Source organism: Sesamum indicum, linkage group LG3 (assembly GCF_026168435.1).
Source record: "Sesamum indicum cultivar Baizhima isolate 11 linkage group LG3, ASM2616843v1, whole genome shotgun sequence".
NCBI classification, from domain to species: domain Eukaryota; kingdom Viridiplantae; phylum Streptophyta; class Magnoliopsida; order Lamiales; family Pedaliaceae; genus Sesamum; species Sesamum indicum.
In genome coordinates this window covers 23,711,092-23,783,180 of record NC_142659.1, presented here as the reverse complement: position 1 = coordinate 23,783,180, position 72,089 = coordinate 23,711,092, and the positions used below count along the sequence as shown (strand labels likewise).

The window sequence follows — 72,089 nt, the reverse complement described above, 5'->3', positions numbered from 1 at the left end:
CCCTATTGGCATTTCCCATTACATTTTTTATAGAAGGAGCACGCGCATGATCCATTAAAAAGCACGTGCTCCTTCTATCAAGAATTGTATGAAAAATATCAATGGGATGTAAACTGTAAGTTTTTTGAGATTGAGACTAAATATGCTAAATTGTAAAATAATGAGGACCAAAATCACAAACGATGTAAGATGTGAGATATACAGTGCAATTCACCCGCTCTGCCGATTATGTTCCCCTATTTTTGTTTTTTTTTCATTACGAGCAAAATTATGGATGTAAAATTGACGTTTTCGTGAATTAGTTTTTCCGATCGATCCCTTGATGTTAGATTTTGAATTTTATAATATTTAATTATGGGTTTAAATAGAAATAACTATGCGTTTATATGCATATTCATTTCAGGGTCAATATTTCTAATAGGGAAATTTGATTTTTCACCAAAATCGTTGTCTAGAATGTCCTCTTATTTCATTTCAAAGAAAAAAAATATATATCAATTCGAAATTAACTTTTTCACTGATTATTATACTTACTTGACAGAGTCAATGAATAATAACAGGCCCATGGTCTAGGTTGGCGATTTCTATTACTTTCGAAGGGCGCCCACCTAAGGACGGCCCAAGTGGTCGAGCTTACGTCATAATTGGTGATAGTGGAGCCTGAGTTCGAGCGGCCCTTTTGAAAAAAAAAACTTCTTCCCGAATTATTATTTATATATGTTAATTATTAAATTCAAAATATTTAATTATGTCCTTAAAATATATAAAAAAAAATTATATGCATATTCAGCTCATGATCAATATTTGTAACCGCTACAAGAAAATAGGATATTACTACCTAAAATATTAAGTGATAATTTCATAGTTATCACTAAAAAATATATATTAAGTGACAAAAATTGTGTATAAAGTTGTCACTAAATACAATTAGTGTCACATCTATTGTGACAACTCAGTGACAACACAATATAATTAATGACAACTTTTATTTGTAGTTCCTATGTCGTCACTATAAGTCACTAATTGTATTCATTGATAATTTTGTGCATGTTGGTTTGTCACTAATTCATACTAATAACAATTTTTAAAAAATAATAGTAATTATTCAAATCATGAAATTTATTATTGTAACAAAATAAATATTCTTATCATTAAATATATATAATTAATAATAATATTAAAATTGTTACTTATTTTTTTTTGTCATTAATTTTTTTATTTTTTTTTGCAGTGGGAGCGGGGGCTTTTTTTGGTTCATATTCGAGAAGGATCACATCGTTGGTTGTGCTTCTCCTTAATTTTTTAGTCAAGAAAAAAAAATTACGGATGTAAATTTGACTTTTCGATCGGTCCCCTAATAATTATTTTTTGAAATATAGGGTTTCTAGTTATTTTTTTATTATTATTTGAAGCGATGAACTATTATTAATTCAAATAACTTAATTATAATCATTTCTGTCAAATATCAATGCCTAACAAATATAATTACAACAATCGTCCTGATCAACAATATCAAATAAATAAAATCTCGATAACACCTACTATTATAGTAGACAACATCTCACACATGTAGTGAGATTCAAACTCATAACCTCCAAAGTAATGGAGCCTCAACTTCACTAATTGAATCAGACGTCGCTGTCGAAATTTAGGGTTTCTAGATATGGCTTCAAAATATAATTACATGTTTTTATGCATATTCAGAGATCAGGGTCAAAATTTTTAAAACTGAATCAGTCAATGGAGAAGAAATGAAATGACTTTAGCTGTTTTCTAATCTATGCCATAAAGATTAATTAAAGAAGAGTTGGATAACTATATATAGTCTGAAATAATTCAATAAGAATTAGGCAAGACCTTTGAACTAGACATATTAGGCCTCATCAGCTCCAATTAATTGAAAATAATACATCAGATTTATCTTTTAGGCAATTGATATTTACATGGTATAATAACAATTTTTTTTTTATAATTTACATTTAGCAAAGAATTTATTGAAAAAAATATTTATTTGGTCTGTAATTTTAGCATTGAATTTTCGTTGTTGTTGTTTTTATTAGAGATTTTAGTAAAAAAAAATTATTATAAGTAAAATCTTGGAGAGGACATTTTTTAATTTTTTGTCAAAGCTAGTTACGGAGTTTTGCAACATTAAAAATTATAGCAAGGAAAAAGCTATTTTTTTAATATTAATTTTGAAATCGCAAAAATTTAAAATTCTTATCACGACTAAATTCATTGCTAATTATCGACAAATTTATAATATTTTTGGCTATTGACATAATTTCTTGTTTGGAAAATTTCATCTAAATCAAAATCAAAGTATCCCATAAAATTTCATTTGAATCAAACCAAAAATAATGTTTTTCCCTAATTTATGTGTGGAAATTAAATGATCAAATACATTACATCACAATGTATCGACATATAATCATTAATAAATAATTTATTATTACAAATTATTATCAATATTAATTATTATAAATAGTAGCATTGGTAGAACTCGACTTCACAATTTCGAATCTTAAGGGGTCAACCCTCTTGATCGAAACAGAAGTCATGATTGGCTTAATTATTAAGATTAAGATCTAATATTAAACAAAGACTACTTAGTTTATATTAAATTTATTGACCTGATTCGAGTTAAATTAGGGTTTTATCCTTGTTAATCATCAAGAAAAAAAAATAATAAAGCAGATTTATTCTTGCCTGATTATTGTAGTTAAAAATGAAAAAATGTGGAAAATCTTAATTACAGTTTTTGATTTTTATTTTTGCAAACAAGGCTGAAACATGAATCATAGCTGAAATTATAATAAATGTTTTGGGGGTGAATAATAATTTACCCCATTGTGATATTGAAAATGAGCATATTACCCCCCTATGAAAAAAATATAGCAATTTACTCCACTGTATTTTTTAAAATGAAGCAATTTATCTCCTTATACAGAGAGGTAAATTTTGAAAAACATAGGGAGGTAAATTGTTGTATTTTAAAAAATATAGGGAGGTAAATCGCTTTTTATTTTTTCATAAGGGGGTAATTTGCCCATTTGTGATATCACAAGGGGGTTGCTTGCATTTTTCCCAATGTTTTGACTATAGTTAACACCGTGGTAAATATTAATTAATCTTGGTCAAAACTTGTCTTTTTGTAAGGTGTGAGTCCAGTTTGATGTTAGATTCAAATTCACAAACACCTCGTGTCCTTTGCAAAACTACAAATACGTATGCCCTTTGAGGAGGTGTTAGTGTAATGTGCCTCGAGAGTGTTTGTGTAAACTTTGCCACTGAGTAGGGGGTGTATTTATAGCTACAACTAACCTCAATTGATATACTTATAATTTTTGCAAAAGATAAGGGGCGTTTATATATTTGGACCTAACTTCCGGGATTGTTAATGTGATTTAGAGTGTGTTTGCAAAAATTTATGTTTTAGAGAAATGACTTTTGCAGAATCAGAATTTGATAGTATTTGGGGGGAAAAAAAGTGAAAAGCAGGTAAAAATTAAATTGGATAGTGTTTAATTGTCCTCGTATATTGAAAAGGATATTATATTTGCTTAATATTTTCACTTATCTTTCGTCAATAATAATTATTTTTTTCAAAAAATCGTAAATTTTATTTCAATTAGTATATACCATATTTAATTGTTTATTCCGAAAACAAGCTTAATGATTCAGTTTATTTAATTGTTTATTTCAATTAGTTTATTTTATATTTCTAATAAAAGAACTGAATGTTTGATTCAATAATACTTCCATTGAGTGATATAATTATTCATTCATATACTGGATGATTGCCAAAAAAAATTATTAATTAATCATAATAATTTAATTTATATTTTTCTACGATACAGGAATAATATAAAATAATATCTAAATTAATTTCATATGAAAATTCTAAAATATTAAATATGTGAAAGTGTAAATTTTATTTTTGTCAAATTATTCATAAATTATTTGAGAATTCTTTATATCAACTTTAGACGTGCAATTCTGAAAATAAGTTAAAAGGGATAAATTTGAATTAAGATAAGTGTTTTTCTTAGCAGTTCTAAAAGCAAAAATTGACTTCCGAAAAACCTTAAAAATATTATTTTTAGATAAAAAAATCAACAAATATCCATACATATATTTATGCATACATACATAAGTATTTTTGTTCTCTGTACTTTTATAATATATTCTTTTAATCATTAGAGCCACTCATGATCTTGAGGGGATATGGAAGCATAAAACAATGTCTTTCTCCTCACGTCTCAATAAATTAGCCAGTTGTCGTATCACGTTATTTTTGTGTGTATATAATAAATAATTATTTATAATTTTTAATATATTATAAATAAAACATACGTAAATCAATATATTACATTAAAAAAAGAGAAATAAAAGAAACTTATTTTATCAATTAACATAAAAATTGAAAAGTTGATTAAATTCATTATCTTATCAGTTGAAAGACAATTTTTACTTCACAAAAAAATTGATACAACAATATCATTAACAGTTATTTATAAATGTAGAGAATCTTTATTTTTTATATTAATATAAATCACGATTGGTTCTCGAATTTATCCCACCAAAAACAAAAAAAAAAATAAAATTAATAACAATGATTAATTAATTAATTAAAATTGACTAATTAATGCACTAATCCGTGGGTTGACAGTGTGGTCAACCTTTCCGGCACCCCAACTCAAATGCTTAATTAAATAATAACTATAGTTGGCTCTTCTAATAACTTGTTTATTCCCACCTACCATGTGAATTTAATTTAATTTATTCCAAATATTTAATTGATTCAATGTTTAAATTATCCCTATGAATATTAAATAAAGATATATAAATAATTTTTTATCGGGTAGTGTTACATTTACGCGGTGAAAGCGACTATAGTCATAGCTGAACGAGGAATTCTGAATTTTTTTTTTTATATATTGGATTTAAAATTATATATTTAACTTGATTTTGTGGTTGAATTGAATCTGATGTGATTTAAATTTAAAAATACCACGAATTAAATGAGTTCAAATAAATCGTGGCTAAAAATTACGGCGAATATTGCTTTTCGTGGTAACATTTTAAATTTTTGCTTTGATTTTGTTTAACTGTGGTTAATAGTATTGATTTACTACGATTTTTAAGTTGTGATAATTTATAATGTAACTAAAATTCAAATTTGTTGATATTAACAAAAAAGACCAGATAAAAATTCATATTGATTTCCAATTGACTTTTTATTGATTTATTATAGCTCAAATACTTTTCCCACAATTTTATTGTGATTACAAAGTAGAAGTTATTACAACCATACCTCTAATGACCAAGTCTTAATATGTTATTACTCCCCTATCGCTATTCTTCATTGCACTTTAGTCCCTCATCTTTTAATGTCCCGTAATACGACCCCATCAATCAAATACATCACATTGAAGTCCCTAATGATTAAATCAGAATTGATTGACCAATCTCATAACAAGTGGTAGAATCAGAAAAAAAAAAAAAAAAAAAAGGCCAGATTCCTTCACCAGTATTTCACAAAACGTCATTATATCATTGTTACGCCCCAAAGAATATAATATATAATTATGGGAGAATTAAATTATGGTTGAAATATGAATATATTAAAAGTGTAAGGGACTGAATTGAAATTTTATAGAGTATTTGGGATTAAATTATATATAATTTTAGAACATTAGGGGAATAGATTGGATTCTTATAAAGTTTTAGTGTTGACTTATAAAAATTTAGAAGTTTGAGGACCAAATTGTAAATTCTTATGGGTTAATCATAAACTATATATATATTTAAAAGTTCAGATTGTCTAGTTATTTAGAAGATACGTATTTCGATAGAAATGAAATATTAAGAGGTTGGTAGAAAATGTACAAATACTATTCCATATCGTATTTAGAAATTACAACATTCTTGATATATTGATTATATGCATTTAACTCATTATAGGACACAGAGATTAAAAAGAGGGCTGAACAATTTTTTATCTATTAATTAAATCATGGTAAGATTGATGTAAGTAAATAATTAGCGAAATTTATATATATATTTATATTCTTTCCATTTGATAGGGTTAATTATATTTTACCAACCAAACTATGACCGGTTTTACACTTTGACATCTAAACTTTATTTTGTGTCAACTTACTTTATAATTTTGCACTTTGCCATTTATAACTGTTTTTCAGTCAAGTTTTTTGTCAAAAAAATCATATGTAATACACATGTGATATTTAGGCGTTACGTAATGTGGTATTTTTCACATATGCACAATATGAGATGTTTTTTTTGTAGCAAAATCAACAAAAAAAAAAAAAGATCATATATTGCAAATTAAGTGCAAATTTCACAAAGTGGAGATGATGAGTTAACAAAAAAAAAATATTTTGATGGCAAAGTGTAAAAACGGGCATAATTTAGATGTCAGAATATAATTTACTCCTTTTGATATTACCTTTATGCGAGTCTATGATTTGTGCTAGAATTGATCTATTTGAATCATATCAGTGATTGATAATTTGATTTGATTGGTTATATTGTGAAGTGAAATAAGAAATGCACTAATATTCCATTTGTTGAACGATGTGTTGAGTGCTTGCAAATAAATATGTGTTGATATGTGGTTTTATGTGGTTAGTTGCTTACAAGAACGATGACATATGTAAATGATGGAGTGATAACAACTGAATATAATTATTATGTGATTACCAAAGATGATCTTGAATAGCCTGTGCCACAAAATAAGATGAAAAGAGCTACGACACAGATAAAAAGAGTTGCGATGCGAAATAAAGAGCTTTGATGCTAAACGAAAAGAGCTATGATGCAAAATGAGGTTGATGAGTCTGTATGACATGTCAAGAGAATTTACTTAAACATTAAGTGATGAATAGCGATGTTGAGTTGATGGAGAAAATACTATATCACCTTTTTGGTAAGCAGACTGGAAAAAGAGAGTTTGATTGATTGTCGTGTTATGAGATGATTACGTTATAAGCAAAGTTATTTGTGTTGGAATCAAATTGATTTTATATTATTTATATATTGCTAGGTTTTCCTGGTCTGAAACTATATTTGATGTACATATATAGGTGGTGTCAGTTGTTTACCTATTGAGTTGCAGGATCATTCCTCTATTTATATTTTCAGGAGTTGATCTTGCATACCTACTGAGGGCTAGGTCCAACTTATGTATTTCAGTCAAATCGGGCCAACATGCAGTTTTCTCCTCATCTGTGAGTAAAAATAGAAATCACATCTTAGAAATGTATAAATACGAATTTAAAATGTGGTTGGCTTGTGAATTAATTATAATAGTTTTATTTTGTGGTATTTGATATGTGTTTATACATATATAATCTTATGGACGAAAAGTTAATTGTGTTTGTTGTGATGAGAGATTACGTATATATATTACATAGGGACTGGATTATGTGTGTGTGTGTATAAACATAACTCATATTAAGTGTAATATTTAATTAAGATACAGTTGTAGTAACGTTAGAGGGTGCTACAATCATACACTATAATCTTTTTTACACATATACAAACAAAACATCCACATAAAATTTCAAAAAACTGAAAGACCATATATAAAGTAATCATAATCCTCCATTAAAATAAAACATAAAACTATTTTTAAAGAAAAAAATCACGAGATAGGATTTTAATGACATTATATCGTCTACTACAACAATAATTATGGTTAATAATATTGATTTTTCGAGAAAAACAGAAAAAAGGTTTATATGAATCAAAAGGGTCAAACAACCATAAAAAATATGTGAACTAAACAAAAATCCAAAAAGCGTAGCCGCGTGATCAACCTGGATTGAAACCAAGTTGAAGTTATCACTTGACCTAGTTGAGAAGAACTAGAGCGTTGCCCGTGCCGCCTTCGAATGTCCACCTACTCCTGTTAACCCAGACTGTCCAACAATCATGAGGAAAGTCGTAAACTCCTCCATATGCAGCCGATCATGCGCTCGCCGCATCCATGTCTCAACATTGAGATGCTGCCGAGCAACCCACCTCCGTGGAACATGTGACAGCGCCCACACCAGCTTGGCAAAGGAGTAATCACCCGACACATGCTCAATAACATCCTTGCTGTTGCAGCCCAGCACACTTAAACTATCCACCTAGACCCCCTCCGGGGAAATTTGGCTGAGTTAGGAGAGCTAGAAGCCAGCATTTCCATGCAAATTGCCTTCACTCTCCATATGAAGTCCCAGTGTCGGTGCGACGCTTCTCGCTTTCCTCTGCGGGGTCCAACTATTGAATAACCAATCGGTATGCGCTCTTGACCGCACAATAACCGTTCTCATCATAATGCCAGTAGAGTTGATCCTCAGAATTGTCCCACAACTTGGTGAACAGGATCACACTCCCCGTTGACAGCCTCGAACTCGACCCTTTCTTGTTCTTCGTCCCACAAGCTTTTTGAGGTGAGCAACGCATCCACTATGGTGAGGTGGCAGGTAACGAGGTGGAAATACCATCCTCGATACGGACAGTTTGGGGATCCTAGTCAATTGATAAAAGAATTGCATGATTTCAGTTAGAGCCGTCTAATAATGAGATACTTAAATATTTTTACTTAGAAGTGGTTAAAAATTTAATTAAATTTTAGAGTAGTGTTTAGGGGGTGATGAGTGGTGAGTTATTTATTAAAATATTGTAAAGAAAAAAGAAAAAATTGCGACAGAGTTGTAAATTTTTTTTTCCTAGAATATTTTAATAAATAACTCCATGAGTGGTGGTGAGCCAAACCCTACGAGGAATCATCATTGGGAAAAGCAGCCACTAATGGTGGTGGGTCGACGTCTATTCACCAACACAAATATGTATGAAAGCTGTGGTCATGACGCGACAGTTCACATGAATGGCCCTCCTACCCAAAACAATTTTCTTTATTGTTTTTCTATAATTAATTTCCTTTTCTTGAAATTTTTTTATAAAAAATAGTTATATTGAACAAGCATTATGCTCTAACTTTTGTTTTTAATATTAGTTAGTATCGCGTGCCAAAATATAATATTTTGAGAATTATGTTTTTATAAAAGTTAATAAGTAAGGAATTATAAATAATTTAAGAGTTATATATGATATAAAAATGAGTAATTTGATAAATAATTTTAAATTTAGTATTATGATATTCGATACTGAAAGAGCAGTATTAGATATAAACATAAATTCGAATTATTTACTAACTAGTTTATTTCAAACAATATATCTGTAAATATTTTGGATGAAGGTGGACAAATATCATACATTTATGTCAAATTAAATAAAAATAAAAAATAGTTTATCAAAAAAACTTTGATGAATTTTTTGAATAAAGATAAACTTTCATATAGTTATCCAAACTTATACTAAAACTATATATATAATTTTTCATGTGACACAGTAGAATATTGCAAAGAGAACATACAGATATGCGCATATACCACATTTAATTGGATGGTTTCAATGTTTTTATTTTACTAGGTATAATTTAATTTATAGAGGATTTGGAGTAAGTTATGAGAAGTAAAAGACTTAAATTCAGAATGTTTCGCAAGAAAGTAGGAAAAATTGGAGATTTTTAGTTTTGTTTTGAGGAGTTTTGAAAATAGAGAGAGAAAAATAAAGATAAATAAGTATGTGTTGAAGATAAAGAATATGTTCGGATTTGTTTTTAGAGGTAATTTAAAATATTTTAAAATAAGTGGTGTGGTTTGATGTTGGAATTTGTGAGATAAAAATTATTATTTATTGTCCAATCATATCTCTTTTATATATAAATATGTATATATAAAAGTTGTATGTTTAATATTGTATTTTAAAGGATAAAAACCACTGTTCATTATTATATCATGTCTTTTTTGTATTATATTTATAAGTATAAGTGGGTGTATATATATATATATATTATACATAGAAAGTTTAAAAATAAAACAACACACAAATGAAATATAAGAAAAAGTAGGCAAACATTGAATATGTTTTGTCTCGTTTTGAGAATTACCCAAAAATAAAACCAAACATTCTTGCGATTTTGACTAGAAAAAACTTTGTTAAAGTTTCATTTTTAACCCTTTTGTCCTGAAGAATTTAAAAAAATATATTTTTGAATAAAGAAGGCAAACGCTCCTTAACGTTCATTATTTTATTTTATTTTATCTAATTTGACATGAAATTTCGTATGAACATTATTCTAAATATTCCTTTTATTTATTTTATATTTTCATGCTTTTAGCTAATGTGGTTGTGATTCAAGGGTTAATGATTATTTTTCAATGACATAATGCAAGTAAAAGAAAATTTATTCTATACAAGACATCTTACAAAACCAAAAAGAAAATTATTAACCAATTGATAACATTTGTCGAGCGTACGAGTTTGTTGACACAGTATCAATACTTTTCAGAATTACAAGGGATAAACTTTAGATATAATATATTAGCCTAATTCTGATGCTCTGATATACTCTATAATTTATTGATACCATATTGAACCTTCTTTGTGGGATCTCCACTTAGAAAGTTGAGTTGCTTTTGTAAATACATCTGATAGTTGTTCAGTCCCATCCCCAATCTGAATTTATGTACTTGTGACAGATATAATCCTTTCATCAAAGGATCAACCACATTGTCCTTTGTTTCCACAAAGTCAATGTCGATTACTTTGTCTGATACTAATGCCCTTATAGACTTCATTCTAACTTGGATGTGTCATTTAGTCTTTTAATTGTATTTACGACTCCGAACATTTGCAATTGTGGTTTAACTATCACAATGTACAGAAATGAGTGGAAAAAGCTAGCTTACAATGGGAAGTTGTGACAACAACCCATATAATCATTTTGCCTCAATACTAGTCATATCCAACGCACATAACTCGAATTCAAAAGTAGATCGAGTTATCACAGTCTGTTTAGTAGAGTTCTAGGAGACTGCGTCCCCACCTGAGGTAAAAATATTTTCTAAACACCCATTACTACTGGAGTTTTTGGCTATTTAGCTAGCATCACTGTATCCTTTAAGAACAGCAGGGAATCTGCCATAATGTATGACCAATGACACCGTGCCCTTTAGGTACCTTAGTACCCTATCCAAAGCTCCCCAATGAGTTCTGTCCGGGCAACTAGTGTATTTAGCCAGCTTTGAGATAGAAAAAGATATATTTGGACTCGTGCCATTTGCCAGATACTGCAAATTCTCAATGATTTAGGAATATTTAAATTGTGCCATCGAGCTTGATACCAAGAATTACATCAGCCTCACCCATATCCTTTATTTCAAACTTATTGTTAAAATATGACTTGGTTTTGGTTTATATCCAAGCATGGTCCGAAGAACAAAATGTCATCTACATACAAACATAAAATAATTATTTTATCTCTTTTAACTTTACAATAATACATTTATCATTTTCATTAACAGTGAAGTTAAACGTAAGAACAATTTTTATCAAACTTTCAATGCCACTGTTTGGGTGCTTGTTTAAGCCCATAGACAGACTTAACTAGTTTACAAACTTTGCACTCATTACCACGAGCTACAAACCCCTCAAGCTGATCTATGTATATTTCTTCTTTGAGGTCACCATACAAAAAGGCTGTTTTTGCATCCATCTGGTAAATTGAGATACTATACACCAAAAAGCAAGTGCTATGAGCATCTAAATTGTAGTCAACCGAGCTACTGAAGAATAGGTATCGAAATGGTCTATTCACTCCTTTTATTTAAAACCCTTAGCCATCAATTGAGCCTTAAACTTATCGATGATTCCATCAAGTTTCAGTTTGTTCTTAAAGATCCACTTACACCCAATCATGATACACCCTGGAGGGAGATTGACTAGCACCCATGTCCCATAGAAACTATGGAGTCTATCTCACTTTTGACAGCTCTTTCCATTGCTTAGCTTCTAAAGAAGCCATAGCATCTTCGAAAGTTACCAGATCATCCTTGGTGTTGTAAGTGACAAAGTCACTTCCCAAATCCTTGATAGCCTTAGCTCTCTCTTACTTCGTCTACGTTTGTCTAACTACTCATGAGTCGGACTAGTACTGCTAGAATTAACCCACAAATTTGTCATTTTCTCCATATGTTCAGGAATAGACGTGGAGGCAAGTGAACCATCAAGTGAAACACTTTAAGGTATTCCTATTTTCATAGGAAATATATCTAAAAAATAGTATCATGAAATTCAACTATTATGTTGACCTCAATGGCTGAAATTTCTGATTTAATAACTAGAAGTCTCTAAGCATAACTTGTCTCCACATAGCTTAAGAATACAACACCAACAGTCTAGGACCCAATTCATTCTTTTGTGCTCTGGGACCAACACTTTTGTTAAGCACCCCCACTCTAAATACTATTTGAGGCTTCGTTTCCTACCTTTCCATAATTCGAAATGAGAACTAGTATTGTGTTTTAGATGAACTCTGTTCAGAATATGGCAAGCCGTATTCAAAGTCTCTCCCCACAAAAACTTTGATAACCCAGAGGTTAATAAAAGACTGTTAATCATATCTTTAAAGATTCTATTCTTTCGTTTAGCTACTCTATTAGACGAAGGGAATATGAAGAAGTCTCTTCATGAATAATGCCAAAATTTTGGCAATATTCATTGAACTTACTCGACTCATATTCTTTTCATCTATCAGATCTCAATTATTTAAGTTTTTTACCAGTTTGGGTTTCTACTTCATTTTTAACCAAAATAAACTTATCTAAGGCTTCATCTTTATTTCTAAGGAGGAAGACAAAATAGTATCTACTACAATCATCTATAAAGGTGATAAAGTAACGTTTATGGTCCCTATCAAAACTTCATTGAACTCACAAATATCTGTGTGAATTAAATCAAGTATTTTGGAATCCCTTTCAACTGATTGATAAGGTCGGGAGCTCTTAGAGTCCTAGGAGAAACTTATAACTCTTTAATTCTCTATAAAGTAACCGAAAGGACTATTATAGAAAGAAAAAGACTCTTTTTCCTAACTTGTTTAGCTTCTATACAAATTTGGCATTTGTGGCTTCGTTCAATATCATGACTAGGAATTAAAAGAAGATTCATGATTCGTTTGATTGAACCCAAATTTAAATGACCTAATCTACTATGCCACAAAGTAGAAGATTCAACATTAAAAAATAACAGGATCCAAAATTTCAATTTTATTATTTTCAACTCAAACTTTAAATAAACCATCAGACAAATAACCTTCGCCAACAAAAACACCAAATTTTTGAATTACAACTTTATTGAATTTAAAGAATAATTCATATCTTTGCTAACTATTACAGAACTACTTAATATGTTTTCCTTAACAGTAGGTACCTAATGAACTCTTTTCCAAGACAGAATGCGCCCTGGTGGAAGTTTTAAGTCCATGCTTCCTTTCCAAAGTACTTTAGTTGTACTGGAGTTTCTCATGCTTATTGTCCTTCCATTGATGGCCTAATAAGACACAAATAAAGATTTATAAGCACAAATATTCACATTCGCTCCAGTGTCTATCAACTAATCAAAAGTTCATAAATAGTCAAGAGTTGGTTGTACGGAAACATACTCTTCAGTTGCTCCTGAGGTGTTAACATCGCTAGATCCTCCCAAAACCATATTGACAGTTGTCTGCCTAATCTTGGCCTTTTTAGTAGGACAATCCTTGGCCTAGTGCCCATCCTGCCCACAATTCCAACAGGGCTTGTTTGCCTTTGGTTTCTTATTTTTGACGGCCTTGCCTTTATTGATGGTTTTCGAGTTGGGGTTTATTTTATTCACATTCTTATTCCGCATTATTAAATTCGCCCATGGTTGATGCTCAACAGCCATATTATGGGTCTGATTTCTTTGGCAAGGAATTGATGGTCGAGGTTACTCTAAAGTTGCTTGGGGACAAATGTGCCTGCGTATTAATGAGGGAGGATTGGGAATTGCAGCATTCAAATCATGAATCAAGCACTGATGATCAATCTTGGGGAGATTATTCAGCATAATATAGGGTCATTATGGGATGCTAGGATGACGAGATATAGATTGAAAGATCAAACTATATAGACCACTTCTAGGTCAACAAGATCTTGGTGTTGGAAAGCTGATTAAACACGTAACTCAGCTCCTAGTAGGGGTGGAATATGAGGGTGGATCTGGCCATAAGTTCAAACTGTGGATGGATCCTTTACATGCCAATAGACCTCTTATTCACATATATCATCGAGGTCCTGCTTTAATTGGTCTGCTTAGGGGGTGAGAACAGGGGGAGTTGGTAGTGGCAGCAGTAAGGGAAATGGGAGGTGAAGCTGACAAGGGTGGGGCAATGGGAATGGGGGAAGGCGACAAAGGCTAGGGAATGGAGAGGAGGGAGCAATGAAAGCTGGGGGGGGGGGGGGCGCCGATAGGGATATGGGGAAGGGGTGCGGCTATAGGACCCTAGAGAGGGTCGACAAGGGGGGAAGGGGAATTGGGTGAAGCAACAGTGGAAATGAGAGAGGGCGACAGTGGCGGTGGGGTCGTCGGTGGCCGGGGGTTGGTTTGAATATTTTTTTTATTTTTTTATATATATGAAGTAATATTTTTAATTAAAAAGATATGTGTTCTTAATAATACATAAATTTATATATAAAATTATATTTAATTTTGAAAAATCATAAAAAGTCATAAGGCTGGCGCGTGATTACGTCATCCCTTGTAAGGGGATATTTTACTTCATTTTGAAAATGATAGGGCAGTATGCTTTTCTTTTCTTCACAATTGGGTATTGTGTACATACCCCATAGCACAAGAGGGTATCTTGTATTTTTTCATAATAATAACAAAATTTCTAGCCCAATACTATAGAGGGTGTTTGTAATAAGTTCTACTTTTGTTATGGGAATAAATTGTACAAAAACTTATACGGAATCAAACAATAATAAAAGTTGGCAGTGTTCGAAAAGGAAAGTGTAAAGTGGACGAAAATTAAAGTTGGATGGTTCGTAAAAACATCTTAATAGTTACCATCTATTAATAAATTACAAAAATTGGTCGAAATTGTAACTTTTTACTTGAATGAATTTAAATTTAAACGCTTCAAGAATAGAAGTTTCAAATAAAAAATACTTTCTTCACATTATTTTAGACGGGTACAAACACTCTTTCAATCAATCATTAAACATATCAATTATATTATAATGACATAAAATAATTGAAATTTGATTTTACCAACTACCATATATATATATGTTGTCAAAAATTAAAAAAAAATAGTAATAATAGTTTTGGGTGGAAGGGAATATTATTGATTGGATTGGGTAATGCATTTTCCAAGAGCCAATAATTAGTGCGCAGACTATCCATTCGACACATACTCAGCAGAATCATCATTGATTTCGACATAAAGACCAAGTGCTTGGGGTGTAGGAAAGCCGAATCATCTCCAATTTCAGGGTCCATTGCACCTCCTTTTTGGTTGGTGGCCCCCACCTGTTTAGCCTATTGGTGGGCTCTACCTCTCTACGCCCTATCACGTTCCACACGATCTAATCACTCCAATTAATACTAATATGTGACACTATTAATTATATGAATAATACTTTGACGTTAATTTTTTTATTTATTTAATTTTTTATAAGATATAATGTGTTGATTTATATATTTATTTTTAATTATAATATATTTTAAATTTTTTAATATTACTTATTATATGTACGCAGAACGATATGATAAAACGCTAGTATAGAAAGTATCACTTCTTACTCATAATTGGCAATTTGTGATACTGCAACTTCAAAAATTTAAAATATCAGTTATACTCTTAAATATATGTACCAATATAATTATTTGTTTATTTTCCATGTTAGTTTTTTTTTAGAGGTAAGAGTAATGAACTTTTTATTAATTGAAATAAATCGAGTATAAGTACAATCATTCTTGTCGACGTCAATATTTAATAAAAACTATTACAATAATCATATTCTTTTTTTTTGAGGTAAGAGCGATGAATGTTCTATTAATTGAAATAAATCGATTACAAGTACAATCATCCCCGTCGATATCAATATCTAACAAATACTATTACAACAATTATATCATGCACTTCTAAGATCATGAGGCCCCAACTTCACCAACAAAACTAGTCCTCATTGGCCACCCACTTCAGTTTTTAACTGTCAATATACTATCATATTTATCCTCTACTTTCACTCGTGTTAATTACTTGATCTACTATTGATTGAATAATTATACATTGATTTTTATCTATTAAATTTATATTGTATCTATCTGATTATATGTGCACAAATATTACATGTCATGGTGGCTAGTATTAAAAAGAATAAAAAAAAATTTAAGGGCTTTGTTATTTTTATTTTTTTTAGTTTTATGCATACACAATAATCAACTGAGCTTAATTTTAAGATTAATTATTTTATCAAATATAAAATTTGTGAGGAATATAAATTAATTACGAATACACCAATGGCTATTCATCGTAGTTACTTTTTAAATATATATGTGCATCTAATCATTTATATTAGTATTACATGTTAGTAGAGTCGCATCCATCATTAAAAATATCATTTATATATATGAATTAATGCTATATATTTTTGTTGGGGTTTAATGTAATTTATCCCTGTAATATTATAAACGAACAAATTACCCCTATAAAAAAATAATAGTAATTTAACTCCCTATATTTTTTAAAATGAAACAATTTATCCCCCTGTCTATGAAGGTAAATTGCTTAATTTTAAAAAATACATTGGTGTAAATTTTTATTTTTTTTATAAAAGGATAATTTGCACATTTACAATATTACAGGGGCGGGCTAAATTACATTTTCCCCTATTATTATTCATCACCCTATTTCTAGAAAATCTTAATATGTCCATACATCATATAAGACGCTTATGAAACTTATAAGATATTAAATTTTATTTTAAAATAATTTATTAAAGTATTTTTATAAAATAAAATAATAAAATTTTGAAACATTAGTAATGCTAAATTGCTACTAATTTAAATGAATTTGAACCGACCTCTAAAAATAATAAATATCTTATTTCTAGATCTTATAAACTCATTCCTCTCAGACGTTTTCAAATATTTCTAAAAAATTGCAAATTTATCTAAATACCCTTTAAATATTAATCATTTCATTGGGAGTAGCAAACTCAATTTTCAGTTACTGTTTAGATTTTTAATGATATTGTTCTCATGTTTAACACTCCCAAAATTCTAGGAACATTATGATGTGTCTTGAGGACTTTTAAGTTGTGTCCAATAGTATGTGTGTAGGTGAGCCAACAAATCTATAGTACTACCTTTACACACACATATCTAAATATAATTAATCTCCTGTAATATTATAAAAATGAGCAAATTAATCCCTATGATAGAATTATTTTTTTATATTTTTTAAAATAACGTAATTTACCTCCTTATTTGAGGAAATATATTACTTCATTTTAAAAAAGACAAGGAGATAAATTGCTGTATTTTTTTTTCCATAAGGGAGTAATTTATTTATTTATAATATTATAGGGGAATTATTTATATTTTTCATATATATATATATATACTGTTTTGAATGAATGCACTCATATTGCATTAGAATCTTAGGCAATGAATTCTATTGGAATTTTTTTTTTAATGATTTGTATGTATATGAACACTCCCTTGCTGCAATACAAAATAAACATTTTGATTAAACTTTGGTTATATTAATTTTAAGATTTTAAATATAAAAATTGTGGATGATAAACGCTGCTGATGCATGTATATAAGGATGATAATGGAGCACGTAGAGTGGGTTCAATCTTAAACCTATTTCAAGAGTAGGATGATCTTAGGTCTTGTTTAAAACTTGACGTAGAGCCACTTGAAATAATATTTATAAAATATATTTTAATTTATTTAAAATTAATTTAATATACTTTTAACATAATAATAGCTTATTAGGTACTTACAAGTAATACTTTAATTCTTCAAAAAAAATATATATATATAATTATTTAAAAAAATAAAAAATTTAAATCTTACAGTATTAGACTAAACGGGTTTGGAATCGAGTAAGGGTCTGGGGCAGGTTTGAAAACAGGTTGAAACTTGTCATTCCTACTTATATAATACCATTTTGATATATTTAATTCAATTAATAAAAAATAAATTCTCTAATTAGATGAAATAATCAAAATGATTCAATTAGGAAATAAAGGGATTTTTTTTTTTTTTTTTTTCATTTCAATCTAAATGTGGCATTACATCATGGTTGAGGTCATGAATAGCATGTGACACAATTGGAGGTTGAGAAAAAAGAGGGATGGGTTGTCAAAGCAGATAAGTCAGAAAAAGAAAATATTTTATCATCTTGTTATTTAATTTATTTAATAAGATAATATATAATAAAAAACTCAAGAAAATAAATAAAAGATAAAATGGGTTCTTTTTATATAAGAAAAATCAACTAAATTTGTTAAAAAACATTATTAAAAAAGGAAAAAATTATTTATTTTCCTCCAAATTTTTACTAGTATTTTATATGGAAATATATATGTATATATATCATCAAGTAAATAAAACAAATAAAATCAATATACGTATAAATATTTTTATAAATTCATATTTTACTTAAAAATTCAAGAATTAATGTATAAATTTCAACTAACAAAATCAGAAAAAAATAGGAAAAAGATACTAATGAAGGGACTTTCTTTTTTTTTTTTTTTCATCTGTTCAAATCCTAAAATTTCGGAAGTCTAAATAGATTCTTAAGAATATATATATATATATATATGGGGAAAAAAGGGAAAATAGAGAATGTTATTTTAGACTACTTAGTCAAGAAATTGAAGGAGAAAACGACATCGTTGCATGCATCACTTCTGACTTCACTCTCCTTTACTGGTGTATGAATATAAATCTCATCTCACCAGCTTACCTACCAATGCCTGTCCCCATCCAGAAAATGCCCACAAAAATTTCTTGAAAATGGGAAAAAAAAAATAATATATATTGAGATAAAATATTTATGGTGTACTTTTTTTTTTCTTTTTCCAGTTTCCTTCTTGCTTAAAAAGTTCACCTTTCCCCAAGCACTTAAAAAAAGATCCCACTTTTTGTAGAGAGAGAGAGAGAGAGGGGAAAGAGAGAGTGGAAAAGGAGCAAAGAGTTTGAGATAGAGTGGAAAAGGAAAATCTTGATGATAGAGAGAAGACAGGCCAAAACAAAATCTTGTACAACACACATACATATATATACAGCCCAGAAACAGCAAGAAACAAAGAGAAAGATACATGTATTTAGATACAAACTATATAGAGAGCGAGAGAAGAGAGTAGGAGAGGAGAGAGAGAGAGGGAGGGAAGATTGTGAAAGCATGCTTTGTCGGCCATTAGAGCTTCAATGAAGGGACTGGCAAATGTATCTTCCATCCAACAAGAAGATTTTTCAGTTTCGTTTTTCCATTTGAAGAAGGCCCTTTTGCTCTAATAACGAAAAAGTCCAAGACCTTGGGCTGTTTGGTGCTCTTCTTTTACTTCCGACGCAACACAACTTCCCATCAATTTAATACAAAAGAAAGCAATTTGATTAATTGCATTTGGATTCCGGGAACTTCTTTGACTTTTCTACCTTGAAAATTGGTTTTTTCTCTCTGTCTTCTCAAATCTTGCATGTGAATTTGAATTGCCCACCATTCTTGGAGAAGGGATTGAAGCTTCGGGGAGTTCAGATTTTTATCATGTTTCTGTGATAGCTTTATTTATGAATTCCATGATTTTTTCTATATGTTCTTCCCAAGGCATCACTTGAGTACGCGGAGAATCATCTGTTTGAAGTCTGTTCTTAATTTGGTGTTGGTCTCATGGAGCTAAAGGTATGCAAAGTCTTGGTCTTTTCTTAACCTCTTTTTATGGTGCTTGATTACTTGTTGTTTCTTATGTTGTCTATTCTTGAACATATGTAGCAATGACCATTTGGTGGAATGGATTTTCTGAATTGTTGGCTGCTGTCAAATAATCAATTCATTATCGCTTTGGGCCCTTGTCAAGGTTTATGAAAGATGCCTTTTCTCCGAGTTTCTATCAGAACTTGGAGTTTGGACAGTTCCTGATTATGATTGACACCATTTAGGTGTTTCTTTTGTGTCGAAACATTTTAGCAGAAGCAAGGAATAAACTTATCTTTCTGGTGTGTTTGGTAATTTGACCAAACTTAAAAGGTTGGTACAAAAATGTCTTGGGCGTTTGAGTTGAAGAAAGGTCTTCTTTGGGGATGCCTAGGAATATTGTCGGTCTCACTGATGCTGATTTGCCCGTCAGAGGCTCTGAGTGAAGATGGAATTTACCTCCTGCAGGTCAAGAAAAGCATTGTTGATCCCTTTAATTTTCTTTGGAATTGGAATCCAAATGATCAGACACCCTGCAATTGGATAGGTGTGAATTGCACTTCGGATTATAATCCAGTGGTATGGTCCCTAGATTTGAGCTTTCGGAATCTTTCAGGAACTCTGAGCTCCTGGATTGGTAATTTGGTCTATCTAACTTATCTTGATCTGTCAAACAATGGGTTCACAGGGAGTATTCCTAAGGAGATTGCAAATTGTTCAAAGTTAGAAACTCTTAACTTGAATGATAATCAGCTTGATGGGGAAATGCCAGTTGAATTGGGTAATCTTTCTCGCCTGATAAGTCTGAATTTGTGCAACAATCAGATTTCTGGTCCAATTCCTGAGGAGTTTGGTAAATTAACTTCTCTTGTTCAGTTTGTGGCATACACCAATAACCTCACTGGTTCGGTGCCTCGGTCTTTTGGTAACTTGAGAAGCTTGAGAATTTTCCGTGCAGGGCAGAATGCAATTTCTGGAAGTTTACCAGCTGAGATAGGCCATTGTGAAAGCCTGGAAATTCTTGGTCTTGCACAAAATCAAATAGGAGGCAACTTACCTAGAGAGCTTGGCATGCTCAAGAGATTAACTGATCTCATTCTTTGGGACAATCAGTTCTCTGGGACCATACCGAAGGAGCTTGAGAATTGTACAAGTCTTCAGACTCTTGCTTTATACCAGAACAATCTAGTTGGGGAAATTCCTGCTGAACTTGGGAACATTAGGTTTCTGAGGAGGTTATACCTGTACAGAAATGGATTGAATGGTACTATACCAAGGGAGATTGGAAACCTCAGTTATGGATTAGAAATTGATTTCTCAGAGAATTATTTGTCTGGAGAAATTCCAACAGAACTGACTCAAATAAAGGATCTATATTTATTGTACTTGTTCCAGAATGAGCTTACTGGTGTTATCCCAACTGAGCTCAGTAATTTGAGGAACCTGACGAAGCTAGACTTGTCAATTAACTACCTAACTGGTCCTATCCCATTTGGCTTTCAATATCTTCCTCGAATGAGTCAGTTACAGCTTTTTGATAATTTTTTAAGTGGTGCCATACCCCAACGTCTCGGGCTATACAGTCGACTATGGGTAGTTGATTTTTCTGACAATCACCTCACAGGTAGAATTCCTCCTCATATTTGTTGGCATTCGAACTTGATATTGCTTAATCTCGGGTCCAATCAGTTGTATGGGAACATTCCGCCTGGTGTCATCAATTGTAGTTCTTTGGTACAGTTGCGTCTCAGTGGTAACAGGCTCACCGGGAGCTTTCCTTCTGATGTGTGCAAACTGAAAAACCTCTCTGCTCTAGAATTGGGTCAGAATAAGTTTAGTGGACCAATACCTCAAGAGGTGGGAAACTGCCGAAAGTTGCAGCGGCTTGATGTCTCTGGGAATTATTTTACATCTGAGTTGCCTACGGAGATAGGCAATCTGTTACAGCTTGTGGCTTTCAATGTTTCTTCGAATTTCTTCACTGGACAGATACCGCTAGAAATTCTCAAGTGCAAGGCTCTGCAAAGGCTTGATCTTAGCCGGAATAGGTTTATAGATACGATACCCAATGAGTTAGGTACTCTTTCTCTGCTTGAACGTCTTATTATATCGGAGAATATGTTTTCTGGAAATATACCAGCAGAATTAGGCAACCTCTCTCATTTGACTGAACTGCAGATGGGTGGAAATTTATTATCTGGCGAGATACCAAAGGAGATAGGTAATCTTGCCAGCCTGCAGATTGCAATGAATCTCAGTTATAATAATTTGTCTGGGTCTATACCCCCTCAGCTTGGAAATCTTATCCTGTTAGAATACCTTTTCCTCAACAACAATCATTTGAGTGGTGAGATTCCAAGCACATTTGCAAATTTATCGAGCCTTCTTGGTTGCAACTTCTCGTACAATGACTTAACAGGGCCGCTGCCTTCTGTGCAATTGTTCCAGAACATGAGTGTCAGTAGCTTCATGGGTAACAAAGGTCTTTGTGGTGGGCCTCTTGGTAATTGTACTGGATCTACACCGTTTGACACATTTCCTTCTCCAGTTGGGAGTATGGATGCCCCTCGAGGAAAGATCATCACTATAGTAGCTGCTGTGATAGGTGGAGTCTCTCTTGTTTTAATTGCAGTTATTTTATATGTGATGAAGTGTCATCCAGTTGATATGGTTGCATCTTCGCCAGATAAGGACATATCATCCCTCGATTCTGATATCTATTTTCCTCCAAAAGAAGGTTTCACTTTCCAAGACCTGGTTGAGGCTACAAACAATTTTCACGACACTTTTGTTATCGGAAGGGGGGCAGTTGGGACAGTATACAAAGCAGTACTGCAATCCACTCAAACAATTGCGGTAAAGAAGCTAGCTTCCAATAGAGAGGGTAATAACATCGAGAACAGCTTTCGAGCTGAGATTTTAACTTTGGGAAAGATTAGGCATCGTAATATTGTGAAGCTATATGGCTTTTGCTATCACCAAGGTTCCAATCTTCTTCTCTATGAGTACATGGCAAGAGGTAGCTTGGGCGAACTGCTTCATGGGGCATCTTGCAACCTAGACTGGCCGACGAGGTTTACAATTGCTCTTGGAGCCGCCGAAGGCCTTGCTTATCTACACCATGACTGCAGACCTAGGATCGTCCACCGTGATATAAAGTCAAATAATATACTTCTTGACGAGAAGTTTGAAGCCCATGTTGGCGATTTTGGCTTGGCAAAAGTGATAGACATGCCCCAATCCAAGTCGATGTCCGCTGTTGCTGGATCATATGGTTACATAGCTCCCGGTAAGCACCCTTTGCCTTCTGCATGTCAAGACTCAAATTTTGCAATCATTTTAAGCACACCAGTCTACTGGTTATTAAGTCAACACTGTCCATATAATATATAGGTTCATGCTCTTGAAGTTGTATGACCACTCATAAACCATTTATACTAGGGCACCTGGAAAGCATTGTGCCAAAATCCACAATGCGTAGGCTTTAGATGTAAAGATAGGTCTGATTCCACACCCCAACAAGGAGAGCCAGTTCTATACTGAACATTTATATTTGTCTACTATGAATTCTACTGATTTATATTCAAATGAGTTCTTGGTCAACTGACCTCAACTGGATGGACTGTAGAATACCAAATACACCGTACAGTTTTCTATTTAGTGTCCAAGAACTGCTTTTGGCATTAGATCTTCATGTTAGAAATAAGCATCATATGGTCAACTTTGTAGATAAGGGAACCTTCAAAATAGCATGTTGCATATATATTCACACCATTTATATTTTGATGAAGAAACCTTCGAAATTATGTCTCGTTTCTCCAAGCTAATTCTTTCCTTGTGTCCCAAATTCAACTCTCTTTTTCGATTCTTTAGTTTATAAATACAACTACAGTTCATTCCTTTAAGTTATGAGTTATTGATTTCTTTTCCTCTCTGTGCAGAGTATGCCTACACAATGAAGGTTACAGAAAAATGTGATATTTACAGCTATGGCGTGGTCCTGTTGGAGTTGCTGACGGGAAAAACTCCTGTTCAGCCCCTAGAACAAGGAGGTGATCTTGTGACATGGGTGCGGAATTACATTCGAGCCCGTTCATTGTCGTCGGAGATACTAGATAGTCGTTTGGATCTTAAAGATGAAATCACTGTTCATCACATGATTACTGTACTAAAAATTGCTCTTTTGTGCACAAGCATGTCCCCATTTGATCGACCAACAATGCGGGAAGTTGTGCTAATGCTAATGGAATCCAACGAGCGAGAAGGGTACGCCGTTTCACCTCCAGATTATGATCTTTCTTTGAAAGACGATGCCTTATGAGTGTACGTATGACTTCTATTTTGCTCTAAATCTATTCAGCTTTTTACGGCAGAGTCTTTCTTAGATTATATTATTCTCCACTCCAAATCATAGAAATTTATGTAAATTTCCTTCGAAGAGATTAATTGTGCTCATACCCCTTTCATGCACCCCATTGCTGCAGAATAGTTGTACATTCAGATATGTCTGCTTATTTGATTGCGAGCAAGATTAGTTGTTCTTTTTCGATATTGTCGCTCATTAGTTCGGAGGCATTTCTGTTCAAAAGTTGTTTGAACAATCCGTTCAGAATCATTATTTAGTCTTCTCTACTTGATTCATCTATTCCTCAACATCGACGACCATAGCCTTCGTCCTCATATCGCTCGTGACATTCCAAGGTTTGCATTGTCTTCAATGCGATGAGGAAAAATGGCATAATCGACTGAAATGTCGATTTCTTAAACTGAATATATTGTCCAAAGTAGGATCTTGCATCTAACAAATAAGCAGCGAAGACAGCGAACTGCAGCTTTTGGGACTTTACAAATGTCTATGTTGATGCATTTCTCAGAGCTCTTTCACACCAAAATCTCAGCAAGAGATTTAGGTAAACATTCTGCTTATAATTTTGTGGAAAATTTACTCAAAATACTTAACAAGATATAAATTGTAATAAATTCTGCTGCTATTTCCACTTTCGCATCTGTTTTAGTTTCCCTACAAACAACATAATACTTTTATCGGATTAAATGCAATTTATCTCTGTGATATGTGAAATGAGCAAATATGCTCTGTGAAGAAAACAAGAATAGCAAATTACCCCCTGTGTTTCAAAAATTGAAGCAAACTAGACCTTGTCAATGATTTAGATAAGGGGATAATTTACTTTATTTTCTAAAATATAAGGGATAATATACTATTTTATTTTTACTAATTTCTCATATTACATGGGGTAAATTACATTTTTCCGTACTTTTATATATAGTGCAATGCGCTTAACTTCAGATATAAAGCGGCCAATAAGTAATGAGACTAATGATAGCGCAACTGCAGAATTGAGGTGCTGCAGCAGTTTGCACCAATCTCTCTCTCATGCACACACACGCATGCATGCTTGTTGGAGGAGGTTGTAACTGGTTTTATTTTTTACAACATTTTTAAGTGTAATTCATTAAGTTGAGAAAACTGTGATATCATGAGTTAAATTCTGTGTGTTTTACTCTCCCTTCGGTTTTTTTTTTAAAGAATTTCGGTTCGGTTCAGTTTTATTACAAAAAACAATTCAGTTTTTTTGGTTGGTTTTTTCCTCCCGTTCGGTGACCGGACCGAGTCAAACTGAAAGACGGATTTTTTTATATATTTTTATTTTATTAATTATTAATTATATTAAAATATATTATTATATAATATATTATATATTTTACTTTTAACGTTACTCTTTCTCCTCTTTCTCTTCTTCTGACTAGTCCTCAATCTTCAATTCTTCATTCTTTAAATATTTAAAATATAGTATTTTTGTTTATATTATCTATTATCAAGCTTAATTAATAATTTAGTATATTTTGATAATTTTTTCGCAAATAAATATTTAATATAATGCATATGAATTTTATCATTACAATTTCAGTCCATTACGATAAAATGTATTTATTTACTATATATTAGAGTTATTAGTCAATATCTCATATTTTAGTTTTAGATGATATTAAAATATGGTATTTTAATTTATATTATCTAAAAATATGCTTAATCAATATTTTCATATTTTTCTGTAAATAAATATTTAATATAATGCATATGAATTTTAGTTATCTCTATATTTATTAATTAAATGAATATTCATAACTAATATATTTATTTAATGTATACAATATAAATAAATATATTAGTTTTCTATGTATTTATTAAATAAATCAATCAATCAAGTAATTTACTAAATTAAACTTAGAAATAGAAAAGAAAACATGTAATGTAAGAATTGAGTCAAATGTCAATTGAAAGAACACGTTGATGTTATTCGCTATATGTATTATTTAAATATTGAATATTGTACTATTATATCTAAATTTTTATTTTGATTTTGGATTAAATGAATGGATTGTTATTGTATTCTTATGAATTTTGATTTGAAATTTTGAATTGCATTCGCAAATATTTATTCATTGTACATTTTATTTTTTAGATTTTGATATTTTTGTACAGGTATCTTTGGACAAATTTGAAGAAACACTAAAATCATTTATATATATATATATTTAAAAAAAATCAAAATTTTCAGTTTTCTGAACCAAAAAAACCGAATTAAATTCGATTTTAACCTAACCGAACCAAGACTTTGGGTTCGTTTTGATTTCGATATTCGGCGAACTGAACTGAAGAAGGCCTAGGTGAGTGCGTGAGAGAGAGTGTAAGTGTATGAGTGGAGATGCTTTTGTTTTATGACATTAATTTTATAAGATCTTTATAAAAAAGTTAGGAAAGTTTTAACCTATTAAAAGGAGTTTATAAAATCGAAAACATCTTATTTTGAAATTTTATAAACTCTTCAAAACATCTTATTTTGAGATCTTATGAGCTTATTTTGGATAGGCAAATGACTTTTTGTGACATGTATGGGTAAGCCTCTAAGAGAATAAAGTTCACATTCCTTGGGGGTTGTTAGGTTGTGAGGGAGGCCCAATCCAGCCTACGAGCTTTGTCACCTCTTACGTGGCAGTCTCCTTTTTTGGGTAGGCGGATGACCTTCTGCGACATGTATAGGTTGCCACATTGCTTGGCTGGCCAGGATGAGAAGGGTCTTCTTTGTAGACCGGGGCCCTTGTCTGCAGCTTACCTCTTCTTGAAGCAAGCAATAAATGTTAGGTCCTAGGGCCTTGCTCTTTTCGACCTCGTGCCTTGGTGTCAAGGGCCGCCGCATACTCGGCACTCTTGACGCACATTCGGCCACTCAACCGCTCTACTTGGCTGACCAACAACCTTCGCCGAAAGACGCTGGATTTCCGCAATTTTAGAGTTTTAGGCGTTGGTCTTTTGTCTTGTACTTGGTGTACTCTTGTAAATACTTTGTTTGCTCAGGGGGACGTTAGGCCTCCTTAGGTGCGTTGTTAAGCCTTTCTAGTGTCTACTGCTGTAAATAGGAAAAACTTTTTTAAGCCTATTATGGGGGAAATGGGTTCTCGAAGCTTGGTATAGTGTGCGCACTAGTATCCCCCTCAAGGCGATCCCCTTGCGCTAGCATCGTTGTACAATGTATATGCAATCTTCAATGCAGTGAAATCCACTTTCTGAATCACATGCTCAATTTACTGCTTTCGTACTTCACCTTGCTTACTGTTGTTGTTGCTGTTGCTATTCGTGTTGCTATTCCTGTCGGTGTGCTGTGCTAGTGCCCCTCAGGTGTTCGGTTGTGTGTTGCTATTGGCGGAAGTAGTCTGCGGATTGCTAGTCACACGGTGCCCCTTTCCCCACATTGCGGAAGGCGCCTCGTGAGACTTGAGGAGGTCTTCCCTGGGCTTTTCATCAGTTGGGCCTACTCTTGAGTTTAGCATATTTTTGGGCATCATTCAATCCCCTCACTCTGAGGACGAAGGCCATCTTACTCCTCAGAGTAGTAGTCTTCCTCATCGGGACTTTTAGCCAAGGAGTACCCTTCCTTTTTAGAGGACACCTTCCTAGGGTAGTCCTCCTCCAGAGAAAGGGTGAGACAACCTCATGATCATAATTTGAAAGCTAGCCCTTAGCCCACCTTGATATCCAAGCATGTAGGTGCAGGCTTTTAATGCTGGCATGCGATTAAAGGATAATTGGTTGGTGAGAGTTACTAAGTAATCGCTCTAATAAGAAGCAGTTCGTTGGCAAGGACGTGGGTGACTCTCAGCATTAACCCCCTTCGTTCCTACTGCATTCTTCATTCTTTGTTTCTCCCCCACGATCTTGAAGTGAAATATTGAATATTTTGAATCTTCCGTTTCTCCTATTTTATCCCCATAAAATTTTATGCTTCTCTTGGTGTGATGTAACTTCTTCTTGTCTTATTCTTCGAGTTTTTTGCTTTAATTTCACGTCTTCCATATTCTATTTGACTTTTTTGTTGGCGTCCTCAGATGAGTCAGTAAAGTTCGTCGATAAACATCTAGCAGGCGATGACCTTTCAACGGCCACCTTCAAAGGGACGAGTTGCAACTCTCGTCTTCTCTTGGAAGGGCTTGAAGATGGAGCCTAAGGTATGCAACCACAGTGTAACCCCATTTGGTTGATGAATCTTCCGTCATGGAAGGGGATGCCACCAGTGCAAATAAAGAGGGCACTTCTCTGGGGTAAGAGGAGAGAGATGAGCTTTTGGCCGTAGGCGAAAAAGAGAAGAAGGCGACAAGCCGTATCTTATTAGATAAGGCACCCTCCTCCTTCATGGATGTTGCCGCTTGCCGCCTGAGAGAGGAATACGATATTCCTGAGAGTTATTTGTCCTTCTTCCTTCCCTTGACAGTCAACCCGATGTTCCACCTCGAAACTGCTAAGGTTTGTTTGCTGCCCAGTTTAAGGCAGGTCTCAGTTTTCTAATTCCTTGTTTCTATGAGGATGTTGCCTAAATTTTTCAAGTTCCCCTGAATCAGTTAGCGCCTAACTCTTTTGTGTTTGGCCGGATTTGCCATGGTCTTTTGTTTTAATGGTGTCCCTCATTTTGGAAGAAGTTTTCTTGCGTGTATCCAATTAAAGAACTCTGAGCCCATATCTTCCTCTTTTTTCTTCGCCGAGGGTTTTAGTTTCTCCTTGCCCCCAACGTTCCCAAGAATTGGAAGGGCATTTTCTTCTATGTTCTTCCCACCCACCCACTGGGCATTTCTCCACATGTGGACTTATGATCTGCATCCCATCACCTCTTTCTCTATAAGAGAGAGCACTGAAAGACATTCTTTCCTCCTAGAGAACTTGAACGTTGACCATCGGGGGTTGGTGGATGAGAAACTCCTCTCTCACTTTTGTCTGAACCCTAAGGAGATCCTTTTGGAGGAGCCCAAAGGTATCATTTTCAATATTTTTCTTACATGTTTTTGGCTTTTGGTTTATTATTTGGCATTCTTATTTTTTTGTTTTTAGAGTGAATCATGTTCAGCAAGCTACTATGACAGAGCCACTAGGGCAACCCTGGTGGGCGTTCACGGTAGCTCCTTCACCACGAGCAGTTGGAGGGACCCCTACCTCCAGCCACTCTCGAGGGAAATGCCCAACCTCCACCCTCTACCCTCCAAAGGTCCTCTAAGAGGGCGAGAGGAAGTTCTTCCCAGCCATGCCTTATCCATAGCCATGCCTCCCCCTCCTTACCTCCTTCTCCTCGGGTTGCAGGTGGTTCCTACCCAAATGCCAACATTTCTCCCCTGACTAGAGTCTTATACTGACCTATCCCTTGTGCAAGAGTGAGAGGGTGCTTGCTTTGGGGAATAAACGTACCTTGCCTTCTGACCCAGGGAGGATTTGACTAGTATACTATCTTACATGTCACTAAGATATTTCATGCTTTTCTTCCAATCTTTGGTTGAGTTATTAACTTTGCATATTAAATCACTTTGTCTTACTTTTTTGCGTGTCCCTTAGGCAATTGTGGTGTTGGGGGAGATGTTATCCAGCCTTCAGGTTACGTCTCCTTCTCTCCAATGGATGGGTAGAGAAAGAGATTGGAGGACCGGTGGAGTGCCTGTTGTTGGAGATGGCAATACTAAAGAAGGCTAAAAAAGAGATTTTAGGGAAGTGCTGACTTGATGAAAAGGAGGATGGATTGGATGCAATAGCAGCTCTTGGACATGACCAAGAGTCATTTTGAGGCTCTGATGAGGGCTGCTGAAAAGGCTTGCCTGGATTCCCCAATTCTGACAAGGGTCAACAGTTTCTAGAGTCCTACTAGTGAAGCCACATGTGGGAGTATAAAAAATTGGAGGATTTTCAAATGGAAGTAGCCAGAATAGCTTTGCGCTTCCTTAGGTAAGGCTTTGAGGCTTATCGAGGGTAATTTGTTGCATGGGGTTATCTTTCCCATAGGTAGAACCAACATTATAGGATTTTGAGGTAGACTTGGATGGTGCCCCAGATCCTTTCTTAGTCCCCCTTCCACCCACTGTTAAGTCGTCTCCTCTAGTAGATTCAGGTAACAAGGCTGCCTGACTCATACTCCTCCTTACTGAGATTTTCCAATTGTCAAGTGACATAGCTGGAAAGTTCTTTTCAGATGAAGATCTGGACCATCTCCTGGCGACCATTATGGAAGAGGTGCAAGTTTTTTCCTATTAGTGCACCAACAATTATGGAAGTGGATGCTCAGAACAACTCTTAAAGCCTTCCTCTGAATGAGCTGCACTCATAGCCCTCTCGAAAGAGCCAGCCATAGAACAAATTGCCCTCCGCTCAGAGCAAAAGCGTGAGATGGAGGAAGACAAATCCCCGCCTATGTGGTAGGAAGAATGACATGTACTTCCCCCTTTTAAAAATGATCATTGTGGTGCCCCTTATTTATTGAATTTTTTTTATTTTCTTATTTTTTCTGGATAGTTTTTCCCCGTCCAATCAGTTAGATTGGTTCGAGTTTATATGTATATACATATATATTTTCTTTTCTTCATAATCTCTGTTTGGAGGCTTGCTGCCTATGTTTGTTGGTCGGAACTATGCTTGGGGGCATGCCACCCTTATACTGTTTTTTGAGAAATATCTTTTGCAGGATAAATAAGCTAGAATTAAACATTAGATAAATTTATAAGAAGACGTACCTGATTATTTGAATTCCCTTTTCTCTTTTGGTCTCATTTCTCTTTGGCTTTTGTTGGGTACCTGTGGCAGAGATGAAGGTATTAAGGAAGGAGAGTGCCTACTGAGCACATGGATTTCGTTAGTAATAATGCCTGTTTATGAGCATGGTTTTTTTTAAGTGCAATGCGCCTGATGGGAGTGAGAATTTGTCTTTTGAGATTGTGCAAACTTATTAATAGGGCTTATTTACTTGCAAACATGTATTTGAGCTATAGTACAGAATGGCTATACTTGTAGGTAATAAATGCCATTGGGGTAGGAGGACTTATTTTGAGAAGGCACCTACCTAGGAACAAGGCTTGTAGGGACAAAGAGCCCACCTAGTGGTTAGGTCTTATTCTATGAAGGCAGTTGCTTGGGGGCATGACTTATTATGTGAATGCACATGCCCCAATATTTTTTAGAAGATTTTATGAAAGCACCTGCCTAGTTGCGGATTTTATTTTTGAGAAGGTGTTTGCCTGAGGGCATGACTTATTTTATGAAGGCACCTACCTAGGGCTAGGTTTTATTTTTGAGAAGGTGTCTGCTTTGGGGCAGGACTTATTCTATTAATATACCTACTAGGGATATGTCTTACTTTTTGGAAGATGTCTCCTTTTTAAGCATAGAATCACATAAGATTATGTATGTTCCATGGTCGGAACAAAAGTTGTCCTTCTCTATCTTCTAATTCATAAGCTCTGTGTCCCAATATTTTGTGACTTCATAAGGTCCTTCCCGATTAGGGTCTAATTTCCCTAGTGGCTTTAACGTACCAACCCTTTTGGAGCACTAAGTCTCCTAGCTACTTGGAAATTTCATGGTTTTACTCCCCTGTTATTAATGTTGATCATTATGTGTTTGTATTGCTGCATTCGAAGGAAAACCTTCTTCCAAGTTCCTTGACAAAGTCCAAATTTTCCCTGTGGAGGTTGGTGTTACTCTTCTCTAAGTAATACATCACCCGATGAAAGGGCATTCCCATGTCCACGGGGAAGAGGACTTCTGCTCCGTAGCCTAATGTAAAGATACTTTCGCTTGTAGTGTTCTTAGGTGGCTTAGTAGGATTAGAGGACACTAGTTAGTTATTATGCCCAGTTCTCCCCCCAGCCTGTTTTAGTCTTCTCTTGATTCTCTATACTAATATGAGATTGGTGATTTCTACTCTTCCATTAGCTTGTGTGTGAGCCACAGAGGTGAATCTTTACTTGATGTGTAAATTTTTGCATCATTCTTGTATTTTATAACCCTAAAATTGTCGATCATTATCTAAAATAATTTCCCAAGGGAGACCAAAACAACATATGATATTATTCCATATGGATTTCATGATTTTTCTCTTGGTGATTCCGGCATGGGGTTCTACGTCCACCGATTTTGTAAAGTAATTAATCCCACCAGCAAAAATCTTTTTTGGTTGGGGGCCCAAGAAAAATGGTCATATTATTTCCATCTCCTACTAAGGGAAAGGACAAAGGGAAGTAAGGTAGTAAGTGGTTCTGTTAGCTGGTGAATGAGGGTGAAATGTTTCTGGCATTGCCTGTATGGCCTTGTTGGCAAAGACTAAAATTCCCACATGGGTCCTGCATGAATTTCCTTTATGACAATAATCATTCTTCTTGAGACATGCATCCTAAAAGAGGATGTGTGAAGGAATCCTTATAGAGTGTATCCCCGTGAGTAGGAAATGGGTAGCTCGAGTCTTAAGTCTGGCGGCCTCCCAACGACCTGTCGGGATGAGTCCTTCTTTTAACCAGGATAGGATGGATAATCTCCAGCCTTCCCTAGGGAGGACAATTGAACTTCTATGGGACACCTAGCATGGGGAGGTGTTTTATGGTGATTTGTCTGGTTTTGCAATCTTCAATAGCACTAGCCAGCTTAGATAAGTAGTCGGCTGTAGTGTTTCTTTTTCGGGAATTTGTATGAGTGAAACTTTTGAATCTCGCTTTTAATTCTTTAATTTATTATAGGTATTACACCATGCTATCTTCTTTGACTTCATATATTTCTTCTATTTGTTTGACTATAACTTGGGAATCAGAATAAGCTATAAGATGCCTTGTCCCAACTTCCCATGCCAATGAACAAAGGCTTCACAATTTTTTTTTTTAAAAAAAATAAATCATTTACCGCACAAAGTTCGGGTAGCTAAAAACTAGTTACTTGAAAGTTTGGGTACCTAACCCAACTACCAGAATCCCGCATTACTCGATCCAATCCCACCCCAATTCTCTTCGATAAACGTAAACATCAATATAGCATACACATCCTCTAAAGTAATTTTAGTCATAAACTGAGTCAGTTACGTTTGACTGCCACGTATATTCTCTTTTCAGATCTCCAGTAATGGCCCTGTTAGGGCTAAAATAAAAGCCATCCGCCTTTACCACCCAACTGCATACATTCGCAAAGCCAGTTTCACAACGTTCAGCCCAACCAGCATAAAACACATCGAAATCTTGTTGTTTTCCTTCCCACCAGAAGTGACAATAGAAACGAGTCGTACCAAAAATATTTGTGTAAAAGCTCCATCGCTGGTATTGATTTAAATAAAGTGTGTGCTTCCCAAAATCATCGTCTTTTGATTGACAGTGAGTTATCAACTCCGAAGAGCCCTGCGTAAGAACATTGTAGACATTAACCTCGTATCGTTTTGTTAAATGATCAGCATAAATCATTTGCGCAAGATTAATTGACAGGGCAAACAAGATAACAAGGGTTTTTTTGATAATGAAATGAGACATCTTGACAAGGAGTGCAGGTAATAATTTGATACTTTGTTGAATTCAAGTACCCAATATATAGATTTCGCATTTTTAGTATGATTATGGATTACATATATATATATAGATTTATAAACATTTATTTTGACTACATCAAGATTTTGTGTCTGAAATTTGAGAATTTCTTTTGTTGTTTTTGTGTTCTTATAATATTTTTTTCAAGAATGTTTTTTGCTAGGCAATCATGAATTCAATTACACAAATATGAAAACTAGTCTCTTGAAATTTGCCTTTTTTTTTTTTTTTCACTATATCTTTTAGTCAACTTACTTTTTCTTCAAAAAGTTATGTTGATACCAATATCTAATTCAAATATTCGGATAAAATATATAAAATCCTCTTATATTTTAAAAATTTTGCAAAAAAAATCTTCCTGTTATGTGAACAGGTTAAAAGCCCCCCTGTATTTTGTAAAACTTAGCACAATTGCCCCTCTCCGTTAATCCAACTAATGGGTTAATTTTTAGAAAAATGACCGTTATACCCTTACTTAATATATATTATTTCTTATTTTAATGACCGTTGATTTTTTTTGCTCAAATAATGATCGTTAGATCTAATCAATTAATCTCAGCCGTTAGATTTTAAAAAATAAAAGGTTTAGATTCAACAAATTATTTAACTTATATTATATATACAGTAAAACCTCTATAAATTAATAATCTTGGGACCATAAAATTTTATTAATTTAGAGAAATATTAATTTATCGATAAATTAATATTTTATTAATTAAAAGAGAGATTTTTTAAATTCAGCAAATTTAGTACATATGTATTAAAAATAAATGAATTCATATATGTTTCATTGATTATATTCATGCATCAATTAATTTTTTATAACTAATTAAATATATTGATGTATAATATTAATTCATTATTTATAATTAACTATTATATTCATAGACACATGTATCAATTCATTGGAATAACTTAAATATACACGTTTACATTAATTCGTTGCACTTAAATAACTATTATACCCAATTAAATATATTCATGCATGATGAATGAAACATATATTACATAAATCTCAATATGATAATAAAATAAATTATAACACCCAACCATGTCTTCTCATTTAAAAGACATCGCAAAATCATCCATGAATGATCAAATGCGTAAAGCATTACAGACTTCACATTTTAGTAAATTACCATAATATTTATAATTGTAATATTTATGAATTATTAATTTAGAGTTTTAATAGGACCTAATATTTATAAAGAAATTTTCTAAAAATTATTATTTTATTATCTTATCGAATTTGATGATTTTTTACAAAGGCCCAAGTCGGGACCGGAAGATTTTATTATTTTGGAGAGGTTATTAATTTATAGAGTATTAATTTATAGAGGTTTTACTGTAAATGATTTAAATTTTAAAAAAGTATATTATTATTATATATTTAAAAAAAAAAAGCTAACTACCCCATGCCATGCCCTTTACCCCGCTTCCCCCCCACCCCCACCTTACCCCTCGCTGCCCCCCACCCCACCACCATCATCGCACGACGGTGTAGTTTTTTAAAATCTTTCTATCTCCGTAAATTTTTTACAAAATTGAGTGAGGCCGGTTTCGTTAGAATCTTCTTGAAGAGGCGAATCTGATGGTGGTTGTCTGAGACCAAAATTTGATCGGACAGCGACGAATCGACAGCAAGGCGGTTGTGGCTTGAGCCCAATCTCTACGATTAACGAAAACTTAACTTGAAGGTATGGAAACATTGATTTTGAAGTGAGGATTCGAATGGTACCATTGATCGTCGAAAAATCGTCCTAACGGCGCCATAAACTTAGAAACAAGTTTCCGGCCAAAAAAGGGGCGAAAATTGTTCGGTTTTTCTTTTTTTTTTTTTTAATTTTTTAATTATATAATTAAAATATTTTTATTTAATTAAGAATATTTTAAATAATTATAAGAATAAATATTTTAGCTAATTAAGAATAATTATAATAATAATTATTATAATTAAATATATATTTTAATTAATTAAAAACAAAATTTAGACTCAACAATTAATAATTATAAAATTATTTGGATTAAATATAATATAATTTAATATTTAATATTAAATAAATTAAATATATTTAATATTTTAATTTAAATTATAAAAAAATACAAAAACAAAACAAAAATAAGAAAAGGCATTTTAGTAAAAAACACCTAAAAAAAAGGTAAAAAACAATTAAAGAATACCCCCACATGCACAAAAAGCTCGTGTAATGCACTTTCCATTAATTACTGAAGAAAGGGGTGTTTGTTGCTGAGTTTTACAAAACATAAGGGGGTTTTAGCCTGTTCTTATAACATGAGGGTTTTTTTTTTTTTTTTGCAGACTTTTTAAAATACAGAGCGGTTTTATGCATTTTGTTTCAAATATTCATTGAATTTATTAATATTAATAAAAAATAAATAAAAATTCATATTTACCTTAATTGGCTTATTACTTATTGTAGGTTAAACAAATCTTTATGACTAAACCATCCAACCTTATAAGGGTAAAGGTATACCTCTCACATGCATGCATTAACATGTGGGGATGTATAAGGATTTGATTGGAAAAATATTTGTTTGACCTGCAGTAAGTCAATAATATGTTTATCAGCAGCACATATATATGATTTTCATTCAATTTTTTTTTCTAGTATCAACAAATTCAATGAATTATGACTAACAGATGGATCTCTTTATTAGATAAAAAGAAACGTCAAGAGTACTAAATGTAAATTCCACTACAAGAAAATAGTTTGATAGCAACAAAAAATAGTTAGTATTGAGATAATTAGCAAGCAAAATTCTTGTTGTTAAATCATATTATTTAATACAAGGATTTACTTGCAAACTTTTAGCAACGAAAATTTACTTGCTAACAAATTAGCAACAAATTATTTACAATATATATTAAATAGTGTACATTAGCAATGAAAATTTTATTTGCTAATTCAATCGACGCTAACTTTAGCATCAAAGTTTTTCGTAACTATATATCGAGCTAGCTATTTTCTTGTAGTGTTTCCAAACCACTGGGGGTCCACATGTAATTACATCAAATTTTAGGGAAAGGCGGTGTAAATATCTCTATATATGAAGTCAGAGGAAATAATTATAATAAAAATTATTCCCAAATTAAACTTGTAGCATAAAACTATTCAGTATTTTTCATTTAAATTCTAATAAAAAGTAGTCAATTATAAATAAAGAATTTTCAAAAGCAGTGTAAGTATAATTTTAAAATTAATTTTGAGGGAAAGTATATTAGTACATTTGTAGAGGGGGTTCAAACATAATTACCCTTTCCCGTTGTACATCAACATTTATATTTTTGGACTTAATAATGTTTCATCTTAACATTCTTGCTGATTTCATTTCAGATTTCAAATCAAACTTTGAATTATGTCAGGGAAACATGACATTGAACTTCTATTAAAGATATTAAAATTTTTATTAACATTGTGTTTGGATTAATGGTATAAAAGTAGGAATATTAGATCCCAAACACTTTGTTTGGATTGTTGGTTATAGGCTCTAATTATCATTGCAGACCAATGGGTATTGAACCCTTAAATTACAGAATAATACAAAATTATAAAGCAAAAATTACAGCAAATATAAAGCAGTAAAGAATGTCGAACATTTAAGGCTCAGAGAACCAGATCTGTATCTTAGGCTTTCCCCACAGTCATATAGACCAGTAGCCTTAAGAACCCACGGTTTTGGCATAAAGCCCTTTGGCACAAAGGCTATAAAATCACACAGATCCTTACTTTTTGGTTCACAAAGAACCTATATTTTGTTCGGACAGAAGGAGGAAGAAGGAGAAGAGTATTAAGCACTTTTTTCAGTTATCCACAACTAAGAACCGACCATCATTTATAAGGCGGTCCTCAGATGCATAATGGAGGAAGGAGGCAGAGGCTAAGTCCCAAGACTGGGAACCGTAGCAATTAAGGAGAAGGGGGGAAGAAGAGGAGACAGAGAGAGATAACAGTTGGCGCATAAAAGAAAGAGAGAGGGGAAATGAGAGAATGAGAGATTAGGGTTAGGTTAGATAATAAGTAGTGATCAAACCGGGTATGGACGGGTCGGGTCTTGGATTGTGGGTAGGTGGGTCGTGGGCTTGGGCCAGAAACCATGAGCCATCCAGGTGAGTTAAAATGGGCCTCTCTTAATTTGGTCATGGGCCATATATAATTTTCCAATATGGATAGTTTCATATTATAAAGTAGGGCAGATAGTGTCGTTGGTCTAAAAATTTTAAATTTAGAGTTATTTTAATTCCACAAGTTCATTTCTTAATTTTAATATTTTTATATCTTAGTTTTTATTTCTATTTAGTCCTTTTGACTACTTTTTAACAAAAATGTGATCGTAAAATGGTCATGAACCGACATAAGGCTTAGTTTGTAAGAGCAATAATTTTTTGAAAAAATAAAACACCATTTGTATTTTGAACACGGGCCTATATTTCACACAAACATTCAACATCCAAACAGAATTGCATCGATTCTTCAAACTAGAACTTCAACGTTCCTGTTAAGAAAGAAGAGGGCCGAGGCCATGTCCACCTCTAAGAGTATGCATTGCTCCTGAAGCCCTGTTTTTACTAAAATTCTTCTCCAATTATTATTTTACACACTTTTCAAGTTGAGGAAAAGAATGTTTTAACTAAAACAAGTTCATTTCATAACTTCACATATATCATTTGCTACAATAATTAGTTAAACAATTAGTACAACATTTTTTTATTTTCAACCCTATTACATTTCCCACTCTACAAATTCAAATACACAAGCTAGTATTTGTCCTTCTAAAAGAATAAATAATTTTATAATTTACAAATTAAAGAGACTAAAGTGACAGGAAAATTTAGATTGATCATTTAACCTTTCAAAAATCAAAACTCGCCTATATGTTTTGTCCAAATAATCAGATAATCAGATGGACCAATATCAGATCAAAATTAAAATTTGAAAATATGCTGACGTCAAGAAATCAACTCGAGATAATAAAATAATTTTAAATACAAACTTAAGAAACCAACTAGAATATTTTCGATACAAAAGTGTTTCAAACCTTAAAAATCCCGTTTCTTTCCTGCTTGCTTATGGCATGCCCTTACTGAAGGTGGTATCTGTGCAAGAGGGCTTCTTCTTCTTACGCCGCTTTGTGCTATGGGGAGTCCCGGAACTGTATTTTGTACAATTATGATGAATTTCAAAATCTTACAACATAAAACTATGGGGTTGATGAATTTCAATTTGAAGGGCAAATTTTTCATAGAAAAACGATTTGAAACGGTTTCATATCAAAAGAATTTAAAAATCTGCCTACTTACACACTAAAATATATTTCAAATTTAAAGTTAACAAATTTCAACTTTTTAAAATTTATAATTATGAATTCCAAATCCATCATTCAAATATAACTTTGTGAATTAATGAATTATGAACTATGAATGTCAAATCTCCAACAAATCCACTCAAATCATGTGAATAAATGTAACTAAAAATATTTCAAATCTTTCAACTATAATATTAAATTATATCTTGTTAAAAATAAATTTACTTAAAAGTTTTCTAATACAAAGCCATTTAAAATCAATTTTCAAGTTCTTATTTCATGCATCAATCCAAATATAAATTATTTGGAGTCTTTTCTTTAACTCCCCCTTCAAATCTAGATTACTCCAGCCACATATATAACTTAAATTCAAACCAGATTTCCCCAACCCAAGGCTTTGAAAATCTTCTGCAACGAATCACAACCCCTGGCTCTCTTAAAATGAAGACCAGGTCTGACTGGCCTGCGACGTGCACAAACTAGAGGCAGCCAACTGTCCACAATCTGACAGATGTCCCGTCTAAATCAGCAAAGTGATGGTAAAGGCCACTTGTCCAATTTTGAGCACAGATCCTCAATGTTTCTTTTTTTTTTTCTTTTTCAAATCCATTCGACTGTTCCAGCGTGGGTTAAATATCCCGAAATCCAACATTCCTGTCCAGAAATAGCAAGATTTCTTAAAATAGATGATGCCTGGGGCACAATTTGAAACAAACACAAGAAATGAAAGAAAACCCATTACAGAAATCTGTTCATCTCCAACCCACGACTCTCAGAACCTCTGAAATACACGCACTGAAGCGTAAAAACGCACACAGTAGTGTGTAGTTACAACAGCATATCGTGATATCATCAGAAAACAGGAAAAAAAGGGCCGGTGCCATCTTCCTTATCAGCGTCAGGGACGCTTGTGTAGCAGTAGAGATGGTTGGAGAGCTCCCAGCCCCAATCTTGTTTTCTGTGCACAGAAAGTTTAGGCCACCTGTTTATTCTCATGTAATGTTCCCTTATCTTGCCGTCGGCCAGCAAGCCGGTGACCACGGTGTAGCAAGACTCGTGGCCGCCCCACACCCTGTCATTGTCGTCTGCGGTTATGGTCCCGTCTGGCTGGAAGTATCGGCGCATAGGCGGTCCTGTCCCGTTCCAGTAGGGGTCGAGATTTCTCCAGTATCCAGGAGCAGCCTGCCAAGAGAAGATAAGCAATCAGGACTTGTCTGATAATTGACCTGTCAGGGAATCAGCTCACGACTATGTAAGTTGCACAACCGTTTGGGGTGGTCGTTTATTGCATTGTAAGTTGCTCAACTAGTTATGTATTATTGACGGGTGGCCGTTTATTGCATTGTATCATTAATCAACTTGAGCAACTGTGCTATGAGTAGAATATCTGCGGACCACATACAAATTTTTGTGTTCTCAGTTCTTGATCTTCTCTCTTGTTTTTGCATACTTTACTTGTTCATTGGTAAGTTGATAGGAAGGTATGATCTTTATCTGATTAACGATCACCAGTATCAGGATGGATTATATACCTGGTGGAAAACATCGATTGTAAGAAAGTTAAAAACTTTGTGATTAGTTCTTAGTTTGAAGGATGAATGGGGGAAGAGCGGCTCTGTGCTAGAGGCCCCCTTACCGGTCTCTATCATGAGTTCCTAGTTGGAAGCACGAATGGGGGAAGCGTTGTGCTACAGGACTCCATCCAAATTTGCAGACCATATACAAATTTGTGTAAACTCTCTCTTCTTGATTATCTCTCGTGTTTCTGCATATGTTACTTGTTCATTTCTCGGGTAGGTTGACAGGAAGGTATGATCTTCATCTGATTAATGGCCATGAGTATCTGGAAAGACTATATACCTGGTGTGAAAACATTGGTGATACCATTTAAGAAAGTCACAAGCTTTGTTATGAGTTCCTAGTTTGAAGGCACGAACGGGGGAAGCACTGTGCTGGATGACCCATTACCAGTGTCTATGATGAGTTCCGAGTTGGAAGCACAAATGGGGGAAGCATTCTGCTACAGAACACATACCAATTTGCAGACCACATGCAAATTTTGTGTGTTCTCACTTCTTGGTTTTCTCTGTGGTTTTTGCAAATTCTACTTGTTCATTTTACTGGTAGGTTGAGAGGGATGTATGATATTTATTTGATTATTGGCCACAGAGTACCTGGTGGGAAAACATTTGTGGAACACTATTTAGGGAAGTTAAGAGTTATGTGATGAAGGCATGAATGAAGGAAGCGCTGTGCTAGAGGACCCCTTACCAGTCTCTCTATGATGAGTTCCTAGTTGGAAGGCATGAAACAGGAAGCATTGTGCTACAGGACCCCTAGTTGGAGTTCTGGAACAATAAAATGCAGCGCTATGGTACCGCCCCAACCCAGCCACAACGCGACCAAAAGAAAAAGAGCAGGAATCCTGATGATCATAGGTTAAACTGATCACTACAGAGCTGTTAGTTTAATGATTTTATTCATTAAGCTGGTTATACAATACAGTTCCTTTCTTTTCTTCTGTAGATGGCATATTGCATCCATATCATGTGGTTCCAACAGGTGATGATCATTGGCTACTCTAATGGAATACTGGTTTAATTATCAGAAGCAAGCAAAAGAATGATGCATATGGTGGACGCAAGGTGCCTCATCAACAGTAAAATTGAGCACAGTCCAAGAACTAACAGACAAGGCAAAGACCTGCAGCCTCCTTACTAGGAGCTTTAGCTACAAAGTGCCAAAAGATAGATGGATGAAACACGACTATATGTAAGTGTTTTCTAACTTTTAGATGTTTCCATACTTCCGAAACCAGTATTTCACTGTGTTGCTTAAGAAGACACTCCAGCATTCAGGGACTAGGGACTCGGAGGAGGAATGGTACACTTAATTTTTCTTTTTCCCCCGTTCACAGGCGGAATGTTTTGTCTCATGAATCCGCTGCAAGGGGGTTTCTCCTACATGTGCATGACTTATCTACATAAGTGTGTGTGCTTTACAGATTTATATTTTCAGTATTCCTTGGGGCAATAAGAGGGTACAGTAATACGTTAAAAGAAGAAATATAAACAAAAAACTGGCCCTTTCTCTTAAAGAATATATGCGTGCAAAGATTCTTCTCATACATTGCTGTAATCAATCAAGACATAGCATAACAAACATCCAGCTCCTTGAAAATGCATAGAGGGACTTAAAAAACAGAAGATACGTTGCAATAAGGAATTCACGAAAACCTAGCAAGAAAAGGCAAATGGGAAAATGATGGGATTATTTACGTACAGATAGCTAAGGCTCCTTGTTAGTTAAAGAAAATGAACCAGAGCAAGCTAACTTGGGAAACTGAGTCTAGCACAGAAACTGAACAGAATGCACATTGTGCTCTGACCCTGTTTTCCATTAAAATAGGGAAGAGGGATGCAGTAAGATTTCGAAAAGGACATTTTTTTATTTTAACCTGTCAGATTCTTTCTAGTCCACAGATTGTTTCCCAGATCATACGTCACAAGAACATATCAAATATCATGAAAGTCAACAACCACCATGGGCTCTACACATACTTTGATGAGAAGTAGAGACAATTTATTTAGGCTACCCACTAGACTATAAAGTTTCAGCTGCATTGCAGCACTGCCCATGTAAAAACATGACTTCACAGGAGAATATAGCAGTTGTTACTATTCCCAACATCTAGGATCTTAACTCCATCTAAGGCTTATAGCGAGTGTCTAACGATTGTTGAATCTAATTATAACACATGAAATGGTATAATCCTAACCAACAATGTGATTTTAGTCGATTAATATAAGTTTTTTTTTATCTCGTCTTCTGTGCATTTTAGACATTTTATTCATTTTGCCAACATTGCAAAAGAAATTTCCTCTACATTGACATAACTATAATTATCTTGATACTGGAATATTATCCTTTTATTTGTGTGTGGTTGCATTTATTTCATACAATCTTGGTATTGAATTTATGAAGAAATAGAAACAAATAAATTTAAGTTATAATGAACTTGTGTGTCAACACTAAATTTTGACACTAATAGGGTCTACATAATTTTGAATATACATAATTCATTTGGTAGTTTATTTGAACTTATGAGGTGCTTTTCAAATTAAGAAAAGATAATTATTCAAAAATTATCCTTGAAAGTACATATAAGTTGGGAGTTGCAGAAGAAAAAATTATTAAATGTTTAAAGAAGAAATATTTTCAAACTTCTGAATCCTGATATTTATTGTATTTTAAGGTGTATTTGTATCTTTAAAAATTCATTTTTAACAATGATCTTTTCCACTTTCGATCTATGATGCATTCCTCATATTATTGTTGTTCTTTTATTGTGCTAAATAGAATCTTCTATCCTTGCACTATTATTTATGTTTTAATTTACCAATTTGCCTCCATGATATTTCGCTCCAACTTATAATTTTGATTACCCATTATCTCAAAATCAATTGTCTAATTCAACCCACTTTATAAATTTAGATAAGAGTTGAAACATCGCAAAAATTTGTATTTTATATAACGACCTGAAAAGTAACATACAAGTATCTATGATGTCGCCTTGTTTCATAAACTCAAAACAATTGTTTTGTCAAACAAAAGTTCATTTATGAAAAATAAGTACATCCGAACAAAGTAACAAGAAATATAACTCTAAGACACAAGGAAATTATTTTTCAATTCAACATTATATCTCATCTTTGAAATTGAAACTTGCATTCTTATCTTTTATTTCTCATACCTTTTTGCCTCCAAATTTCCTATCTTACCTCTATAATGTTTGTCATTAAAGTAAACTTTAACTCAGAATTTTTTTCAGTTAGTTTTCCCAGAGCTTTAGCTTTTGCTTGTAGCACAACCATATTTTCACCTATTATCTAAATCCATTTCAACATTTTGAGCATATTAGTTATTGTATATTTATTATGCACCACATCTTAAAAATCACCCCCACAACTTATTGACTAGACTAAATCGAAGTTTTGGTTTATTTTCACCTATCCGCTGTAGTTAGTTTAAAGTGGTTCCATTATATACACCCATTGCAAGGTACTACAAAGGTTGTGGTTGGGCTGAAGTATCTGGAGCCAAGTATTTAATGAATAATAGAAATCCATTCAGTCTCTTTAGATGACAACTCGTGACATAACAAGAGAATTGGATTGAATTAACACAATTCTTCAGATATTTTGATATAGTTAGGACAAAATATTCTAGTCGCATTTTCTAGCCAGCAGGAAATCATTCTAAGCTATATTAGGACAACTGTTTAACTCCAAGGAGGTTAAAATGTCTATTTCTTCAAGAAAACAAAAACAAGAAGAGCCTTATAAAATTTTACCAAAGATACAAAATAAAACAGATACAGCATATACACCAATCTAAAGACCAATGCAGTAGTCTTTTGCTTTCACATGACTACTAACTCAAAGGATCATTCTCGTTGAAGCTAAAGAAACATTATACCATGTTGAAGCACACATAGCAAAAGGCCAAAGTTATTATAAATAGGACTGATGATGTAGTAAACATACCTCAGTAAAGTGAAATTCCCATATATGATCACACAGATCCTGTCGAGTTATTCTGGTCTGCCATCACAACTTTTGATTAGACGATGGAATAACTAGAGTTCATATGCTTCTATAGTTTATGATTGATTTTGAAGAAAATCAGCGTGGTATCCAACTCCACATGTATTAGGCCAGAGTGGCTTGAAGAGGAGAGCGATCCTTACCCTTTTACCATCCTTCACAGATAACGAGTAAGCAGCCAACTTAGTAAGTCCTGGAAATTTTGATATTCGAGGTATGTGTGCTTTCCCTTGCCATAACTCCTCACACTGAAAATAGGTAATAATTTTTTATGTCATATAACTTGATAAATCCGAGCACAACAAAAGAAATTATTTGATTGATAAATCACTTTTTAGCAAAAGCATTAAAAATTCACAAATCATAACTCGATACATGCAAACCATAGTGAAACTATATATATGAAGAACACTTCATGACAAAAGAATTTAATGGAATGATGTTGTAGATAAGTCACAAAGAATTGCTCATGACGAAAGCTTCCAATGAAATAACATTATAGATCAATAAGCAACATTCCGGGGCGACAAATATAACGAGAATAAAAATTTAAGAAGGCAACAAAAAGAGTAGTTCTGAAGTAGGAGTCGGAGATCTTATGGTAAGAAACAAAGATAGAATCAGAAGTAATTTTTGACATCATTCATTTTCTTAATTTACCTAAGGTTAATAGACTTTGCCCCCTAAACCATTCTTGACGTAACATTTACCTTTCTAAATTAAGAAATGTTACACTTACCCCCTACAACTAGACATTTGCATAATTTTGCCCTTATATATATTATATATATATATATATTTGGTTCAAAGGATTTCTTTTTCTTAACTATTTTGCACTTTAAATTTAAATAACATTTTCAGAATTGAAAAAGTATCTTTTAACTATAATAAAGTAACATATAATTAGTAAGTTAAACAGTTCAAATTTGTTTTATTTTACAAATTCAAAGTTAAGTAATGAATAGATACAATACATACCCAAAAAACTTTTTGTATAGATTTTTTAATTTGGTAGTAAAATTAAGTTATTAACTATTTATTTTGTTTGTGAATATGTTTTGTTAAAAAATATGATAAAATATATTTATTCATCTTTTTTCCTAAAAATGTTTAAGCATATATATTAGTAATTTCTTTTCAAAAGATATACGAGTCTTTGGTTATATTATATATATAGTGTACCTATTAAATGTCTAGATATATATTAACTTATTACTCTACTTTTAATTTAAATTCTTCACTTATTAATATTTTTTAATTAGAAAATAATTTGGTGATTATTTAATGTGCAAAAACTAAATATATTGAGAATCATATAATATTCAGGGCATGAAAGTCATTTTTTTGTCCTACCAATGACGTAAGTGGTACGTTTGTTAGTTTAAAGTGGTAAATATTACATAAAAAATAATTCAGTAGGGCAAAGTACTTACCTATTTTTGTTTTTTAATTGTTTAGGGGAAACTAACTTTGAAGTTTAGTTACCCAATACACATGTAAAATTTTAAAATAACTAAATAGGAAGTTGATGCGGCACTCTAGAAATTGTGAAAAATACCCATGAAAGTGTCTATTATGCTGAATGGATGCATCTTCTTTATAGATTTTTGGAATCACATACCTTACAAGAAAACATTAGCTTATTATCAATATTAAACATAAAAGAGGTCATGGTCACTCGATGTCTTGATACGCTTAGTTAAGTATTACCTACACCCTTGGGTTTTCAGAGTAGCATATATCGCTCGTGTTTTCAGGAGAAGGGCCCAACTTGACTATCTCTTATTGACTTATAGATGACCAACTTATTCTATTATTAGTAGAACGTATGCTTGATTTGTTTTTCCTATCTTTGGTTTTTCATATATGGCCATGTTATTAAGTATAGCATACATGTAATATAAAGTTAACATGTTATTACTATTTTTTTTTTTAAATAATTTGAATAATTATATAATAATATAAATTTGTATATTCTATGGTCTCATCCCATCTGATATCACTTGAAAAATATTAAGAAAAATATAAAGATTTATCTACTAAACAAAAGTTTTTTAACAACAATATGTAAATTTATTATTTTTTTTTGAAGAATAAAGCATAAAAGTAAGGAATATTTATATTGCTTTATATATTCTGAATCAAAGTCCATGCTATTAGTAGTATACTAGCATAAGCATATTTATCATGTATTCAAATAATACAAACAATGAAAGGTATGGAATAAAAGATTTATGAACATAGGTAGTTAGGAAAGATTGTCATTCTCAACTTAATAAATGATAAAATTTGAGTTATATGTTCCTTATACAAGGGTAAATGGCATTTATCCTATAAATCCGAAGAAAACACCAACCTATGAGAGATTAGGACCGAGAGCTCTATTAGGTATTTGTGTAGAGAAGTTTACCTCAACCACATAAAAGTACTTATCTGTAATTACTTAAAATACATAAGAGAAAATCCATGCAAAAGTCCTAGCACCACATCCTAATGATATATCTTAATCCCTCCACACAGTAGAACTAGGATATATCTCAATATTAGGCCAACTAAAAGGTTAAAAAATATTCACACTTGATCTCCAACTTAAATTGAACTAATACTAGGCCAGCTTTACCTTTCAATTTTGGATAATATGAAATTGTGTTTTTATGAATTTCCATATTTCACCATGCCTACCTCCAAAAGACATCTTCATATCATACCATTGTCATCAAAGTTCATACAGGATCTTGTACAAAAGTCCCCTTTATTTTATTTAATTTGTACATTGGGGAAGTAAAAAAGCTTTTAAAACTTTAGTGTCAGCCTATTATCCACTCGAACTGAGACTACTGTGCACCATGCTAAACTTGAATTAAATTTTGGGTACGATACATTTTGAAGGACTCATGCTACACAACGCCAATGTCAAAAAAAATTAAAATGCTTATTGGAACCTCAACCACGATTTTGCTACATTACATCATAACTACTTAGCACTTTGCTCATATTTCAAGTGTCTACCCGTTCCACTCATCTCGGCTTTGTGATGAACACCAATGAAGCCTAATGAGAATATGCCTCAGACCAAATGCTAAGAAACTAACAGCAAGTTGCTCTTTCGTAAGATGTCATTACCGTAAGTGTTATACTACTTATCCATGGTTTTAAAATGCGCAACTTAATTTGTATAAGAAAGAATATAAACATTAAATTTATGTCTAATAATCACTTTAATGTTACTTAGCAGCATATGCTTCCATTGTTAACCTCAGATAAACGACAATAACAATTGTAATACCAACAATAAAAGAATTTTCTTTCAACTTCCCCCGATGGATCCTTCAAATAAGCCAAAACCCTTACTTTAAAATTCGAGGATAGTGAAGGTCACTCTATCTTGTATATTTTAATGTTTATTAATTGGTAAGTCAGAAAAGAAATGCCACATGAAAGTGCTCTTCATGCTCATTTTTTTTTCCTTTTTCAATATGTAAAGATCCCTTCAAAATCACTTGTTTTTTTTACGATATATCTCTTTTGATAATAATCAATTACATGACAACCCAATGTTGTAGGAGAATATTTCAACAAATTCTTATTCTAAAGGTCTTATTTGTAACATAATCTTCAATTCTTTTAAATGTTGGTATAAAACCAATAACAATAAACATTATATCTATAGTCTACTAACAAAGCATTTACTTCTAGAAGTAGTAACTAGGATGAGTTTATTTGAAAGCTACATGTTACTTTCCTCACTTCCAGCATCAAGTTAGGTTGTATCCCCACAAGATTTGGTGCGTCACAAAATTTACGTAATATATTATAAATAGTAAAGGACAATGTCTGATTTCCATATAGTGGTAAAGGATAACATTTACTTAGAATGAAGAAACGTGGAAACATCAATATGGAGAATGTATTTTAGGGGAAACAATGTTATCTATTTCATTTCAACAAATTCTTATAAATAAAAGTCTTATTCATTAGCTACAAGTTCTATTTGTTGAAATGTTGGTAAAAAAACCAATAACAGTAAATATTGTATCTATAATCCATTAACAAGGCACTTACTTCTAGAAGTAATAACTAGGATGAGTTTTACATTTGAAAGCTACATGTTATTTTCTCTCACTTCTAGCATCAAGTTAAGTTGTTGCATCCCCACAAGATTTGGTATGCAAGTTTATGTACCATATTGTAAATAGTAAGGGCAGTGCTTCATTTCAATATAGTGGTACAAGCCGATATTTATTTAGAAACGAGGAAAGATTTGATTGTATTTTCTAAATTGTTTTCATTAACCAAAGATGAAAAATCTGTTACTAATTTCCCCTAAAACACGAATGTTACTTCTCCCAAAACAAAATATTAGCACTATGTTTGGTTTCATTTTTAACTTGTTTTGGTGTGTTCTGTGGAGATAGAGAGAGAAAAACAAATATAAATAAGTACGTGTTAGAGATTGTGTTTATGTTTGGATTTATTTTTGGAGATAATATAAAATAAGCATGGTATGTTTGATGTTGTGTAGTGGGAGAAAAAAACTACTGTTCATTGTTAATCATATTTTTTTTATATATATTTATATATATGTATGAATATGTATATAATTTTTTTAATTGTAGGACCTATAATTAGTGTAAACTTATTCTGACCAAAAATAAATGAGGCACTGTTTCAAAATATCTCAAAGCACCACAAAAACTTCTAAAACAAATCAAGACAAACATTGTCCATGTTTTGGCCCATCTCCAAACACAACGTAGGATTTTCAGTTTACCCAAAACTTATCTTTCATCTTTATGTATCTTTCTATTATAGGTAAATAATATATATCTAAATTAAATCAACTATCATTATTAACGTGAATATTATACCATGTTAATATAATAACAAGTAATAAAAAACTAGTGACACCATTATTAATACAAAACCGACACCTGAAGTAGACTATTGGTCTAAAAATTGGTCACCCAAATGCATCTGTCCCATAATATATCACATCAACCATTTCCTAGCCACCATCCAAACACATTTCATTAATCTTGGGTTCGGTAGTACAATATCCTAAAAATGCATTACTTCAAAATATCATTCTTGTAACACCAAAGTGATTCCAAGTAGCGCGCTAAAGCTCTCTCACAAATACTAAAAAAGGGCTAACTCTTAGTGCTATGTGGAAAGTCATCGTGCATGTATGGTTGCTATATTAAAAGAAATGCCCAATCACCAATCCAAACTCTATTTAAATGGCACTACACACTAATCTCCATTTCTTTCGGACATCAAAACTAATGTTAGGACTACTTTTGTCCAAAAAATGTACTCCTCTTGTGCTATTAACCACTTTATTTTTAGAAACATTTGAATAATCCTAAAAAATAGTCCCTTTATTCCAAAATTATAGGCTAGTAACATGTCAACTTGACTATTTCCCTACTTGCAATAAAATCACAAACTCAATTTTTTTTCAACCTAATTCAACAGGTTAATACAGTTAAGATGTAAAGTTTTAGTAATATCTAAAGCTATAATCATATTGAGCTTGTTTCAAGTATCAAATAGTGTCACTTTGTACCACGGAAAGAGAGCAATTATATTGAGATGGAGCATGTAGGACATTTGTCAATACTTGAAGTTGATTAATACAAAAGTTTTCAAGAAATTAATACCACTTCCTCATAAAGATATTTGAGAATTTGAATATTCTTGTAATAAATAGATGAACTCAACTATACTTGATTTACCACTTTTTGCAACATAAACCAAAGAAAACGATGTTTACTAGTAAATAAAATGCTTAACCACACACATTTATCAAGATCATGGAGGAAGTTAACATTTCCCAATTCAACCGGTTACATACTTTAAATTGAATTGAACAAACTTAAAAAATGTGTTTTGTTTTTAACACTCTATATTCTGTTAATAGATTTTATTCCTACCGTCACATTTGAAAGTTCGTGTTTTAATTGGAACTGACATATGGGAGACGAATGAGTGAAACTTATGGCCATTCGCCATTACCAATTAGAGTGGGACACACCCTTTGAGAAGAAAGTTGCCAAAGATATCTACTATGAATTTTCTTAAGAAAAAGGAGGTATCATACACGCAAATTCTCTCGAGGTGCATTTGGATTGATGGATTTAGGTTTAGAGAAGAATTTGGAGAAAGAATTTGAAGTAATTTCAGTGGACAAGAATTTAAAATCCATCAATATTCAACAAAATATAGTTTAAAATTAGAATTGAAGGATTCAACCCTACCATTATAGCATGTGTTTCGCCATTTTTCAATCAAATGCAACCTGAGGGTCAAATGTAGTATAATTCATTTGGTGCTAGATCCCCAATCACAACTTTAAGCGAAAGTCCACAATGTCCTTTTTTTCATGTATTAATTTTCAAGTTTAGGCATTTCCAAATTATGATTTGCTTATTCTTCTATTTTGTCCTTGGAATAGTTCATAGCTAATGTTTTAGTAACGCAATTAGTTTACAATACATCGCTATTTTTTAAAGCCTTTTTGCTTATTTTGGTAAATATCGATTATAATCATTACATTGTCACTCTTGCTATTCTTCTGTCAATATATTTTTCTTTCTAATTTTCTTGATCGATTGGTGATACTAATGGTTAGTTAATTTTAGGGAGGACATTAATTTTTTGGAAAGATCTTGTATTAAAATAATTCTATTTGTATCATAAGATACTATAATTATTGTTACTTAAATTTTAATACCAATTGATATGAATCATAAATTTGTCTATATGGTATAATATTGTGCATACTCTTATTCAACCTCCTACATCATTGCATTCTTATTACAATATCAATTCTTTTTCCCTGTTTAGGTTGGATGGTGCATTTTGTTCTCAAATTCCTATATAATACTATTAATATCAAGCCAATTAGAATCTAACTCTTTTAAGTTTCTCAAAAAGTACTTCTAATTTAATAAAATTTATAATTTTTTATTTAATTTTATGGTTTTAGTTTTGATATTGTCTGCTATTTATTCCAAAATTCTAGCTTAATATTTGACTTATTAACTACATGTGCATTTAAAATGTTTTGTCAAACATCCTATGTGTACTAGTAGGTTTTAGTTTTTTTAAAAATATCCAAAATATATTTCAGCATATCAATCCTTTGAAAAATTATTCTCCTTTTGTATTTTATTTTACTTGATGCTATCATTCGATTTAAACTTAAATTTAGCTAATTTAGAGGAATTAAGACTACCAAGTAATTTATTTCTCTAATGGAACTCTGTATTTTAGTTGCAACTAATTCTTATTCATTATTACAAAGTATTCAAATAAGGGTATGGTATCATGGAAGTCATATTTTATGTTTGGTATAAATAGTTGGGTGTGTGTGTGTGTGTGATAGACGTTTCATGAAATGCTCCTTATTCTATTAAGAATTATATTTACACCACTGGGGTTACAAAAGGCTTACACTCCGAATCGGAAACTTATGAAAAAGCATGAATCCCCAATTCGGTGAAAAATAAGTAAGATATTATCACTTATGAACAACGACAACATCCTTAAACCTAAAGGTACGCCTATATCTAACAACAATATTTGTAATACATAAGAAAAATAAAGTGTCATATTTCCAACAATGCATATCTTAATTAATACAAAAATAACTCTTTAAAATTCAAATCATAATCGGCTAGGACATTTATTAAACCACATGTTTATATGCAACATAAAATATAGATATAACTTAGAAACATCTATATGTTGAGAAAATATACGCAGTAATTCGACATGAATATATAGTTATTTTTATGTATAACATACATCAAAGGTGCTTCATACGATATGTGTATATATAGCTTTACTTGTTAATATAGTATACTTCTTATACAATATATATTCAAGTATTTTTGTATGCATCTTATTGATTTTTTTTGCTTATTATTCATATTCTTTATGTTATGTATTTTATATCATAAATATGTTTTTGTATTTTGTATTAGAGAATTATGTTTTTGTGGTGTATAAAGTTCTTTCATATATGCGCATCTATATTTTTATATTCTATACATTCATATATTTTTATAAATTTTTCAAATTTAATTTTGTATAAATAATCATCTTTTTAACTGTGTAGATATAGATGTTCATATAATTTCATAATTCATTATATATATTTTTATTTATTACACATTTTATGCATAAATATATAATGTAAGTATGAGATATCAAATTCAAAAAATTATTCCAACTTGAAAAAATTAGTTTATGTCAACAAAAATGCAGATCACTAAGTATCACAAAAACAACTCTTGCATTTTTTTATTAATTATAAGTACCTCCATCTACATATCAAATAAACTTAAAATATACACTTTCGTTTGTAAAGAATAATCAAATTCAGGATAACCACAAATAGAAAGAGAAAATTGAAAGTTCACATGAATTATTTGTTGCAATCCTAAAGGAGAAAGATATAAAATTGAGCAAACCTCAAGAAATATAAATGCAACTTTTTATCTAATAATGAATTCTTTATAATTGCGACAAACCTCATATGTCGTATATATAATTTAACTCCCTAAATTACTTCAAGTTTTAGTACTGCACTTTATAAAATTTACTATAATAAAAATTTTGGACATTCTATATCATACATAAGAATGAAAACAACGAGGCATACATGTATGTACTATTTAACATGCAAGCATAATAAAGGATAGATCTTATTTTCCTTGAGGGAGGTCATAGGCCATTATCTTATCTATCACAATTAACTTTATAGGATTTGGCAACCATTTCATAAGTTCTTTACTAGTAGAGGCACACATGGCACAAAGTGTGAATGTAATAGGTTAGATTTTGTTATACACTTACACGCATAAGATAATACGCATCTAAATTAATCTTAAGACCCATGTAGGTGCATCAAAATACACAAAACATACACAGCAAGAACTTGTATGTTATATTATGCATCTGAAATACAACCAATTTAATCTCGTACACCTCATAAAATATTCATAATGTTGTTATATTTTGACATCTAGTAACTTTATCACCACCGAAGATACATCTACACTTGAATCATGACCCTGCAAAAAAATGAGTGGTTGCATTCTATATTTACTGTAGCACTAAATGCTTGTTGCATAAAAGTTGCACCCAAGCAATAAGGGGCTCTAATCAAGTAATCACTTAACACCTCTTTCATTACAAAAATGTAGAAAAAATAGAACAATCTTAGGGGTACATTAAAGACCTTTCCATGTTGCAACTTTTTTCTTGTTTTTCCTTTTCTTTTTTTATTTCTAGCAATCACACATATGAAGACAACTATCACAAATCTAATCAATACCCCTGCACTTCTTACCGAAACAACTAGCCAAATATAATGGTACTTCATATCTTTAAAAAGGGTCTATAAGTTGGTTTAGTAAGCTTCACTAACAACTTGCATAATCGTATGTGGTTGAGCCTATTATAATTAGATATCACTCCCTAGCCTTGTTTTAGGCCAACAAGTGCAAGGTTTGCATTTAAAGGCCAAAATTCAACCCGTGACAAATCATAAACAACACAAGTTAATGAATCCTACAATGTTACAGAATAAAGATTAGTCGTACCCAAATTATCAAGCCATGTTTTTTACTTTGAGAATGTGTTCATTACTTATGGAAAATTGCGCAAGTCATTATGGTGAACCGCTACTCATAAATATATGGAGGATAGTGTTTCCTTATGTATAAGTTTTCAAATTTTTTTCTACTTATGATTCGAATTTAAAATTTTCTTACTTAGACATGAGAGAGTTCTACGATCTATTGAGAAATATCCATTCAACTTTATGTTGTTATAGGATGGTGCCACACTAGTTTGTAGCTATGCCGACGACTATCCCACTATCAACCTATTTAGCATGAACTCATAGCTACATTTCAAATGACCCTTAAAATACTTCTTATAAGTTAAAACATATATGATACACTACTAGTAGGAATCAAGCAGTTATTAGTTATTAAAAAACTAAAGAGTTCTCTTGATAACATCATTTAGTTCTTTAGATGGTTCTCTGGTGGTTGGCACTCCTCATTTTCTTTTTTTCTCTTCCATAAATTAGAATTTGACGTGGGCATAGGAGCAGGTTTCAATGTTGTCTTACTTTACTTTGTCATATTCTCCCACTAATTCCTTATTTTTTTATTCCCCCGAAGGTATTGCCTTGCCAATGTTACTATGGCTAACTAATTTCACTACCATGTGGCCATTGGCTAGGTAGGTTTCTGTATATACTATTGTAAGTAGCTTTATCTCAATGAATTTAACTTTTCCACCATAATAACGAATGCTACCTCATAGACTAGTTCAATTATGAACGCATCAATCTATTATTCAAGTGGTTGTTAGTAGGAAAGACAACAGATCAAGTTTGGTGTAGTTTAGCTAAAACCCGAGAACTAACTTGCCTGGGACCCAGTTCAACAGGCTAAACCGCTAAACCTGACTAGAATTTTTAAAATATATGTTTATAGAATATTACTGCCTTCTTTATAAATTTGAGACAAAAATATTATTGAAAAAATTAACATATTTTTTATAAATTTATATATGGATATGTACACTCTAGAATATTAGAACTTTCAAAACACATTCAGGAATTAAAAGAAAAAGAAGCTTCCACGCCCCACCGTTCCTGAGATTATGAAGGAATGGAGTAAACAAACTACCCATTCATTAGCGAGTGAGAACCCAGTTAAAAAGCCTGTAAGCGAAGATAATTTATGTATTACATTAAGACTTAAAACTATCATTATTTTAATTTGTAAAACTATTCTTTTTGTGTACTATAAGTATAAACAAAATATACATTTTCTTTCATATATTTATAAATTTTCTCTATAAAAATTCATATAGAAAACATAAAACTATTAAAAAACCTAGGTCGAGTCCAGGTCCAAAACACAAAGCCTCGGACACGCTTTTAGACCTAATTATGGCTCATGAGTTAATGGGACGTACATGATAGATCTGGATGAGAAAAGTATTCTTCTCTTGTTGGATTTTTAGAAAGATACTTTGTACACATTACCCCCTGAATTTTTGAAGATGAATATCGCAACGCTTTCTACTCTCTATCTCAATTCCCATCACTCCACTCAGGACTCCAGAATCTCATGTAAGTCACCAAAATAAAATCATTATCCTCAACCACAAGAATGTTTCCTTCATCATTAATGGACCCAATCTCTCTAACAACAATCCATTGGTCTCATCTATCCCATCCAAAAGATAAGGTCAATGTATCATGCCATATCATTACCTCGAAAGGTCACTCAATCATCTCTACTCCAACGTAGTTCTTCTTTTCGAATACAATGCACAAATATACTAATTGGCAAGAAAAAAACTGTCTTTGTACCGCATACCTAAATTTTATTTACTTAATTGCTCAAATACACTTCAAGTTCCTAAACAACCGGATGAAGTACAAGTGAGCTTAGTGATAGAAAATGTTAATTTATGGTCAAAATTCTAATAACCAGCTCTCATTCAGACAATGATTTAACAAAATTAAAAATAGAACCCCAATTATTTCTTTGAAAGACAATGCTCTTTACCTAATACTCTTGAGGTCCTTTGTCAGATTGTAATAAGCATTCCAAAATGTCCCGCTTTGAAGTCAATATCTACTTACCTCATTATGAAAATTACAAGCCTTTCACAACTCCACATCTTGCTCTATATATTTGGATTTATGTCAAAACACTCTGGTTGTAGAGGGAAAAAAGCAACTATAAGCAAGGGTATGTACATGTGCGTTTCCCAACTAGTGTTAATGAACTCCAAATTTTTTTGGTACTTGTAATATATATTTGGTGGCTTGATCTCATTACCCACAACCTAAATTCAAGATGCTGCACCCTCATCCATTTACATGTCCTAACATAGCTAAAAACCTCACATTATTTACTATTAATTTCCCTTGTGTTTCTCTCGCATACAGGGTTTGGGTCCATCATTGACAAACAAACATCTTTTCAATTTGTCTTTTGAACTTGAGACTAATTCAAAGTTAGAAAGACAATCGCAAAGCAAGATTTTGTAGGCTCTACAACACTTTCCTGTTAAGAAAACCCCTCATCACACTCAGGTGTGATGATTTCTTATAGATTACTCTTAGATTACCTCAACTTGGGCTGTGTAGACATTCTGACACCAATAGGAAGTTTGTGCATTGGACAATGTATTTTATTTAAATATATTTTACAATATATTTAATTCATTTAAATTATTTATTGAGTTCAAATATATTACAATAAATTATACTTATCTATAAAATATATTAACTTAAATATAAAAACACTAAACAGTACATAAAGCTTTTAAAAATTAAAATTCTAGACTTAAAAAAAAAATACAAATTTAATATACTAAAATTAATTTTTAAATTAAAAAAAATCTTCTACATGAGATAAAAAGTTAGTTATAATAATTATATGTTATTAACTGAAATATATTTTAATAATTTTTTTTATGAAATATACTAATTAAATATAAAAAAGCAACAAATAATATTAATATTTAAATTAAATAATTAAATTATTTAATATTTAAAATCTGAAAAAAAATATATTTACTCTATTTTTAGAAAATAATTTTCTTTTGTCTTCTTCTCCGTCAGTGGCATGTTGGGGGCAGTCACGGCCTGGGTGACGGGGGGGATGTCTCCCTGGATTTAGCCGGCGCCCCCTTCTGCTCCCCTTTTGCAGCGCCCTCACCATCGCCCTTTGTACAGAAGGGCAAAGGTGACGTCGCTAAAAACAATCTGGACGATGGTTGTTTAAACGATGGCAACTTATCAAGCAACTCAATCTTTCCCCACCAATGTCGCAATATTCTAATCCATCCTCATAACCAATGGACTTGCTCATGCTCGAGCTATCGACTAAAAAAATTAATCATCCCATCCAAGGCAGTCAACTATACTTCCGTCCTAGGTCCTAACAACAATATGGCTCAATCTTATTCATTTTTTCAAAATTGTATCGAATGCTACAAATAAACCTAACTTCGTGATGGCTTCACTATTGGCCCCAATGATTCCATAGATTACAACATTGAATAAAACGCGGACATTATAAATCCACTTAAAAATCTGCATACCATATGTTGCATCATTCTAACGGAACATTTCATCTTTGTTTTCTATCTTTTTCACGACTTCTTTACCATCTTTGTATCAATTAGAACTCGAGAGTGTTCTCACACTAGAAATTTGCAGAATAGGTCAGAACTCAATAAAAAAATGACATGGATAATGTTTGCCATTATTTTAAATTGGAGCTCAAGTTTATAGTACTACTACTCTTCAACAATTACAGTGACAAGAAATATGGAAGAATGCAAGCAACTCCCTGTGATATGCAAATGAGCAAATTACCCCTTTATGAAAAGACAAATAGCAATTTACCTTTCTGGGTTTAAATAATTACCTCCCTCTATTTTGTTTTTAAATGAAGCAATCTACTTCTACGTAGGAAGGTAAATTGCTTCTATTTAAAAAGTATAGGAAATAAGTTGCTATGTTTTTTTTTTCATAGAAGGGCTATTCGCTCATTTTCAATATCATATGGACGCAAATTGTTATTTACCCAAAAGAAATATTACATTCATTGATGTTCCATTCCTTTCTAGTTGCTTCATGCATTTAAGAGATCAAGGACAATGTTGTTGAAGTTTTTACTCGTCTCTCTAATTGTCACCTCTAAAATCTCTCCAAAAAATTTCATTTGAAATCAGACAGAGACGTATAATCCATCATGGATTCTTCCAATTTGAAGCTTTAGAAGTTGACATCCTTAAAAGAAATTAAAATAAAATTTATGCGTGAAATATGTGATCCTCATATACAATTTTGATCCTCATATATTGCCGCTATTCCGTTTTCAATCCTTAAACATATTGAAGTTCTATTTTGATTTTTCAACTTTTAAAACATTAATAACTTCGATCCTTAGACCTAATTAATGACCATTTTGCCCTTTCAAAAAAAACATATCATTCAACTATCTTTTGCCTATACTCATGATCAGACCCAACATGCTCCCGAAAATATGGCTGAAAAAAGTCCGTAAAATCAAAAATTCGAAATACCCCAGAAACAAAGAAAAAATATCACTAAAAGAATTATAATATTTAACTACGAGTAATTATTATGGTTAATCACAATAGCTGAAATAAATAATTATTGACTAGCCACACAACGATTGTTGGCCATGGTTATTACAAAAGTGGCTAAAACATTTAACATGGCTGAATGTTTTGACCACGGTTCTCAATCATGACAAATAATTAATGATGGAAAAGCTCAATTTTGTTTAGTAATAGTTAATAGTAGTCATTTACTCTGACCATTAATATTGTAGACAATAATATTTTTTTTCAAAAGCATGTTGGGTTTGATTATAAGTATTGAGAAAAGATAGTTGGACTACATATTTTCTTTCAAATGGCAAAATGATCATCAACCAGGCCTAAGGACAAAAATTGTTAATCTTTTAAAAATTGAAGGACTAACATAGAACTTCATATTTAGAGACTGAAAACGAATTAGAAGCAATATATGAGGATTAAAACTGTAAATTTTTTTGTGAAAGCAACACGTTCTGTCGCCCACCATCTCATCTACCTATACCTATTCACTCGCACACATACACTTTACACAAACACACTCAAACACACACGCCCACACACATTTACACATAGAGAATTGCGGAACCGAAAGCAAGTATGAAATTTTTATTTTAATTTATATAATTATATAATTAAATTAATCTATTTGCTAGATACTATTTATATTGTCCGATGTATATTTAACCGAAGAATTTTATGAGTTTGATTATTTTAAATTGGTGTTGAATCAAGTATCCCATTTGACTTAAATAAAATGTTATGGTGGGTTAATTAAATTATTAAATTTGTTAGATTTAATCATTATTATGGTCAATTTATTCAATTCCATCAAACCTATTAACCAAATGCTTAGTTATATGAATTGGTATTTACTTAAATTATATAACAGCCAAGGATTGATAAAAAATTAATAAAAATATTCAAAAATTATATTTAAGAAATACTAGAAGATTATATTAGACAAATAATATGGTTGTTAAAATAAAAAAAATGAGATATTGTGATAATTTTATTTAGGAATGTTATTAAAAATGATAGTTTTAAAAATATATGGGGTTTAATTTAATAAATTCTTATGAGTTAGTTGATAAATTAAATATATACTTGAGAATTTTAGAAAGTATGGCTATTTAAAAGAAAATGAAACAAAGGTTTGAAATGAAATGTTAAAACATTGGTGATAAACGTACAAATATTATATAATATTTTATTTAGAATTTATGATATTCTCAACATATTGATTATACATATAATATTTTATTATAGGACATGCGGACAAAATAGAGGGTTAAATAGTTCCTTATGTCTATTGAAGCATTTTGATATTTGAGAAAAGTATAACTAAATGATTTATACATATAAATATATTTACATTTGTGGTATTAAATATATTGATTGCTTATATATTTGATAGTGAATTTGAAATTATATCTATATATGTGGATATAGTATAGTCATTTTTTATATATTTTATTATGGACTATTTATTATGTTACCTTAATATCGATGAAATTGTTATTACGTATTATACGTGGTTATATTATAAGGACGTAAGATAATTGATTAAGTGGTCGTATAATTAATTAGTGAATGAAATCGAATGAAAAATTTACTGATGAGAAAATAATTATTAAAATAGAATTGAATGGTGAAAACAAATAATATTATTGTTGTGAATCGTAATAAAAATGGCTTACCTAACTGGAAGGAGGTATACTACAATAGCTTATGATGATATGATCCATGACAAGCTGCGTGTTTTCATTGATCAGTAACGATTTGGCATATCATACAAGCTGTACGTTATGTAATATGATCGGTGATGGAATTTATCATACAAACTGTGTCCTGTGTAATATTAATGTTGCTGGGGCATCATACAAGTTGTGTCCTGTGCAATATTAATATTGTTGGTGCATCATACGAGTTATGTCGTGTGATACCAAGTAAGAAAAAGTATTATGATTCAGATGAGAATGACAACCGATAAAGCCAGAGTGATGCACTCCAGTTTTATTAAGCAGGACCCTAAAAAAATAAACTAAAATGTCACTATTATATCAAAAAACTGATATATGATTATGAGCGTTTGTGATTTCTTATATCCACTTGTATTATTTGATGAATATTGGTTAGTCTATATGATCATATTATGTTTGACTCGCAACATGTATTTGTATATATAGATTGCTTGGCTTTATTTACAGAGTAGGAAGCTCACCCTTGGCCACGCACTTTTCAAGAAATAAATAACTCTTACTAGCTCTTGGAGTTTGATCCGTACCCTTATTGTGAATAGATGGGTCAACCATACTATGAGAATATTAAATATGCTAATCTCGGATCGATTCGCAATAAAATCTTGTACAACTGGTTATTGCGTTGTTTTCTTCCAAGATTTTATAAACGAGGAGGTCTGGGGACAATAAATATTATCTTTTGAATATACCTATTATCTCATGAGACGTTTATATGTTACATTAATAATCAAAATTATCTTATAAAAGGGATTGTAATACGAAAAGTATATGATAATTAGGTACAATGATGTAGGGGATGTTGCAATTAGGTGGTTCTAGAGCAAGTCTACGTTTCTAGGGTTGACTATAAGATGTGTCTAATGACAAATTGGTTAATGTAGAATGAATTCTCAAGGTGCAAGTGCTGACCCAATACTTAGAGTCAACAGATTCCATAAAAGGCTCAATGGCACCTGTGGATGCAGTTGGGGAGGGGGGGTTTGTTGGCCGAGAGGATGCCACCAAAGTATGCAGTGATCTTTCAGGCACAAACACAGTTACTTGCACAAGCGCATGAACCTACTCCAGCCCCAGTGCTGGCACCAGTAATTTCTATGATTGGCCGTAATTACGAAAGAATCAGAAAGATGGGATCTATTAAATTTGAAAGTACCATAAACTCAGAGATTACTGAGGTATGGTGGAAAAAGGCCAAGAACACGACGAACTTAGTAGATCGCACCCCAAAGAATCGACTTAAGTATGTAGTCTCTTCATCTATGGTGAATGCACTGATTGGGTGGAGGTTAGTAGAGAAGAGATATGAGCCAAGAGAGATAACTTGGCTGAATTTCAATAAAAATTTGATGGCATATACATACCTAAGATGTACCGAGATAAGAAGGATGGAATTCCTAAATTTAATTAGTGGCAGAATATCAACATCATTTTGTCGCATTACTTTAAAGAAGAGATCGACGATCCCAAGTTCTTTTACTCCATTCAAAAGGTCTTTTCCGTCGGACGACTCGTAGGAGGTGAGAAGGGCCCTTACTCCGTCCCACACAGTGTATTACTATCGGCCCTACCAAGGCAACATCTACCTACACAAGCTCGCCAACTATGCACCAGAAGCAAGTGCGGCACAGAAGGATCATTGTTATTGTTTTGAGCTGGGACAACGACCAGATACTAGGGTCTTGACGTTAGAACTATGAATTTCAAAACTCTTGTTGAGTCAGCCCTACGAACGGGAATAAGGTGACCATAGACAAGAAGAAATGGGAAGAAAAGAGTAAGTCAGCACATACAATAGGGGAGATGAGTAGGTCGACTAAGAGAGGAACCGATCGTCCATTTTCTGCAAAAAGTGGCAACTTTTCGACTGCCTTTCGAGGAAGTAGCAAGCCAAGGTTTAGGCGACCAATGAGCTTCATTAGAGATTCAATTTACCACAGTTCATCTACCATAGGAGTGGGACAACGTTATAGCAGGAAGTCAGCTTTCACTTCGAGTTATTCTATTTGTAGGAAATGACATTTGGGATAATATTGGGAACCAGGTCCTATACCCAAAATTTATTATGATTGCGGAGGTAGGGGACACATGTCCATGGATGTCCTAGTTAAGACTGCAAATTTAGGTAGCAATGCTTTCAATGGAACCTAAAGCCAAAGTAGTGTTGGAAGAGGTGGCAAAAGAGCTGATACAGGCAGAGGCTGAGGCTGAGGCTGAGGCTGAGGCTGAGCACAAGTCACTCAAGGGCATACCTAAACAAGGATATATAACATGACTAGGGAGGAAGCCCTAACTTCCGTGATATGAAGTACAATCTTGTTATTTGACACTGAAGCTAATGTTTCCATTGATCCTGGCTCTACTCATCAGAACTTGCATCTAAAATACGGACGAGAATAGTCCTTTAGAAAATAATTTGATGGTTATTTTTCTGTGAGAAGCGTTTTTGTAGTGCATAGTGCTAGAAAAGGAGGTTAGTGTGAATTGAAAGTGATGGATATGAAGGAGTTGGTGTAATTTTGAGGACGTTAGTGAAGTTGACTGTTATGAAAAGGAAATGATGATTGAGTCTCCTAAAAAATCAAAAGTAATGTTTGTAGGCATCGTCAGGTAATGACGGTTCGTATATACCAACAGTAGATACCAGACGATTGATACCAAAAAGATATCAAGCATATCTAACCCTTGTGATAGATCCCGAAAAGGTTAATTCCACGTGGGAAGAGATCCCTATAATGAGAGACTTCCCTGAAACTTCGCCTATAAAACTCTCCTAAGAGGTGCCCCGATTTCTATTGCACTGTATAGAATAACCACAGTGGAATTACACAAGCTTAAAAAGCAAATAGAAGAATTGTTGAAAAAAAGATTTATCACTACTTCACTGTGGCGAGCACTTTTACTATTTTTGAAAACGAAAGATGATAGTATAGGATTTTGAGTCGATCAATGCCAATTAAATCAGGTACAGTAAGGAATAAATATCCATTGCCAAGAATTAATGACCTACTTGACCATTTAAAGGAAGCTACAACATTTTCAAAGATCGATTTGCGATCAACGTATTGGCAGTTGAGTATAGCAGAGAAAGATATGCCAATACAGCTTTTCATACCTATTAAGGTCACTATAAGCTCCTAGTGACCTTAGGATTGGCTCGATATTACACGAGTTCTATTGAGGGGGTTTTCCATAATTGTTGGTCCTTTGATAAAATAATGATGAAGGGAATATCATTTCAATGGACTGAACAACGCCAAAAACAAAGCTTTCATAACTTGAAGAAAAGATTGACCTCCACTAAATGTTTGTTTTTGCCATCTGTGGCAGTGGATATGTGGTTTATACAAATGCCTCTCAACAGGCTTTGGAATGTATATTAATGCAAATGGAAAGGTAATTGCTTATGCATCTCGCAAGCTAAGAACTATCCCACACATGATCTGGAGTCGTCGACGATGCATGTATTAAAGATTTAGAGACATTATTTTGTATGGAGAAAAATTTCAGATCTCCACTCACCATAAAAATTTGAAATATATCTTAATGAGGAAGGAATTGAATTTAAGACAAACGAGATGGATAGAAGTTATTAAAGGATAATGGTTACACTATTGATTTTCATCTGGAGACAATACACGTGATAACAGATGCTTTGACTAGAAAGAGTTCAATATATTCTCCAATTTGAGGAGTCAACAATCAAATATTACTATTGGAAATGAAATCTATGAATAAAAAATTGGAGATTGATCAGGTAACAGGTTTGTTAGCAGCCTTGCAACTTAAGTCAGACTTTGTAAATTAGATCAGATAAGCACAGGCTTGAGATCCTTTCTTGTTACGAATGATGGAAAGAATGAAACAGCGTAAGAGATCAAATTTTCCAACAAGTGGTAATGGAATGATGGTAAATGGGAAACGAGTTTGTATCCCCGACTCCACTTAGTTTCACCCAAGCTTCATCCTGGTCATGGATAGATCACCCAGGTTTGGATCCATAAGCAGTGACAATTGCCCTATGAAGACTCGCTTTCGCTACGGCTCCGGTGGGTTCCCTTAAGCCACTGCCTATGAGTCGCAGCCTCATTCTTCAACAGACACGCGGTCCTCAATTAACATAGATCCTCCCACTGCTTGAGAGCTTACGGTTTCATGTTCTATTTCACTCCCCGATGGTATTACGAGAAGAGATTTTGCGAGAAGCTTATAATATGTGATGCATCCTGATACTGTAAAGATGTCTAAAAATTTAAGACCTTACTACTAGTGACAGACAATGAAGAAGAATGTGGTTGAATTTGTAGCTAAATGTATTACATGTCAGCAAGTAAAAGTAGAACATTATGCACCAACAGGTAAACTTCGACCTTTATCTACAAATAGAATGAAAGTGAGAAAAAATCACTACAGATTTTGGTGTAGGGTTACCACGTACACTCAAGAAGCATTACGCTATTTGAATAATTGTGGATAAATTGGCGAAATCTGCTCATTTCTTGCCCACACAACTATGATTCTCTCGATAAATTAGCTGAGTTGTATGTTTTCGAAATTGTGGGATTACATGTGCGCCTATATCTATTGTGTCATATAGCACAAAATTACATTTAAATCTGCATTTCATCCTTAGACAGACGAGCAGCAAGAAAAAATGAATCAAACCTCGAAAAATAAGATAAGAGCTTGTATCATGGAGTTTAAAGGCAACTGGGATCATCACTTACCTCTAATGGAGTTTGCATGTAATAATAATTCTCATTCTAGTGTCAATATCGCCCCATACGAAACTTTATATAGAGAGGTCGCAGTTCAACCCATTGGGATATTCAGGGATTTCGTCAACTAGAAGGTTTCTAAATTGGTGCCGCAAACAATAGAGAAGATATAAGTAGCTAAGAAGTGTTTGAAAGCAGTCCAAGATCAACCGAAAAGTTATATTGATAAGCACCATAAGTAGATGGAATATGATAAGATTTTCCTGAAAGTATCTCCATGAAAGAAATGAGATTTGGCAAGTAAGAAAAAATGAACCCGAGACCTATTGAGTCGTATGAAATTATTGAAAGAATACCACTAGTGTACCTACTAGCATTATTAACAGAGTTGTCATAAATACATGATATCTCATGTTTCGATGCTACAACGATATCAATTTGATCCTGGTCATATTATCCGTCAAGCAGAGATAGGGATCTCTAAGAAGTGAGTATATCTTGAGAGCCAACAGAAATTTTGGACAAAAGCATAAAAAAATTAAAAAATAAAAAAACACCAATAGTAAAAATAGAATGGAATCGTCATTCTTGGAGAAGCGACTTGGGAGGTTGAGGTGTATGACAAAACTATCACTATCTATTAATCAGGTAAGTCAATTAAATTTCAGGTATAAAATTTATTAGGAGCATAGACTAATTGATAACTATTAAAAAAATTTAAATTTAACTTTAAATAAAATTACAGGACACAATTGAAATATAATAAAACTCAAATGGAGTAAATCGGAGCACATTATAATATTTAAAAATAAATTATATTAATTAAATAATTAGACAAAAGGTAATGATAGTCCTCTACAAAATTAAATAAAATAAAAAAATTAAAATTAAAATAGTAGGGGGGTAGGGGGCAGCACATGCTGCCACCCACGCCACACCGCACACCTTACACAAAAACACAATTCACACTCACACTCAAACACACACGCCCATCCACATCTACACAGACAATTGCAGAACTGAAAGCAAGTATGAAATTTTGATTTTAATTTATTTATGTAATTATAAAACTAAATTAGTCTAACTAAATGTTATTTATATTTCTCGATATACCAGAGAATTTTATAAATTTGACTATCTAATTGGTTTTGAAATAAGTATCCCATTTGACTTAAAAATATGTTATAGTTGGTTAATTAAATTATTACATCTGCTAGATTTAACCATTATTATAGTTAATTTATTCATTTTCATGAAACCTATTAACCAAATAGATAATTACATGTATTAGTGTTTAGTTGAATTATATAAATATTCAAAAATTATATTTAAGAAATATTAAAAAATTATATTCAAGAAATATTATGGTATGTTAAAAAGAAAAATGAGGTTCTCCTAATAATTTGATTTATGAATGTTATTAAGAACGATAGTTGTAAAGATACAAGTGATCTATTTAATAAATTTTAATGAATTGATTGATAAATTAAATATATACTTGATAATTTTAAAAAGTGTAGCTATTTAAAAGAAAATAAAAAATACATTTTAACTTCAGTATTACGAATATTATATAATATTTTATTTAGAATTTATGATATTCTCAATATATCTATTATTCGTATAATATTTTATTACAGGACGTGACCAGAAAATAGACAGTTACTTGTGTTTATTGAATCATTTTAAGATTTGAACTAAATATAGCTAATTGATTGTATATGTATTCTTAGTTATGTGTAGCATTATTTATATTGGTTCTTTATATATTTGATATTGAACTTATACTTATATCTATATATGTGAATATAATATATTGGTTATTTATATATTTAACTGTAGACTATTTATTGGATTACCTTGACCTCGCTGAAATTATTATCACGTGTTAAATGTGATTGTATCATAAGGACGTTACATAAATAATTATATGATCATATAGTTGATTGATGAATGAAATCGAGTGGGAAAGTTATTGACAAGAAGATAATTATTGAATAGAATTCGACAATGAAGATATTGATATTGTTGTGGTGAATTGGAGTAAAAAATAGCTATATCTTATGAGGATATAATTAATGACAAGCTATATGTTGTCATTGATCAGTTGAGATGATGTGACATAATCATACAAGCTGCAAACTGTTATATGATATAACTGATAATGAGGATATCATAGAAACTGTATGTCGTGCGATATCAAATAAAAAAAATATTGTGACTAAGATGAAAATAATAGCCGGCAAAGCAATTGAGTAAAGTACTCCAATTAAATAAACTAACATGTCACTATTATGTTAGAAATAGATATATGATTATACGCATTTGCGATTTCATATATTTATTGGTATTATTTGAATATAGGTTGGCTAATATGAGTTATTTGATTTGCAACTACATATATACTGAGTAGGACACTTACACTTTGCGACATAATTTTCAGGAAATAAATCATATCGACTAGTCATTGGATTTGGGCTATGCCATTATTATGAATAAGTGGATCAACAATGATATTTGAAGCCAATATTTTTGTTATGAAAATAACAATATGCCAATCTCGAGCCGGTTTGTATTTAAAATCTTGTGCAACTGATTGTTGCGTTATTTTCCGTTGGGATTTTATAAGGAGGACATCTGATGAAAGTAAATTCAAATATGCCTATTATCTCATGAAACATTATATATTATATTGATGATTATCTTAAGAGAGTATATGATAACTAGTGCTAGTTAGGTATAATGTTGTACGCGGTGTTGCACTATAGGTCTATCTATATTAGAATTTCTTTAACAATGTTCATATCATAAGTACAAACTAATTATTCTACGAACGTTATGACCTAAAACCCCGCTATATTGTCTAGATCAAGGTAATCTTAATGGCATAGCTCATAGATACATTTTATTTGCTAGTCTCTACGATGCTGCCTTCAGTAAAAAACTAATCTTCGGCTCTAGACTTGTTTGGGCCTCTAAATGTCAAATGGTGGCAGCACATGGGCCACATCTTTTTGCAACATAGTTGTTAAAGTGCACAATACAGTTCGTGCCTTTTCAAAGCACAACTCATATTTACAAAAATAAATCATATATTCTATTTATCATTATCTTTTAACATCAATAATGCAAAAACAATTAAATATTGTTAAAAGATTGATTAAGCTATATGTATATATCAGTATATTTGTACTCGACATTTTTTGTAGATATATCAATCATATCTATACCGTTGCAACATGGTACCCATCTCACCCCACTAACTTCCACCCCTTCCCACTGCTAGCCTCTGCCATCCACTACCTTATTACACACCCATCCACTACCTTATTACACACACCCACAAACCTCTTCATCTCCCTGCTACACCACTTTGTGTAGTGCGCCGCACGCAAAATTCCATGCAGTGCTTCTGTTTGCATCACTATGTAGCTCATGTATCCTTTGATCAACTGTAGCATTCACTTCGCTTCCCCATTTTTTCTTTAGCGCAGCCTTCACATGCCCAGACTCACGAGGCATCTCCCTAGACCCTGGATTCGACTGTCACATAACCTTAACTTCCCTTGTTTTACTCTCGACCCAACCACAAATGTAGGGCTTGTTTTTTAGCGCCATTAGTAAAAGCATTCCATTAGTAATTATTGTAATAATTCCTTCAATTTTGAACTACTAAGTTCAGATGAGACAAGCTACTTTACAAAGACACAATCCTTTTTGTTGTTTATTTAAGCCCAAGGAGTACATATACTACAGAACCTTCGATCTATTTTTTAATCAATTGCATAGAGAATTCTCTTACATGTCCCAAAATAATCAAAGATCGCTTATGGATACCTCCTTCTTAACACAGCTACACATATCTCAAACGTCTTTAGCGAACTTGCTCCCACTTGGGATACGATGATAAAGTGTTCAAAATATCCAAAACTCAACAGATAATGAGCTCGATTGCTCTAAGGCTTTCCAAGCATCAAGACCAAGTAATGCAATCAAAATCCATCTTTGCCTCATTGACCTGATGCGCATTTCTATTCCCTGCAAAAACTCACCAACACAACTATACATATGTGACTATATGTTACATATGCGATAAGGAGATCTAGATACCTTAAAAGCTATGTTGCATACTATTCTCATTAACAAGTTGACTTGAAGGCCGACTCACCCTTACGATTATGGAAAGGAAATCAAAATAGTTACAATAAAAGAAAAAGACAGTATGAAGCACGCATGAAGTCAAAAGTCACATTAAAAACTCTTTGGAAACTCCGTACTTGACCAATCAAGGCGAAGAAGTAGTAAAAGAACACAACATTTTCAATTACAGGTTTGTATCTCAAAAACCATAAAACCAATCTATTAAAAGAAAATACTACCATGGGTTGACTTCATTGTAAATTTACAATGCATGGTAGACTTACCACTGAGAAGTTACAATCTCTTATATGCCTTATGGCAAAATTTCATTCTGGATATTCTATGGTTCCCCACGTCATCATCCGCATTTTATGTACGTCCAAATACAGACAACTTTCACCACTATTTAAGAGAACCCCGATTGAGCATAGATCTCTAATAATTATCATGATTCATTTTCCTTGTGTCTATACAGCAGACAGGATATCTCAGAAACCCAAAAAAAGAAATTGATAAATTGCATTTTCATTATTCTCTTCCTTCTAGTCTTCATTTCCAAATTTTCCTAGTTGCAGTTCATACTAGGAAAACGTTGGCTACAGTACCATGAAATATGGCTATAACCATTGGCAAGAAGTGTTATCATCTCATCTCTGCTTGTGAGTCACACACTGTTAGTTGATCCTACGTCTGTCTACCAACAAAAGAGTTACATGTCATAAGGGATTAGAAAATCTTGAATTCTTTATGTTAGAAAGTAATCCAAGATTATTTCAACAATGAAAACACTAATGTTTTGTGATGTTTGTGAATCTGCCAGGCATAAGAAAACTCCTTATCATCTAATCCATAGTAAAAGTGTTTATATTTCTAAGACCATTCATTGGTTTGGATTAGTCCAACAGTTTCCTCATTCATAAATAGTGCATTTCGCTCTCAACATTAATTGTTGCTATGCAAATGATGCATACCTAATGTCATGCTAAAGTTGAAGTGTTAAGAACCATATATAATAGTCCAGAAGATGTCAAAAAGCATCCAATAATCATAGGTTATCCTTCAGACTAGTAGTCTCAATACTGCTTCACACAAATGTTTATCGAAGAGGACACATAAGCGTTACTAGGGAAGTTGCTCGGCCTCTCATGTTTAGCACGAATATCCCTAAAGCTTACTATGTAAATGCAATACCTCCAATCACATATCCAATAAGATCACATGCTTCTTAGAACTTAAAAGTTGCCTGCAAATAATTAAAAGTGCTAGTTCCCATCTGAGATTTATTTGTAAGATAAATAACGAAACCTTGGCCACAAAGCTCTGAAGCATAATTTCATTGGAATATTCAATTACATGAATGGTATAATCCTCACCATCCTCATCCTCATTAATAGAAAAGTTCGCTTCGGTGGGGATGTCTACTCTCATAGAGACAAGATCCTACCTCTTCAAGGTGAGAAGATTTGCCTAGTAATAGCAACTCCAACTTGTAGGGTACTAAGACATGACGATCAAGGGAGAAGTTATGAAAAATATGCAAATGTCTATGTTGATATTTATGAGTAGAATGCAGAAACAGCGCATGACGGAGATCAAGCATTCAGTAAAAATGGGACATCTCCAGCCTAATGGAGTGATTTCTTCTTTTCCTGTTCATTTTCTACGTTTTATCATGGTTAATGAACTGATTCAAGAACAGAACAGAGACAACTGTTGAACTCCAAACATCAAATTGCAAAGCAGTAAGAAATCCACAAGAAAACAGGCATGCTAAACTAATTTGCTGAACATATATATAAACAAATTAAATAAGCAATTGAGGAGAACAATAGAATTAGGAACCTTGGGAGCCCAAATGTCATCACTGGAAGCAACAGCAAGCCATCCTCGCGAGACCAAACGACCTAGTGCCACGCTGCGTGCGTCGAGTTTGCTCAGTATCATTGTCATGATTCCTGAACCAAACAACCCCAATGGGTCCTGCTTCTCCTCCTCCTCCGCCTCCGCCATCTCCACCTCCTCCTCGCGTCTGGTTTCGTCGTCATCAGTATGCCCGCCAGCCGTACGCCATTTCCCTCCAGAAGAAGAGGAAAACAAAAGAAAACTCGACGGCCCATCTTCCTCTTCCCCACCGCTCGCCTTTCTCTTGCCACGTTTACCCAACTCTTGAATTTTGGCATCAGACATCGAGCCCAAAAAACCAAAAACAGAGTTCAGCAGAAGTGGCTGTGAAATTTTTTAACGACTTTTCATCTGATCTCACTGGCCCCCACTCTTGTCTCTGTACGCTAGAGAGAGAAACTTAAGGGAGAAAGTTTACGAAACAACCAACAGAAGCCCATTTTCATCGTCTATATAAATACCCCACCCCCGCCCCCCCGGTAGCTGTGAGCTTGCATTTGAATCTCCGAGGTATCATGTATTACTATGCAACGCACCCCACCACCCCATCCTTACGTAAGAGGAAACTTAGCCACACAAAAGTTTATGCCGTGGCAGCCAAACATGGACAATGTGTGTGCGCTGGCTCCTCAAAGACCAACTACAGAACGAAACGTGTCCTACACACCATCCGCCACGAGAGCCGATCGTAGATAAT

At 32.7% G+C, this 72,089-nt stretch overlaps 2 protein-coding genes and 1 long non-coding RNA gene across 5 annotated transcripts; 2 read left to right on the top strand and 1 right to left on the bottom strand.

Annotated features, from left to right (window-relative positions):
- Nucleotides 1–19,093: 19,093 nt before the first annotated feature.
- Nucleotides 19,094–24,428, top strand: LOC105158723 (uncharacterized). Its single transcript, XM_020692465.2, has 3 exons — nt 19,094–19,867; nt 19,958–23,168; nt 23,821–24,428. Exons 2-3 carry the CDS (start codon nt 20,225–20,227, stop codon nt 24,198–24,200), a joined length of 3,324 nt encoding a protein of 1,107 aa, XP_020548124.2. The 5' UTR covers nt 19,094–19,867; nt 19,958–20,224; the 3' UTR covers nt 24,201–24,428.
- Nucleotides 24,429–39,743: 15,315 nt separating this feature from the next.
- On the bottom strand, nt 39,744–71,876 carry LOC105158630 (uncharacterized). The gene is made up of 4 exons (XM_011075442.3): nt 71,333–71,876; nt 44,838–44,942; nt 44,635–44,691; nt 39,744–40,270 (listed from the first exon to the last, which is right to left on the bottom strand). Exons 1-4 carry the CDS (start codon nt 71,675–71,677, stop codon nt 39,941–39,943), a joined length of 837 nt encoding a protein of 278 aa, XP_011073744.1. The 5' UTR covers nt 71,678–71,876; the 3' UTR covers nt 39,744–39,940.
- LOC105158629 (uncharacterized) lies at nt 40,269–42,108 on the top strand. Of its 3 annotated transcripts, none has more exons than XR_847525.3 (3): nt 40,269–41,149; nt 41,258–41,526; nt 41,615–42,108. It is a non-coding gene; the product is annotated as an uncharacterized LOC105158629 (long non-coding RNA). The 3 variants fall into 3 exon arrangements; XR_847528.3 differs by having other exon boundaries at nt 40,269–41,526; nt 41,615–41,860; nt 42,006–42,108; XR_016064581.1 differs by having other exon boundaries at nt 40,269–41,526.
- Nucleotides 71,877–72,089: the final 213 nt, after the last annotated feature.

What these genes read in the sequence shown, in the direction of transcription:
- LOC105158723 (XM_020692465.2), top strand. Translation starts at nt 20,225, where the DNA reads ATGTCTTGGGCGTTTGAGTTGAAGAAAGGTCTTCTTTGGGGATGCCTA. An exon ending in ATATGGTTACATAGCTCCCG is followed by an intron (nt 23,169 to 23,820) that starts GTAAGCACCCTT and finishes CTCTCTGTGCAG; the next exon opens with AGTATGCCTACACAATGAAG.
- LOC105158630 (XM_011075442.3), bottom strand. Translation starts at nt 71,677, where the DNA reads ATGTCTGATGCCAAAATTCAAGAGTTGGGTAAACGTGGCAAGAGAAAG. An exon ending in ATGACATTTGGGCTCCCAAG is followed by an intron (nt 44,943 to 71,332) that starts GTTCCTAATTCT and finishes ACCTATTTTCAG; the next exon opens with TGTGAGGAGTTATGGCAAGG. An exon ending in GGGAATTTCACTTTACTGAG is followed by an intron (nt 40,271 to 44,634) that starts GTATGTTTACTA and finishes TTCTCTTGGCAG; the next exon opens with GCTGCTCCTGGATACTGGAG.